This window comes from Hordeum vulgare, chromosome 1H (genome assembly GCF_904849725.1).
Source record: "Hordeum vulgare subsp. vulgare chromosome 1H, MorexV3_pseudomolecules_assembly, whole genome shotgun sequence".
NCBI classification, from domain to species: Eukaryota; Viridiplantae; Streptophyta; class Magnoliopsida; order Poales; family Poaceae; genus Hordeum; species Hordeum vulgare.
In genome coordinates this window covers 369,690,188-369,761,008 of record NC_058518.1, presented here as the reverse complement: position 1 = coordinate 369,761,008, position 70,821 = coordinate 369,690,188, and the positions used below count along the sequence as shown (strand labels likewise).

General features: G+C 45.5%; 5 protein-coding genes and 1 non-coding gene across 6 annotated transcripts; 2 read left to right on the top strand and 4 right to left on the bottom strand.

The window, feature by feature from the left end:
* Nucleotides 1-37,632: 37,632 nt before the first annotated feature.
* Nucleotides 37,633-41,133, bottom strand: LOC123437882 (arsenate reductase 2.1-like). Its single transcript, XM_045115738.1, has 3 exons — nt 40,550-41,133; nt 40,315-40,453; nt 37,633-37,981 (listed from the first exon to the last, which is right to left on the bottom strand). The coding sequence occupies exons 1-3, from the start codon at nt 40,630-40,632 to the stop codon at nt 37,811-37,813; spliced, it is 393 nt and encodes a 130-aa protein (XP_044971673.1). The 5' UTR covers nt 40,633-41,133; the 3' UTR covers nt 37,633-37,810.
* On the bottom strand, nt 40,999-41,159 carry LOC123422500. Its single transcript, XR_006620520.1, has one exon. It is a non-coding gene; the product is annotated as a U1 spliceosomal RNA (small nuclear RNA).
* Nucleotides 41,160-41,376: 217 nt separating this feature from the next.
* On the top strand, nt 41,377-47,076 carry LOC123437850 (E3 ubiquitin-protein ligase RFWD3). The gene is made up of 13 exons (XM_045115736.1): nt 41,377-41,713; nt 43,024-43,102; nt 43,212-43,301; nt 43,375-43,419; nt 44,139-44,174; nt 44,477-44,530; nt 44,610-44,711; nt 45,019-45,129; nt 45,248-45,378; nt 45,471-45,510; nt 45,966-46,028; nt 46,115-46,296; nt 46,387-47,076. Exons 1-13 carry the CDS (start codon nt 41,469-41,471, stop codon nt 46,880-46,882), a joined length of 1,674 nt encoding a protein of 557 aa, XP_044971671.1. The 5' UTR covers nt 41,377-41,468; the 3' UTR covers nt 46,883-47,076.
* A 43-nt stretch (nt 47,077-47,119) lies between these two features.
* Nucleotides 47,120-47,782, bottom strand: LOC123399326. The gene has a single exon (XM_045093742.1). It carries the CDS (start codon nt 47,780-47,782, stop codon nt 47,291-47,293), a length of 492 nt encoding a protein of 163 aa, XP_044949677.1. The 3' UTR covers nt 47,120-47,290.
* A 985-nt stretch (nt 47,783-48,767) lies between these two features.
* Nucleotides 48,768-51,038, top strand: LOC123437866 (DNA-binding protein HEXBP-like). Its single transcript, XM_045115737.1, has 3 exons — nt 48,768-48,998; nt 49,188-49,283; nt 50,109-51,038. Exons 1-3 carry the CDS (start codon nt 48,889-48,891, stop codon nt 50,779-50,781), a joined length of 879 nt encoding a protein of 292 aa, XP_044971672.1. The 5' UTR covers nt 48,768-48,888; the 3' UTR covers nt 50,782-51,038.
* Nucleotides 51,039-54,142: 3,104 nt separating this feature from the next.
* LOC123437834 (very-long-chain aldehyde decarbonylase GL1-10) lies at nt 54,143-57,010 on the bottom strand. The gene is made up of 5 exons (XM_045115735.1): nt 56,483-57,010; nt 55,799-56,121; nt 54,692-54,839; nt 54,572-54,604; nt 54,143-54,423 (listed from the first exon to the last, which is right to left on the bottom strand). Exons 1-5 carry the CDS (start codon nt 56,810-56,812, stop codon nt 54,352-54,354), a joined length of 906 nt encoding a protein of 301 aa, XP_044971670.1. The 5' UTR covers nt 56,813-57,010; the 3' UTR covers nt 54,143-54,351.
* Between the last annotated feature and the right edge of the window lie 13,811 nt (nt 57,011-70,821).

The following is a 70,821-nucleotide window of genomic DNA, read 5'->3' as shown; positions in this document are numbered from 1 at the left end:
TTTGAATAAACGTCTAAAACCTGAAATAAAACTAAATAAAAAATAACCTAATTAATAACCGGGCCGAAGCTAAGGCGTAATGTACTAAATAGTGCCTGGGGAGGGATAGGACTCGGCTGCTCACCTGGGCCGGCCTGGAAGGAGGAGACAGGCCCACGCGGGGGCGAGGAAGGCCATCGGACCTCTTGTGGCGAGCTGGGGCGTCGCGGGCAGCTGGAGGCGCTGGCCTGGGCCGGCTCGGGGCCCAGGTCGAGGAGGGATCCGGCCTGCTCGGCAGGCGGTCAACGCCAGCGACGGAACGAGGGGCTCCTCGTCGATCTCCTCGGGCACGATACCTGGCGGCGCCTGCGCAGGGCGGCGAGAGGAGCAGGCAACGGCGGGATCCGGCGGAGGCGCTGCAGGCGGCCGGGGATCCGAGGCGCTGCGGGATCCCGCGAGGAGGGCGAGGTGCGGCCGACTGGCATGGTGGCGGCTCGCTGCGGCTGACAGGAGGTCACAGGCGGCGGCTGGCATGGCAGGTGAAGGACTCTGGCGAACCTCCGGCAGGCGGGGCGGCGGCCGGCGAGGGGCTCCGGCGAAGGAGGTGCGGCGGCGCGGGCAGGAGGGCTCGAGACGCGGGGCTCACGGGAGCACGGGAGGCGGCGGCTGGCGGCGGTTGGGCGGCGGCTCGCCGGATGGGCTCGGTCGGGCCCGATCTGGGCCTGGCGGGCCGGCGGCGCCAGGGAGGAGAGAGGAGGAGGGCTAGGGTTTCAGGCGCGGATCCCGAGGGGGGTTAGGGTTGCTGTCTAAAATAAACCCGGGGTCTATATATAGGCAAAGGGGGGGCTAGGTTAGCCGGAATTTCGTTCCGGATCCAACCGCGGGGTCGGATTCGGACGATTCCAAACGCGGGAGCGGGTACGTGGCCGTGTAGGGTGGTTTACCGGAGACGAGAGGGAGAACGGGCGACGCGGCAACGAATTTTCAAACACCGACAAACGTCCGACGGTAGACCGATTACGGTGCCGCTACGGTCGACCGTTCGGGTACCAGACAAACTCCGATCGCGAGAAATTCGACACGCGGCCTACCTATATATAAATAATACCGCACGACAAATTCCAGCTGAATCGAAGAAAGTTTTACAAACACTTTAAAAACAGGGTTTCGACGGTGCCGAGGGCGCGTGGGTGTGCGGTCGGACTCGGAACGGACAACGACGAGAACCGGCAACTAACAACCGATGCAAGTTTTGAAAACTTGCGGCAACGGAGATGCCGATGCAATGCAGATGATGCGACCGAAGAAAAATAGACACACGACGAAAACGGAAAGAAAAGGGGAAGCTTCTGGAACGTCGGCATCGGGCTGTCACATCATATGCCGTAGATAAAATGTCCATGTTTTAGGAACCTATTTTCCATGTATTTTAGAGCGTTCATTGGTATTTTTTGCATGTAGGGTTTGCCGGTAGTTTATTTTCCCGTGTATAGGTTATTTTCTCGCATTTTCGTGTGGCATTATATTGTTGTGCAACCCCACATATTTTATATGTTTTCGGGGTAGAAAAATCCATGGGATTTTACCGTGCAATTAGTTTTAGCTTTTGAGTAAGTTAGTTCGTGAGATATTTCGCTATGTTGCCCTCTTGTCTTTTACGTAGGATTTATTCCGTGCGTCGTTTGATTAAGTTCTCAACTAGGGAGTTGTTCTTGGGTGTTTAGACTAGCCCCTGGTATTTTTGGTTGCAATAGAAATGCATGTTTAGGTGTGGTTTGATTGCCCTCAAGTTGCTAGAAATAGTGCTGATTTGGAGGTGCTGAAATATTTCCAAGTCTGGAATCCGTTATATTTTGTTGATGTCTTGTCTTGCTTTTATCTTTTGATCTGTAGCTCTTTTGAGGTTGGTCCAATGAAGGAATGTGTAGTCCTTGAGTTTCTCTAGCATGCTGTGAATTTTCACGCCATTTGGAGCCCTGTAACTATAGGTTTTGCTGCTGTCAATATTGCTTTAGATCGAAAACTGCACTTTCATGAGGTGTAATTTTCACTAAGTCTGAAATAGTGTGTGAGTTGCCATTTTGTGTCTTCTTTCCCTAGTGTTCCATGATGCCATGCTAGTTGTTGTTAGTTGTTTGTAGTAGTGCTTCTTGCCCTCTTTCGTGCCATGTCTTGGTTGAGTAGATTGGAGTTGTGTAGCTCGTAGTTGTGGGGCGTAGAAAATGTTATGTGGCTGATTTTGGCAGATTGTAGTGATGTCTCGTTTTGCTCGTAGATTTTGATCCGTAGCTCCGTTTTGATCGTGTCCTACATGAAACTTGCTTAGAATCTCGTGTAGTTTCATTTTATCTTGCTGGTTGTATGTTTTGAAGTGCTCATGACCGTCGTCGCACACATATTGCATTCATCCCATCATATATTGCGGTGCTTGTAACTTTTGATCTGTAGCTCCGTTGGAGATGTTCTCTATGTGTAAATTGCTTGAAATGACGCGTCGAATCACATGAACATATTTCTTTTGCTGTTTAAAAACTAATTAAATGCGTTAGTTCAGATCTGGACAGAATTGTAAATTAACTTGTGAGGTCGTTTCGGAGGTGCTATATGTCATTTCCGACCTCATTTAAAATGCCTAGATAGGTAGATTAGTTGCGCTTCACCTCTTGCCATGTTTAACCACATTTAATATTGATGTGTATCTAATAGGGATAGAACTAAATAATTAAACGTGGAGTTTCGTCAATATGCAACTCGTTGCATATTGAACTTCACTTAATGTGTAGTGTTTGATTGTGTGAATTGTCATGCCGTGACTTGCATGTATTCAGCTGCTCATGCATCATTTGTGTTGTGCATCGTGTGGTGAAATTCGTGTGTTGATTTGTGTTTCCGGTTTGCTTCGTTTCGATAGAGTTCCGCAAGCGTGCCGGATTGTGAGGAACCGTTTGACTACATCGGCTCGTCTGCTTCACAGAGGCATTCTTCTTCCAAGCGGGATCTCACGCAAGATGATCATTTCCCCAGATACCATTACTATCATTGTCATGCTAGTATTACCGTTTCTATCGATTATGTCTCGTTGCCTACCACATGTTAAATATCAGCCTCTCAACAGTGCCATGATAACCTTCAACATCTTCGACCTGGCAAACCACTGATTGGCTATGTTACTGCTTGCTTAACCATGTTGTTAGCGTTGCTAGTTGCAGGTGCAGTTGCTTCCATGTGTAAACATGGGTTCTTGTTATATCACCATATTAAATGCAATTTAATTTAATGCACCTATATACTTGGTAAAAGGTGGAAGGCTCGGCCTTTCTAGCCTGGTGTTTTGTTCCACCTTTGCCCCCTTAGTTTCGGCTACCGGTGTTATGTTCCATAATTGAGCGCTCCTAACACGATCGGGGTTGTTATGAGGACCCCCTTGATAATTCATTTTAGATTAAAGCTGGTCTGGCAAGGCCCAACTTTGGTACTATTTTCCCAACATAATAATTCTGTTAATTTGAAATGCATAGGGAGTTAGCGCTACCCGAGGAGTAATTCTACATAATACAGGGGGCCAGTGCTGTTGGTGCCGGTCCAAAACTAGAGCCGTTTGCGGGGCCAACCCGGGGCAACTCGGGAGATTTCTATCAGGCCACCGTACGCTGTGCTTATCCGTCGTGTCCTGAGAACGAGATACGCGGCTCCTATCGGGATCGTCAACACGTCGGGCGGCCTTGCTGGATTAGTTTTACCTTTGACGAGATATCTTGTGCATCGGGATTCCGGTGATGCTTTGGGTAATCTCAGAGTTGAGGTTTTCAACTAAGGGATCCGACGAGATCGCGAGTGTCGTGATCGAGGATTTCTATGAGGCTTGTGGTAATTTGTGATGGACTAGTTGGAGCACCCCTGCAGGGTTAAATCTTTCGGAAAGCCGTGCCCGCGGTTATGTGGCAACGTGGAAACTTTGTTTAACACTGGTTCTAGATAACTTGAAGTTAACTTAAATAAAACTTGCCAACTGTGTGCGTAACCGTGACTTTCTCTTTCGTGAGTTCCTTCTCCGATCGAGGACACGGTGGGGTTATGTCTGACGTAGGTAGGTGATCAGGATCATTCATTTGATCAACAGTAGTCCATGTCCGTTATGCGTAGATCTTCCCCTCTTTATTTCTTGTACTCGTAAGCTTAGCCACCAAATATATGCTTAGTCGCTGCTGCAACCTCACCACTTAACCATGCCTCACCCATTAAGCTTTGCTAGTCTTGATACCTTTGGAAATGAGATTGCTGAGTCCCCTATGGCTCACAGATTACTACAACACCAGTTGCAGGTACAGGTAAAGGTTACTTGACGCGAGCGCGTTGATTGTTCATTTGGAGTTGCTTTTTCTTCTTCATCGATCTAGGATGGGTTCCAGGCCGGCAGCCTGGGATAGCAAGGATGGACGTCGTACTTCTTTTGTCGTTTGTTTTCGTCTGTAGTCGGACCCTGCTCTTACTCTTGATGATTATGTAATGTACTGATGTGACTCTGATGTAGCTTGTGGCGAATGTAAACCAATTCTATATATATCTCTTCTTTTCAGTACATGTACTTGTAACGATATCCATTCTTGCGACACGACGAGATGCGCTTCTATCCCTGACGAGGCCTGCGTGCCAAATTGAGGATAGGGTCGCATCTTGGGCGTGAGAGATCAGCATGAAGTTGCTCACCATGGTGACTAGTCCATCTCACGTGATGATCGGACACGGGTTAGTCAACATGGATCATGTATCACTTAGATGATTAGAGGGATGTCGATTTAAGTGGGAGTTCATACTTAATTTGATTAAATGAACTTAATTGTCATGGACTTAGTCTAAAAGTTGTCTTTATAAATATTGTAGATGGCCAACGTCAACCTCAATTTCAACGCATTCCTAGAGAAAAACAAGCTGGAAGATGATGGTAGCAACTATGCGGACTGGGTTCGCAACTTGAAGCTCATCCTTGAAGCAACTAAAAAGGCTTATGTCCTTGATGCGCCGCTAGGTTACCCTCCCGCTCCCGCAGCAGCCCAGGACATTCTGAACATCTGGCAAACACGGAGTGATGACTACTCTCTCGTTAAGTGTGGCATGTTATATAGTTTAGAAACGGAGCTCCAAAGGCGTTTTGAGCAAGCTACAAAGGTTTTGTGCTGAACTACAACATGCAAGGGATGGAGAAGACCATTCCCGAGTTGTACTCGATGCTCAAGTCTGCAGAAGTAGAAATCAAGAAAGAGCATCAAGTGTTGATGGTCAACAAGACCACTAGTTTCAAGAAGGGCAAGGGTAAGAAGAACTTCAAGAAAGACGGCAAAGCCGTTGCCGCGCCCGGTAAGCCAGATGCTGGGAAGAAGAAAAAGAATGGACCCAAGCCTGAGACTGAGTGCTTCTATTGCAAGGGAAAGGGTCACTGGAAGCGGAACTGCCCCAAATACTTAGCGGACAAGAAGGCCGGCAACGTTAAAGGTATATGTGATATACATGTTATTGATGTGTACCTTACCAGCGCTCGTAGTAGCTCCTGGGTATTTGATACCAGTGATATTGCTCACATTTGCAACTCAAAGCAGGAACTGCAGAATAAGCGGAGACTGGCCAAGGACGAGGTGACGATGCGCGTCGGGAATGGCTCCAAGGTCGATGTGATCGTCGTCGGCACGCTACCTCTACATCTGCCGTCGGGATTAGTTTTAAACCTTAATAATTTTTATTTAGTACAAGCTTTGAGCATGAATATTGTATCAGGGTCTTGCTTAATGCAAGACGGCTACTCATTTAAGTCAGAGAATAATGGTTGTTCTATTTATATGAGTGATATGTTTTATGGTCATGCTCCACTGGTGAATGGTTTATTCTTGATGAATCTCGATCGTGATGTTACGCATATTCATAGTGTGAGCACCAAAAGATGTAAAGTTGATAATGATAGTCCCACATACTTGTGGCACTGCCGCCTTGGTCATATCGGCGTTAAGCGCATGAAGAAGCTCCATACTGATGGACTATTAGAGTCTCTTGACTTTGAATCATTTGACACATGCGAACCGTGCCTCATGGGCAAGATGACTAAGACTCCATTCTCAGGAATAATGGAGAGAGCAACCAACTTATTGGAAATAATACATACTGATGTGTGTGGTCCAATGAACATTGAAGCTCGTGGTGGCTATCGTTACGTTCTCACTCTCACCGATGATTTGAGTAGGTATGGGTATATCTACTTGATGAAACACAAATCTGAGACATTTGAAAAGTTCAAGGAATTTTAGAGTGAGGTCGAGAATCAATGTGACAGAAAAATTAAGTGTCTAGGATCTGATCGTGGAGGAGAATATTTGAGTCACGAGTTTGGCACACACACCTAAGGAAGTGTGGAATCGTTTTACAACTGACGACGCCTGGCACACCGCAACGCAACGGAGTGTCTGAACGTCGTAATCACACTTTATTAGATATGGTACGATCTATGATGTCTCTTACCAACTTACCGCTATCATTTTGGGGATACTCATTAGAAACTGCAGCATTCACTTTAAATAGGGCACCGTCTAAATCCGTTGAGACGACACCGTATGAACTATGGTTTGACAAGAAACCTAAGTTGTCGTTTCTTAAAGTTTGGGGCTGCGATGCTTATGTGAAGAAACTTCAACCAGAAAAGCTCGAACCCAAAGCGGAGAAATGCGTATTCATAGGATACCCTAAGGAAACTATTGGGTATACCTTCTATCTTAGATCCGAAGGTAAAACCTTTGTTGCCAAGAACGGATCCTTTCTAGAGAAAGAGTTTCTCTCGAAAGAAGTAAGTGGGAGGAAGGTAGAACTTGATGAGGTAATTACACCCCCTCTCGAACAGGATAGTAGCGCAACACGGGAAGTTGTTCCTGTGGCGCCTACACCAACTGAAGAGGAAGTTAATGATAATGATCATGAAGCTTCGGATCAAGTTACTACTGAGCCGCGAAGGTCCACAAGGGTACGCTCCGCACCATAGTGGTACGGCAATCCTATAATGGAGATCATGTTGTTAGACAACGGTGAACCTTCGAACTATAAAGAAGCGATGGCTGGCCTGGATTCCAACAAATGGCTTGAAGCTATGAAATCCGGGATAGGATCCATGTATGAGAACAAAGTATGGACTTTGGTGGACTTGCCCGATGACCGGCGAGCCATAGAAAATAAATGGATCTTCAAGAAGAAGACTGATGCAAACGGTAATGTAACCGTTTATAAAGCTCTACTTGTCGCAAAGGGTTTTCGACAAATTCAAGGAATTGACTACGAAGAGACTTTCTCTCCTGTAGCTGAAATCAGTCTGAATCATGTTAGAAATTGCCGCCTTTTATGATTATGAAATTTGGCAAATGGACGTCAAAACATCGTTCCTTAACGGGAACCTTAAGGAAGAGTTGTATATGATGCAACCAGAAGGTTTTGTCGACCCTAAGGGTGCTAACAAAGTGTGCAAGCTCCAGCGCTCCATCTATGGGCTGGTGCAAGCATCTCGGAGTTGGAACATTCGCTTTAATGCGGTGATTAAAGCGTTTGGGTTCATACAGGTTTATGGAGAAGCCTGTCTGTACAAGAAAGTGAGTGAGAGCTCTGTAGCTTTCCTCATACTGTATGTGGATGACATATTATTGATGGGGAATAATATAGAGATGTTGGAGAGCATAAAGGCCTATTTGAACAAGAGTTTTTCAATGAAGGACCTTGGAGAAGTTGCATACATATTAGGCATCAAGATCTATAGAGATAGATCGAGACGCCTCATAGGTATTTCGCAAAGTACATACCTTGACAAGATATTCAAGAAGTTCAATATGGAAAACTCAAAGAAAGGGTTCTTGCCAGTTTTTCAAGGTATGAGATTGAGTAAGACTCATTCGCCGACTACGGCAGCAGATAGAGAGAAGATGAGTTCTGTCCCCTACGCTTCAGCCGTAGGCTCTCTTATGTATGCCATGCTTTGTACCAGACCTGATATAAACCTAGCCATAAGTTTGGTAGGGAGGTACCAAAGTGATCCCGGTATGGAACACTGGACAACGGTCAAGAATATCCTTAAGTACGTGAAAAGGACTAAGGAAATGTTTCTCGTTTATGGAGGTGACGAAGAGCTCGTCGTAAAGAGTTACGTCGACGCTAGCTTCGACACAGAACCGGATGACTCTAAGTCACACACCGGATACATATATGTTTTGAATGGTGGGGCAGTGAGCTGGTGCAGCAGCAAGCAAGAAGTCGTGGCAGCATCTACATGTGAAGCGGAGTACATAGCTGCTTCAGAAGCAGCTCATGAAGGAATTTGGATGAAGGAGCTCATCACCGAACTTGGAGTGGTTCCAAGCACGTCGGGTCCAATGACACTCTTCTGTGATAACACTGGGGCCATTGCCATAGCCAAGGAGCCCAGGTTTCACCGGAAGACGAAGCATGTCAAACGCCGCGACAACTCCATCCAGGACCATGTCGATAGTGGAGTAATAGAGATTTGTAAAGTACATACATATCTAAATGTTGCAGACCCGTTGACTAAACCTCTTCCACGAGCAAAACATGATCAACACCATAATGCTATGGGTGTTCGATACATCACAATGTAACTAGATTATTGACTCTAGTGCAAGTGGGAGACTGTTGGAAATATGCCCTAGAGGCAATAATAAAATGGTTATTATCATATTTCCTTGTTCATGATACTCGTCTATTGTTCATGCTATAATTGTATTAACAGGAAACAGTAATACATGTGTGAATAAATAGATCACAATGTGTCCCTAGCAAGCCTCTAGTTGGCTAGCTCGTTAGTCAATAGATGATCATGGTTTCCTGGTCATGGGCATTAGATGTCATTGATAACGGGATCACATCATTGGGTGAATGATGTGATGGACAAGACCCAATCCTAAGCATAGCACTAGATCGTATTGTTCGTATGCTAAAGCTTTTCTAATGTCAAGTGTCTTTTCCTTCGACCGTGAGATTGTGCAACTCCCGGATACCGTAGGAGTGCTTTGGGTGTATCAAACATCACAACGTAACTGGGTGACTATAAAGGTGCACTACGGGTACCTCCGAAAGTGTCTGTTGGCTTGGTACGAATCGAGATCGGGATTTGTCACTCCGTGTGACGGAGAGGTATCTCTGGGCCCACTCGGTAGAACATCATCATGAGCTCAATGTGACTAAGGAGATAGTCACACGATGACGTGCTACGGAACGAGTACAGAGACTTACCGGTAACGAGATTGAACAAGGTATAGGTATACCGACGATCAATCTCGGGCAAGTTCTATACCGACAGACAAAGGGAATTGTATACGGGATTGATTGAATCCTTGACATCGTGGTTCATCCGATGAGATCATCGTGGATCAAGTGGGAGCCACCATGGGTATCCAGACCCCGCTGATGGTTATTGGCCGGAGAGGTGTCTCGGTCATGTCTGCCTGCCTCCCGAACCCATAGGGTCTACACACTTAAGGTTCGATGATGCTAGGGTTATAGGGAATTGTTGTACGAGGTTGTCGAAAGTTGTTCGGAGTCCCTAATGAGATCCCGGACGTCACGAGGAGCTCCAGAATGGTCCGGAGGTAAAGATTGATATATAGGACGAATGGTTTCGGACACCGGAAGTGTTTCGGGCGTCACTCGTAACGTACCGGGACCACCGGAGGTGGCCCCGGGGGTCCACCAGAAGGGGGCAACGACCCCGGGAGGCTAGATGGGCCAAGTGCGGGAGGGAACCAGCCCCTAGGTGGGCTGGTGTGCCCCCCACACTCAGCCCAAGGCGCAGGAGGTGGAGAGGGGGGAAACCCTAGGCGCTGGTGGGCCTAAGGCCCACCTAGGGGTGCGCCACCCCTCCCCCTGCCCTGGCCGCCGCACCTCCCATCTCGGGGGCTACCGCACCACCTAGGGTGGGAGCCCTATGGGTGGCACCCCCCTCCCCTCCTCCTATATATAGTGGGAACTTTTGGGCTTTTGGAGACACAGTTTTCCCTCTCCCTCGGTGCAGGCCTGCTCTTCTTTCTCCTCCTCTCTGCCGGTGCTTGGCGAAGCCCTGCCGGGAGACCTCGTCTCTCCATCGACACCACGCCGTCGTGCTGCTGGAGATCTTACCCAACCTCTCCCTCCTCCTTGCTGGATCAAGGTGCAGGAGACGTCACCGGGCTGCACGTGTGTTGAACGCGGAGGTGTCGTAGTTCGGCACTAGATCGGAATCACACCGCGATGTGAATCGCCGCGAATACGACTCCATCAACCGCGTTCTAGTAACGCTTCCGCTTAGCGATCTTCAAAGGTATGAAGATGCACTCACCCCTCTCTCGTTGTTGGTCTCTCCATAGGAAGATCTGAATATGCGTAGGAATTTTTTTGAATTTATGCTACGTTACCCAACACACGCGTCTAAGAGACTTCCGGCAAGTTTGCAATCTTCACTCTCCATCATGTCTTCTGGCTGCGATTCGTTCTTGGGCGGTGAGATCTGTTTTGGCGTGCTCATCTTCGTTGCCGATGACTCGGCATGGCTTCAGGAGGTGCCTCACGACGTCAAGGCGCTCCCGATCCGCAGGGCAACACACTTCCGTGCAGGCTCCTTCGGCGTACTCCTTCGGCACCGTCGACTCCGTTGTCGACCGTTCGCTCTGTTGTTCATCGTCACAAGTGATCCGGTCGCTCACGGCTTCAACGATGGGTGAAGCACGCAGTGGCGCGCCAGGCGTCATCTCCATCATCTCCGCAGGTTGCTGCCATCGAGCCTGCTAGTTGGACTTTGTTTGGTACTGTAAACCTGAAAAAGCCAAAAACATGCAGAAAATAGCAAGTGACACTAGGCACTAGGTTAATAGGTTAGTGCTCCAAAATAATATTAATTGCTATATAAACACCCAAAAAGCATCCTAGAATGATAATATTATAGCATGGAACAATCAAAAATTATAGATACGTTGGATACGTATCACTCCAGCAAACAATGCTTGTGGGAAACTAAAGTAAAATCGAACTAAAGCAACCGACGCTTCAAGCAAAACTCATTTCGTGTGATGAATAAAAATATATCTCCAAGTGAAATACCGCTGGATTGAGACGAAAGAGGGGATGCCTTCTGGGGCATCCCCAAGATTAGATGCTTGAGTCTTCCTAAAATATTGCCTTGGGTGCCTTGGCCATCCCCAAGCTTAGGCTCTTGCCACTCTTTATTCCTTCATCCATCATGATAGCACCCAAAACTTGAAAACTTCAGCACACAAAACTCAATTGAAACTTCATGCGATCCGTTAGTATAATAAACATACCAAATACTTAGGTAGTAAAAGTGCTAGTTATCAACTAGAGGGGGTGAATAGGAGATTTTTATGAAAATCTCCGAAACATTAAATGTATTCAAAGTTAAGCGAAGCGATACATGAGCAGGTAGGGATAAGTATCAAGGATCTATGCAAAGCATGCAATACTATGAAGACATCCAATTCATGCAAGGTATAGTTATCTAGCTCACGAAGATATATCACTGATAAACTTAGGAAGTGTGAAATAAACAATAGTTCAGAATGTCATATTATAATACGTAAAGAGAGTCAAGGATAGAACCAATAGCTTGACAAAGAATACACACGATTTGTTGGACCAGTTTCAGTTGTTGTGACAATTGTACGTCTAGTTGGGGAGGTTTAGACCCCATATTCAGCTTGATACCCTTGAGCTGAAGTCTCCCACACAACGGCCAATTACTCAATTAAGTATTTAGGGGAGACTTCTGTAACCCGTACAAACTTGGTCACCCGTCAATCCACAATGACTCTTGGATTGATCTAGAACATGGTCTCCCAGCAATCCACAATGACTCTTGGATGCACTAGACCATGACGCCTAACCGTCTTTAAGATCACGGTCTTAGAGTGTAACAAGTCTTCAATTCTCTCAGAATAGAATGACTTCGATAATGCTAAAATACTCTGGCTCTAGGTGTTTAGGTTTATCCTCGCGGGATAGTTCTATCTCTCAATGTCTTTGAGGTGGGTTGCTCCGAAACGACAGCAGTCGTATCGACTATGAGCAGCCACCAACTTATGGTGGAGGGGTGGGCTATTTATAGCCAATAGGCAACCCTACTTGATATGACCGAAATGACCCTAGGTTAATGGCCAACCGACACGTGTTCCAACGGTCTGATTTCAAAGACACACGAGGCAACATTACTTGGGCTGCAAGTAATGCTGAATCAACCAACTCTAGAAGAGATTTCCTCCCATTGTATTCGCTCGAAGACATATGTATATGTGGGTTGAGCATTACGTCAGCACCTGACGTCGATCACATTGACCCCACTTAACAGTACGGTGGTTCCTATGACTCGAGAAAGAAGAAACAAAATAACAAAAGACTTCGTCTTCGAGTTTCATTGTCTTCAAGCGATTATCTTCGTGCACCACAAATGGCTTCAGCCATCATTAATGTCTTCGACCATTTTGGGGGTCGTCTTCGATGGTTAAACCAAATCTCCACGGACTTCTCTCTGTGTTATCGTGTGTACTCTCACAAACACATTACCCTCAACCACGTTTGTCTTCAATACTCCAAAACCAACAAAGGGTGGCACTAGATGCACTTACAATCTCCCCCTTTTGTGATTGATGACAAATTGGTTGAAGTTTTCAACGGGGATAAAAAATATATGAAGATAAGTACTTGGAGATTATGGTTGCAAGATATAGAGAGCTACCCTTGAAGATGTGCTTATGAAGATTTTTCTTTGAATACAGAAGCACATGACATGTTGTAATTGGTGGAGATCTCCCCCTATATGTTGGAATCCAATCACTATGCATTTGAATATAGTCATGAAGATAATGAAATGCATAATGAAAAATAGGCGTGTGTAGAATGACTTCAAGCGCATAAGATATGAAGTGAAATAGCGCCAAAGTTGTGATAAGTAAGGAATGTGTAGACGTCCATCAGGACTCAAGGTTTACAACCCAAAAGCACAAATTTTTGAAACGGGAGTTGTAAACTTAACAAAAACAGCAACACCCAGCCCATATAGACACATTCGAATGCTATCAACCAATGCGTCTCCCCCTTTGTCATCGAAAAACCAAAAATGACAAAGAAATTGGGCACTACTCACCCCAACGGCGCGAAGATGTTGGTGCAGCTGGGTTGATGGTTGGTGCAGGCTAAGTTGGTGCACTGTCGATGCGATTAGTTGGTGCAGTAGGAGAAGTGACATCGTTGTATTCATCATGGGCTAGATTTGCATGGACTGACTCTGCTGATGAAGAGAAGTCATTGTCTTCAAGTGATGGCGTCTTGCGCCATTTCTCCCTGCGAGGATGAGGGGTGCCTAACTTGAATCTTTCAGCGAAACCATCTTTTCAAAGATCGTCTACTCGAGCCAGGAGAGACAATGTGTTCCAAGAACGCGTGCAGTTTTCATGTGCAACAAAAGAGTTCTTGGTGGAGAGGTTGCAGATATGATTGATATGAGTTACCAGTGCATGCATTTGTCTCCGAGTCCATTCATGATGACGATCTTGCTTCTGAATCAGAGATTCGAGAAGTTCTCTATCATTGATGGTGCACTCTCTTTTAGGTTGTGGTGGTACATGTGCAATGGTTTTAGTGTCAATGACACTTGGCTAAGGGCCTCTAAAGGAGTCAATAAGTCTAGCTCTGGCTGGATCAGATGGAATATGAAGCCCTTCAACCTTAGTAGTGCCACTGGTACCTTCAACAATAGGATTCTTTGCCTTGGATGGATAGCTGTCTTCGTGAATGACTTCAACATCAGGAAGATATATTCCATGATTGTGAGCAGAAGGCGGAAACCTTGTATTTGTGCAGCAAGATTTCTCAGGAATAAATCTTAAAGATTAAACCTGATGTCATAGACAGTGTTATAGACCAATGTCTTCAACACACCTTGCAACTTGTGTGAAGACGAATGCCCTTTGATTCGACATATAGTATGACACGGAATATGGTAGATAGCTCTAGGCAGGTACTAAAGATCATTGACAAAGAAGCTTGAAGGAAGATCAACATCTCGAGCCAAGGGTTGCATCAATGTGAGCATAGTAGTCATGTTTGGCTCTAGGGACCGAAATATGCTGCGAGTGGCTTTAGTGTAAGCTACTAATCATGGATCCAAGTCTTCACCAGAGGCAGCAAATGGTGTGGTGGTGAAGAAATCCATGGCGGGTGCTTGGAAATGTTCATCGCAAATCATGAACTCCATCTTCCACGTGTTCAAATCTCTTCCGAAGCCAGAAATGTGGAGGTTTGCATAGAATTTAAGAATCATTTCTTCATTCCAATTTTCACGGTCGGTGACAAATGGAAACAGTCCAGCATCCCAAAGACAATCGAGGGCTTGATAAAAGCATGGGAGGCCAGTCATTGTTTCAAAATTGAGATGCTTATGAGGAAATATCCGGTTTTGTCCATAGAGAACAGAAGTGTAGTAGTCCCTTTGAGGCATGCTCCAGAACCTATCAGACTGGATCTTTTGCTTCATATATGGATTTCTATGTGAATCACAGAGAGAATTGTTCAATATGAAGTGCTGAACATTGAAGTGAATGGGACAACCTGCACTTTGGTAACGAATGCTGGGAAGCCTCGGCATAGGCTTTGTAACTCCGAGGCACCGAAAGATGTTGTATTCATATTGTGGACCCATTCTTGCAGGAGCTTCAAGCCTTGGCCATCTGGTTGGGACCATTTCTCCCTCCCTGTTGTGATCCATCATAATGTTTTCAGCATTGTCATCAGTGGATGGTGTAGCGGGTACACGGGGTTCATCGGTGCAACAACATTAACTTTAGGTGCAGCAATGCCTTCACCTGCATTGACTTTAACTTTAGGCTGATCACGGGGAATATCTTCAAGCCCGAGTACTTCCTCGACTGATGCAGTCGGAGGTACACGCACTTCATTCTGTGGAATACTTTGCATTGCAGGAGGGGCCTGCCTTGGTCCTTTGCGAAGCCTTTTGACACGCGACGCAGTTGCAGGGGCTTCTTCTTCTATTGGTGAGAATGGTGATTATGGAAGTCTTGACACAATGGATGGAAAGGGACTTGGCGGAGAATCTGGAGCAGTGGCACATCTCACCTTGATGGGGTGCCAATGTCCACATACTCGTTGTCTTCATGCAATGGCGATGATACCACTTGTGCATCAAGTTGAGGCACGGGGTCAGTCTCTCTTTGAACATTGTCTTCATCAGAAGTAATGTCTTCGGCAGTAGTTGTTGCATTGTCTTCAACTGCGGTGGTGTCAGCAGCTAGTCCATCTTCAGTTGTCTAAGCCTCTATCGTAGCAGACTCATGTAAAACAACTCGCCTCTCAACATTCTCTGAGGCGGGAGGTGTTGGAAATATTCCCTAGAGGAAATAATAAATTAGTTATTATTATATTTTTTTGTTCGTGATAATCGTTTATTATCCATGCTATAATTGTATTGATTGGAAACTCAAATACATGTGTGGATACATAGACAAAACACTGTCCCTAGTAAGTCTCTAGTTGACTAGCTCGTTGATCAAATATGGTTAAGGTTTCTTAACCATACACAAGTGTTGTCACTTGATAACGGGGTCACATCATTAGGAGAATGATGTGATGGACAAGACCCAAACTATAAACGTAGTATATGATCGTGTCAGTTTATTACCACTGTTTTCTGCATGTCAAGGTATCTGTTCCTATGACCATGAGATCATGCAACTCCCGGACACCGGAGGAATACCTTGTGTGTATCAAATGTGGCAACGTAACTGGGTGACTATAAAGGTGCTCTACAGGTATCTCCAAAGGTGTCTGTTGGGTTGCCATGGATCAAGACTGGGATTTGTCACTCCGTGTGACGAAAAGGTATCTCGGGGCCCATTTGGTAACACAACATCACAACAAGCCTTGCAAGCAATGTGACTAAGGAGTTAGTTACGGGATCTTGTATTATAGAACGAGTAAAGAGACTTGCCGGTAACGAGATTGAACTAGGTATAGAGATATCGACGGTCGAATCTCGGGCAAGTAACATACCGAAGGACAAAGGGAATAGTATACGGGATTGTATGAATCCTTGACATAGAGGTTCAACCGATAAGATCTTCGTAGGATATGTAGGATCCAATATGGGCATCCAGGTCCCGCTATTGGATATTGACCGAGGAGTGTCTTGGGTCATGTCTACATAGTTCTCGAACCCGCAGAGTCTGCACACTTAAGGTTCGGTGACGTTTTAGTATAGTTGAGTTGTATGTGTTGGTGACTGAAGGTTGTTCGGAGTCCTGGATGAGATCACAGACGCCACGAGGGTTTCCAGAATGGTCCGGAAACGAAGATTGATATATATATAGGAAGTTGGTGTTTGGATTCCGGAAGGTTTTCGGGCATTGCCGGCAGTGTACCGGGAGTGACGAATGGGTTCCGGGGGCCCACTGGGTGGGCCCACCATGCCCCAAGGGGTCCACATGGGTTTATTGGATGCGCAATAAGGTATAATGGGATGACAAAGTCATCCAAGGAAAGCCATGACGAAAAAGTGGAAAATCCAAAAGAGGTGGGAAAATAAGGAAGGAGTCCTAACCCAAGTGGGATTGGAGAAGGACTCCTCCCTCCTCCACTCCGTCCGACCCAAGGGCTCCTCCCTTGTGGCGCAAGGCCTCCTGATACGCCTCCATCGAATCTACTTTTCCGAACTCTTTTGCCCTTGTTTTGGACCCTAATTTGCATGATTTCAATGGAACTAACCCGGACTAACGCTCTTTTCACCAAAATTGCCATGGTGCTGTTTTTGTGGAGAAATAAAAGTTCTCGGAATGACCTGAAAATTTAAGAGGAATTTTTATGGAATATATGAAAAATACCTGCGCAAAGATCCACCGAAGGAGGTGAGCCAGTGGGCCACAAGCCTAGGAGGCGCGGCCACCCCCCCTAGCTGCACCTACCAGGCTTGTGGGTCCCACATTGCTCCACCACCTCCAATCTTAGCTCTATTTAGTCCGTCTCGCCCGGAAAAAAATCAAGGAGAAGAGTTCATTGCGTTTTACGATACGGAGGTGCCGCCACCTCCTGTTCTTCCTCTAGAGGGCAGATGTGGAGTCCGTTCTGGGCTCCGAAGAGGGGAGATCATCGCCATCGTCATCACCAACCTTCCTTCATCGCCAATTCCATGATGCTCTTCACCGTTGGTGAGTAATCTCATCATAGGCTTGCTGGACGGTGATGAGTTGGATGAGATCTATCATGTAATCAAGTTAGTTTTGACGGGGATTGATCCCTAGTATCCACTATGTTCTGAGATTGATGTTGCTACTACTTTGCCATGCTTAATGCTTGTCATTAGGGCCCGAGTGCCATGATTTCAGATCTGAACCTATTATGTTGTCGCCAATATATGTGTGCTTTAGATCCTATCTTGCAAGTTGTAGTCACCTACTATGTGTTATGACCCGGCAACCCCGGAGTGACAATAACCGGAACCACTCCCGGAGATGACCATAGTATGAGGAGTTCATATATTCACTAAGTGTTAATGCATTGGTCCGGTTCTTTATTAAAAGGAGAACCTTAATATCCCGTAGTTTCCATTAGGACCCCGCTGCCACGGGAGGGATGGACAATAGATGTCATGCAAGTTCTTTTCCCTAAGCACGCATGACTACATATGGAATACATGCCTACATTAGATTGACGAACGAGAGTTAGTTACTTATCTCTCCGTGTTATAGTTGTTAAATGATGAATCACATCTAGCATAATCATCCATCACCGATCCAATGCCTATGAGTCTTTTACTACTGGTCTTTGCTATGTTACTTTGCTGCTGCTACTGTCACTGCTGCTACTGTTACTCTGTTGCTACTGCTGTCACTTTGCTGCTACTGGTTACTGTTGCTACTGTTGCTATCACCCTACTTTGCTACTGATACTTTGCTGCAGATACTAAATCTTTCAGGTGTGGTTGAATTGACAACTCAGCTGCTAATACTTGAGAATATTCTTTCGCTTCCCCTTGAGTCGAATCAATAAATTTGGGTTGAATACTCTACCCTCAAAAACTGTTACGATCCCTTATACTTGTGGGTTATCAAGACATTTTTCTGGCGCCGTTGCCGGGGAAGCACATCTATATTCTCTGAGTCACTTGGGATTTACGTCTGCTGGTCACTATGAGGAATCCGATAGATCCAAGAACTAAAGTCTTGCCCTAAACTACGAGGACATGTAAGGAACTGCCATCTAGCTCTGCACTTGATTCACCTACAGTTATGAGTAAGTTTGCGACATCACCTCGTGCTAGAAATCTTGATATGTCGCATGTGCTTGATGATGCTACTTCTGCTGCCCATGATGCTTATGATGATGCTATGCTTGATACTGCTTTGCTTGATGATGCTATGCTTGATACTGCTTTGCCACTAGGTGCATTCCTTGATGCAAAAATTGCTAGAGTTGCTGCTGGATGTGATGATACTTCTGAAACTGCTGATACTATTGAAGTAGAACCTGCTATTATGCCTGAATTTCCTGTTATGCCTGAGCGTTATGTTATGGAGGGAGAGATAGCTGAGGATTTTCTTGCGTGTAAGGATAGCTATGATGTTGAGAAATTACTGCGCAAGTGGAAAGAAAAATCTCTGAACGCTAGGATGAAATACGACCCGAAGTTTGCTACTTTGCATATCTTTGTGACCGATAAGGATTATGAATTCTCTGTCGACCCTAAGTTAATCACCCTGCTCGAATCTGATCCTTTTCACGGTTATGAGTCTGAAATGGTTGTAGCCCATCTTACCAAACTGCACGATATAGCCACCCTATTCACGAGTGAGGAAAAGATTCGCCACTACTATATCCTCAAGTTGTTTCCTTTCTCACTAAAGGATGATGCTAAGACCTGGTTCACTTCTCTTGCTCCTGGTTGTGTGCGTAGCCCCCAGGATATGGTCTACTACTTCTCTGAAAAATATTTCCGTGCTCATAAGAAGCAAGCCGCCTTGCAGGAAATATACAATTTTGCTCAAGCTGAAGAAGAGAGTCTCCCACAAGCTTGGGGGAGGCTCGTCCAGCTAGTGAATGCTTTGCCTGATCACCCTCTTGAGAAGAACGAAATACTTGATATCTTCTATAATGGACTTACCGATGCTACTAAAGACCACCTAGATAGTTGTGTCGGTTGTGTTTTTAGGGAACGAACCGTAGAACAAGCTGAGATTCTACTGAATAACATCTTGTGCAATGAGAATGCTTGGACTATTCCCGAACCACCTCCTAAGCCAACTCCGAAGAAAAGAGGTATTATATTCCTCATTCCCAAAGATATGCAAGAAGCTAAGAAATCTATGCGAGAGAAAGGCATTAAATCTGAAGATGTCAAAAATCTACCACCTATCGAAGAGATCCATGGTCTTGAGAACCCGATACAGGTAGTAGAAGTAAATTCTCTGCCTAGATTCGATGAGAGTGATATTCCTTTTGATAAACCTGCTAGCCTATGCCTGGATGAATTTGATAACTTTGTTGCCAAACAACAGAGTTTCCATGATTATGTTAGCACACAATTGGAACAGAATGCTCGTATGCTTAGTCATTTAAGTGCTTGTGTGGACAGAAATGTCAATGATCTTAAGATCTTGAGTAAACATGCCTCTATGGTTACTACTCAGGTAGAACAAGTACTTAAAGCTCAGAATGACTTGCTCAATGAGTTGAATGACAATTCTGTCAAAGTTGTCACTAGAGGCGGTAGAATGACCCAGGAACCTTTGTATCCTGAGGGTCATCCGAAGAGAGTTGAACAAGATTCTCAAGGAGTTAGCACTGATGCACCTAGTGATCCTAGAAAAAAGAAGAAAGATGATAGGAACCTGCACGCTAGCAACCCTGTTGCTGCTACACCTGAGAGCCCAAACGATGTCTCTGTCTCTGATGCTGAAACACAATTTGGTGATGAACATGAGCCTAATGATGATATCAATAGTGATGTTCATGAAGATGCTCAACCTAGCAATGAAAAGGATGTGGAAATTGAACCTGATCTTGATAACCCACAACCTAAGAATAGAAGATATGATAAGAATGAATTCGCTGCTAGGAAGCATGGTAAAGAAAGGGAACCATGGGTTCAGAAACCCATGCCCTTTCCTCCCAAACCATCCAAGAAAAAGGATGATGAGGATTTTGAGCGCTTCGTTGAAATGATCAGACCTGTCTTTCTGCAAATGCGTTTGACAGATATGCTCAAAATGTCTCCGTATGGTAAGTACATGAAAGATATTGTGACTAATAAGAGGAGGATACCTGAGGTTGAGATTTCCACCATGCTTGCTAATTATACCTTCAAGGGTGGAACTCCTAAGAAACTAGGTGATCCCGGTGTGCCCACTATACCTTGCTCCATTAAAGGCAACTACGTTAGAACTGCGTTATGCGACCTTGGAGCCGGTGTTAGTGTTATGCCTCTCTCGCTTTATCGTAGGCTTGAACTGGATAAGTTGACACCCACTGAAATCTCTCTGCAAATGGCCGACAAATCAACTACTTTCCCTATCGGCATTTGCGAGGATGTGCCTGTTGTGGTTGTCAACGTCACTATCTTAACAGACTTTGTTATTCTGGATATTCGTGAGGATGATGCCATGGCGGTCATCCTCGGAAGACCCTTTTTAAACGCTGCAGGGGCCGTTATAGATTGCAACAAAGGCAATGTCACTTTCCATGTCAACGGTAATGAGCATACGGTGCACTTTCCGAAGAAACAATATCGAGTACATTGCATCAGTGCTATCGAAAAAACTTCATCGATTCTTATTGGGAGCTTTGAATGCCCTATTCCTCCTGTTAAGATGAAGTATGATTTGCTTGTTGGGGAGATACACATCCCCATTGAGGTGACCTAGTGACTATTCGAAAATTCTCCATCTTCTTTTGCGATTCGAAAAAGTTTGTCGAGGAGACTTCATCAACCTCATTGACGGATTTCTTTCGATGACCATGAGATGGATGAATCGAGGACTCACAAACCTCTATTCCAAGCTTTCACTTTCGGTTGCTTAGAAGAAAAATGATAGATTTAGTTTAGGTTTTCCTATTTTCTGTTTTAGCGCCCCGTAGAAAAGTACCCCGAAAATAAAAGTTCTCCGAACGTCCTGAAAATCAAGTATGATTTTTTCTGAATTTTTTGAAAAATATTGAGACGAAGAGCTAGTCTGGGGGCTGCACCAGTGGGCCACAAGCCCTGGAGGCGCGGGCACCCCCTGGCCGTGCCTACCAGGCTTGTGGGGCCCACGTGCACCCCCTCCACTCATTCTAGCTCTCATCCACTTCTCCTACCTCCACAAAAAATCGTTTTGCAGCTCAAACCCGTGTTCTTGCTCCTCTTGCTGGGATTTTCGATCTCCTTGCTCAAAGCACCATTCTCCGAACTGTTTTGGGGAAATTACTCCTTGGTAAGTGACTCCTGCATTGGTCCAATTAGTTTTTGCTCTAGTGCCTTATACTTCGTGTATTTTTGCTGCTTTGGTGACCATGTTCTTGAGCTTTGCATGCTAATTTTAGCTGGTCACAAGTAGTTTTGATGCGTAATATGGCCTCTAGGCACTTGTGGGAGTAGTTGCTACGAGTTTTGTTGAGCCTTATTCACTTTTCCTTATAATCACTAAAAATTTCAGAAAATTTCAGAGATAGAAAAGGGAAAAGATGAGGAGGTTCTTAAGAGGCTCTTCAAGCCGTGAGCCCAAGGATGATGGAAGTGAGAAGAAGCCCAAGTATCCGGTCCCTCGAGTCGTAGAAGTTCGAGCGTGCGAGTGGCCAAGCGATGTGTTCTTACGCACCGCCGAACTTTATGAGGACTTTTATCACTTGGTGGAGAACGCAGGCCTTACCGCCATCGTTGAAGATAAGTGTCCGCAATACCTCCTCCTCACTAATATCTTCGTACAAAGCTTTCACTTCTATCCGAGGAAGAATCCTCCTATGGTTGAGTTCAAACTTTATGATATCCCAAAGCATGTCACTCCAGGAGTTTTGCAATGTTTGCAAATTACCTTATGTTGGGGATATTCATGAACCTCGTGCACATGACTTGGAGGCTTTCATCGATACTAGTGTTGAAGGAGAGGAGAGAGGAGTGTCTTGTGCTAGAGCTGCTAGCATACATTTTCCCGTGCTTCGGTACTTCTCACTATTTGTGGGAAAATGTTTGATTGGCCGTGGGAAAGCTGGGTCCCTTAGCTCCCCAGATCTTGCGGTCTTGCGTGAAGCCCTTTATAACGATAAAACTTATAGCTTGGGCGCTATAGTAGCTCAACGGTTGAACATGAACCGTTCTAAAGGCGTTGTCTATGGAGGTATCTATGCTACTCGTCTTGCTAGACACTTTGAGATACCTATTAGACTGGACGAGGAAGAATAAATTCTTCTTCCTGAGAGATATCTAGATTATGATAGCATGGTTCGTCATGACTTTCTTGATAGAGATATAAATAGAAGGATGATTTATAACCTGGTATTTAGTCAGGGTACTCGTGAGACTGTTACTTTGCATGCTCCATCTTTGTTCATCTTCATGCAGGCAGGTACATTATTATGCCCTAGGACATCTACGCATATTGGGGCTTAGCCCAACCACAGGTGCCCGTGCCCGAGCCACCAGTCGAGTACCAGATGCCAGTTTATCAGTGGGAGCCAGAGGAGCTCACACAACAGTGGCATCCTCAGTCCACTCCAGAGTACCCCGGAGCTGCTTATTTCCCTCCTTGGGAGTAGACCAACTTAGGCCAAAAGCCTAAGCTTGGGGGAGTACGTGTTTCTCATCGACTTTACATTCTTGCTTATGCTTTCACTTTGTTCGTCGGTGTTCACACTTTGCCACTGTATCGTCCATGCTACTTTATTTTCTTTTTCTCGTTTTCTTTTCGTGTGTCTGTCTAGTTTGAGAAAACCCAAAAAGTTTTTCTTTTTCTTATTTTGCTTGTTGGGAGCTTTCCTGTGTAAATAGTTTTCTTTTTCTTTGGGTCAAGGTAGAAGATAATGGTTACAATGTTTAGTGGCTCTTGCAAGCATACCTGTTTAGCTGTCATAGAGCCATATTACTTTGTCTTCTCCTTTGTGTTTTCCTGCAAATACCAGCTTTAGTCCAATGCACGAGCACTCTTATTATTGTTCACATCGTTCAGTCGTGCAATAATGACGATATATGATGAAGTGACTGATCCTGGAAAAGCTGGTATGAACTCGATCTATTTTGTTTTTGTAAATATGACTAGCTCACTGTTCCTAGTTCAGCTTTGTTGTGAGAGAAACATGTTTCAATGACAACTTAGAGATCATAGTTGCTGATGTCGTGCTTAATTAGCTAGGAGCTTATAATGGTTTGCCTTGGTTGCCAACATGAATTTTGAGATGACTATGATGTAGTATGATAGATGGTATCCTCCTTTGAATGATTCAAGTGGCTTGACTTGGCGCATGTTCATGCATGTAGTTGAAATAAAATCAACATAGCCTCTATGATATTCATGTTCATGGTGATTTATGTCCTACTCATGCTTGCACTCAATGTTAGTTAATCTCAATGCATTTTGATGACTGTTGTCGCTCTCTAGTTGGTCGCTTCCTAGTCTTTTGCTAGCCTTCACTTGTACTAAGTGGGAATATTGCTTGTGCATCCACTTCCATAAACCCAAAGTTGTTCCATATGAGTCCACCATACCTACCTATATGTGGTATCTACCCGCCGTTCCAAGTAAATTTGCATGTGCCACTCTCTAAATCTTCAAGAAATAATCTGTTTTGCATGTCGAACCGCTCATGTGGCTATTAGTATCTTCCATGCTAGGCGTGTTATCCTCGATATGTGTTTATTCACTATTGTTCACGAGAAAGGGGACGGTAATTGGAATTCCCAGTTCCATGCTCAAATCGAAAAGATAATTACAAACAAAACTCCCCCTGGATTGATGTTGGTATGGACGGTACCCGAGGATTCGGCTAGCCATGGAGTGTGATTGATTGGTGGTGGGGGAGTCAAAACTTTACTTTTCTGTTTGGGAACCGCCTATAGCATGTGTAGCGTAGAAGATGTTGAGAACTCTTAGTCATTGCGTTGACATTGAAAGCATGCCACCCAAATTTATTATCTCTGTTTTCAAAGCTTGAGCTCTGGCACCTCTGCAAATCAATGGTTCCTTCTGCGAAGGGTCTGTCTATTTATGTTCCTGTTGAGTCATCCTCCTCTTATAAAAGCACCAATTAGAGAGCACCTCTGTCATTTTTATGCTTTGCTTTTAACTGTGTTGAGTATGAATGTGATTGGATCTTCTTTGCCATGAATTACAATCTTTAGTCAGCCCTTGGTCTTTGAAGGTGCTCTGCATTTATGTTTTGCGGTCTCAGAAAGAGTTAGCGAGATACCATCTATTCGTACTGCTTCATGATTGTTTTGATTGAAGTGTTGACGTTTGAGACTTATTATTATTTTCTCGCTAGTTGATTATGCCATTGATATGAGTTTACCATGAGACCTAGATGTCATTTGCTTATGTGGTTTGCTTGTGATCTTGCTGAAACTCTGGATATGAGTTACACATAGTTGCAACAACAAGATCAAACAGAGTTCCTCAAAGTTTTTCTTTTGTCTCTTTCAGTTTGTCAACTGAATTGCTTGAGGACAAGCAAGGCTTTAAGCTTGGGGGAGTTGATACGCCTCCGTCGTATCTACTTTTCCGAACTCTTTTCCCCTTGTTTTGGACTCTAATTTGCATGATTTGAATGTAACTAACCCAGACTAACGCTGTTTTCAGCAGAATTGCCATGGTGTTGTTTTTGTGCAGAAATAAAATTTCTCGGAATGACTTGGAAATTTACGAGGAATTTTTATGGAATATATGAAAAATACCCGCGCAAAGATCCACCGGAGGAGGTGAGCCAGTGGGCCACAAGCCCAGGAGGTGCGGCCACCCCCCTGGTCGCGCCTACCAGGCTTGTGGGGCCCACGTTGCTCCACCGCCTCCAATCTCAGCTCTATTTATTCCGTCTCGCCCGGAAAAAAAATCAAGGAGAAGAGTTCATCGCGTTTTACGATACGGAGGCGCCGCCACCTCCTGTTCTCCATCTGGAGGACAGATCTGGAGTCCGTTTTGGGCTCCGGAGAGGGGAGATCGTCGCCATCGTCATCATCAACCTTCCTTCATCGCCAACTCCATGATGCTCTTCACCGTTCGTGAGTAATCTCATCGTAGGCTTGCTGGACAGTGATGAGTTGGATGAGATCTATCATGTAATCGAGTTAGTTTTGACGGGGATTGATCCCTAGTATCCACTATGTTCTGAGATTGATGTTGCTACTACTTTGCCATGCTTAATGCTTGTCACTAGGGCCCGAGTGCCATGATTTCAGATCTGAACCTATTATGTTCTCGCCAATATATGTGTGTTTTAGATCCTATCTTGCAAGTTGTAGTCACCTACTATGTGTTATGACCCGGCAACCCCGGAGTGACAATAGCCGGAACCACTCCCGGAGATGACCATAGTATTAGGAGTTCATGTATTCACCAAGTGTTAATGTGTTGGTCCGGTTCTTTATTAAAGGAGAACCTTAATATCCCGTAGTTTCCATTAGGACCCCGCTGCCACGGGAGGGATGGACAATAGATGTCATGCAAGTTCTTTTCCCTAAGCACGTATGACTACATACGGAATACATGCCTACATTAGATGTCTTGTATTCATCAAGCATGGTGCGAGACATCTCAATAAGTGTCATGTTCTTGCGCTCCACAACGTCGTTCTGCTGTGGTGTGTATGGAGCAGAGAACTTGTGAGTGATACCCAGAGAGTTAAGAAAGGTATCCATACTTGTGTTCTCGAATTATGTTCCATTGTCACTCCTCATATGCTTGATCTTGACGTTGTAGTTGGTCATGCACCTGTTTGCAAAGCGCCTGAATACATCCTGCACTTCACTGTTATAAAGTAAGATGTGCACCAAGGTATATCTAGTGTAATCATCAACAATTACGAATCCATATAGATTCGCAGTGGTATATAAAGTGTAATATTGAGTAGGGCCGAATAAGTCCATGTGGAGTAGCTCGAAGGGACTGGAAGTCGTCATGATAGTCTTTGAGGGATGTTTAGCCCTAGTCATATTTCCAACTTTGCAGGTACCACACAGATGGTCCTTCTTGAACTTAACACCCTCGACCTCAATGATGTGATTCTTCTTGGCGAGTGTATGCAAGTTCCTCATACCATTGTGTCCTAGGCATCGATGTCATAGCCAGCATTCTAAAGCCTTTGCTCGAAGACATGCCATGACCTGTGATCCTGCACAGAAGTCTACCATGTATAGATCACCTCTTCGAAAACCTTTGAAGACTTTGGTTTTGTGAGGGGCCATTAGTACAGTGCATCGAAATTTGTCAAATATGACAAGCATGTCAAGATCACAAAGCATTGAGACATACATTAAGTTGTATCCAAGGGATTCAACAAGCATCACATTTTTCATGTGCCTATCCCTTGATATAGCAACTCTACCTAGTCCCAGTACCTTGTTGCTGCTTTTGTCGGCAAAGACGGTGTGATCTTTGGTTGTAGGTTGGAGAGTTGACTCCGTCAATAGGCTTCGATCACCAATCATGTGACTAGTGCATCCACTATACATGATCCATTCGGTTGGACTCGATTTGTTTTCCTGCATTGAGAATTAGTCTTGTTCACCAAGGCATGCAGCAACATCACGCGTTGATGAAGATATTGCAGTGATAGAAATAGTAAAACTGGATGACATAAATGTTAAAACCATTTTCATTTGTTTTCTTGCGTCCAGACAAGAAAGTTTCCGGGTCTCTAGAGATAGTATTCCAATTAGGCTTCATTCTCTCTAGAGACCCGATGCTGCATGAAGATATTAGTTCTTCTTAGCCACCCACATCCTGAGGGTTGCCTTAGAAGCAATAAGACGTAAAGCAACATCAGAGAACTTAGTAAATGTAGCCCTAATAGCACATTTCATTGGAGGGTTAGTATACTCAAATCAATATGTGGAAGAGTTTTTAGTTGGGCGAACATAATGGTTCATGCCATTGTGCTAATATTCATGAGTTTTTTGAGTCCTTCCCTGCGAAACATAGTTGTTAGTGCGATCATATGAAGACTTTTGTCTTCTCGAAGACATCGATCTGGGCAATGTCTTCTTTTTGAGAGATGTCGTCGTGACATTCATAGGAAGCTTCTCAAGAAGACATTTGGGAACCCAGATCCTCTTCATGGATGAACCATTCCTGCAGTTAGTGCCAGTGAACCTAGCAAATACTTCACTGTTTTGACATTGGAACAGTTTGTAGTTGGAATCAAAGTATTCATCAATGATGTTAGGACTAGCGCAGGTAAAGCCAGATAATGTGGATGGACCAACTATGGGGCCCTTTGTAGCAACCCATGTGGTTTTGGGTTACTGCTCAGGCTTCTAGTAAGGTGCATCAGCATTGATGTTTCTTTCGAAGCCAACACCCTCTTCCCTAGGGTTTTTGTTCAGGATTGTCTTCTTGAGGACATCACACAAAATCAGATTTCCCTTCAGACTTATATACATACCTGTCTCAAACAATGTCTTCAACCTATCATTGTCATCAATGATAGAAGTGGTTTCCACAAACGAGGGTTTAGATACCACAGATACAGTTGAAGATATTGCATTTTTATGAGCATTTGAACATTCAATAGTGGAATCATTAGCTTCACGAGCAAGGCATTTTAAGCATGGAACATCAAATTCATCCTGAGTGGTACTGATCTATTCAGCAAGGAGTGAGTCATTTTCCTTCCAAAGATCCTCATAGGCCTCTTTCAACTTCTCAAGATCAACTTTTCTTTGAAGATATTGGAGATAAAGCTTATCATGATCAGTTGAGAGAGATTCATGAAGTTTTTGGAGATCCTCAAACCTTGAACAAAGATCACGCATATCTTTTGCCATATCTTTGTTTAGACTCATCTTGCTGAATTTGAGCAAAGGGTTAGACTCCGTGGTGGGCTTCTTTAGGGGGTTCATGTCTATCGGGTCAACGTTAGCTATGTAGAATTTTAGCTCCTCCGTGATGCTTGTGATCTGCGTTGGGTTTTCCATGAAGAGGATCGGATGATGCAACACAATATAGGTAAGTATTTCCCTTAGTAGAGAACCAAGGTTTATCGAACCAATAGGAGTAACAACAAACCCCCGTCTTCACCAACTGCACACAAAAGAAACAAACACTTGCACCCAACACGGGCAAGAGGGTTGTCAATCCCCTTGTCTCGTTATTTGCAAGCAAGTAAGTAGTGCGGTTGAAAGTTGCAAAGTGAAAAGTAAACAAGAAGAAAATAAAGGCAGCGAGGAAATTGTAGTGTTTGTAAATTTATAAGTGAATGGACCCACGCTCCATAGTGTTCCCTAGTGGCATCTCTCATGAATGAAAGCATACGGTGCTAGACAAATTACTGTTTGGCAGAAAAGTGGATAGTTATGTGATATTCACGACAATGATCATGTGTATATAGGCATCATGTCCATAAGCAAATAGGCCAACTCCTAGCTGCACCTATTATTGTTACTCCATCCATCGGCCGCTATCCAGCATGCATCTAGAGTATTAAGTAAAACAAAGTAATGCTTGGAGAACGATGACATGATGTAGACAAAGAGAACTCAATTAATATGAATTAACCCCATCATTTTATCCTTAGTGGCAACGATACAAAGACGTATCTTGTCCCGTTTCTGTCACTGGGATATAGAAATCCGTTAGATTGAACCCACTACTACGCACCTATCTCATTGAAGAAAGATCAATCTACTTGGCCAAAGCAAATCAATATATCAAAGAGATTTATGAAGCTATGATGATCATGCACGTAAGAATCATATTTAGAATTCAGAGAAGTCTAAATATTTATCATGAATAATCTGAACATAAACCCACAATTCATCGGATCCCAACAAACACACCGCACAAAAGAGATCTGGTAGGTCAAAGAAAAGATGTAATGATCATTGTATTGAACATTAAGATCAAGCGAGCGAGCGAGAGAGAGAGAGAGAAAGAGAGAGAGAGAGAGAGAGAGAGAGAGAGAGAGAGAGAGAGAGAGAGAGAGAGAGAGATCTAGATACTAACTACGGACCCGTAAGTCTATGGTGAACTACTCACACATCACCATGGGAGCAGCGAGGTTGATGTAGAGGTCCTCCGTGATCTATTCCCCCTCCGGAGGGCACCAAAAAAGGGCTCCAGATGGCCTCACGGAGGAACAGATATTTGCGGCGGCGGAAAAAGTGTTTCGGGGTGCTCCCTAGGGTTTTTGTGATTAATGTGAATTTATAGGATTAATAAGTACGCAAGGAGGCAGCCGAGGGGAGCACGAGGCAATAGGGCGTGACCACCCCCTAGGCGCGCCCTATTGTGTGGTGCTCCTCTCGTGAGGCTTTAGGCCTCCTCCCAAAGCTTCCAGGTCTTATTTTGCTCCAGAAAAAATCACCAAAAAATTTCGTGGCAATTGGATTTCATTTGGTAGTGTAAACCTGAAAAGCTAAAAACACTCAAAAAACAACAACGGGCACTGGGCACTGGGTCAATAGACAATAGGTTAGTGCTAAAAAAATAATATAATTGGTGTATAAATACCCAAAAAGTATCCTAGAATTATAATATAATAGCATGAAACAATAAAAAATTATAGATACGTTGGAGACGTATCACTCCGCTACACAAGCTGACTCAGCATAAGCTGCATCTCCTTCCTCATGTTCTTGAGCAATTTTGCGACTGCCATCGACAGTGATGGTCCCGTTTGGCCCGGGCATCTTATGTTTGAGGTAGAGATAGCAAGGTTGAGCCATGAAGTGGGCATAAGCCTGCCGTCCAAAGAGGGCATGATAAGAGCTTTTGATTGTGACTACCTCAAAGGACAGAGATTCGCATCTGTAGTTGAGCTCTGTACCAAAAGCAACTTCAAGCTTGATTCACCCAATTGGATATGCTGATTTCCCGGGGTCAATTCCATGAAAAACTATGAGGAGAGTTGCAATTTTTTTTGAGAGAGATTCATCTGTCTGAACGTGTCATAGTATAAGATGTTGATACTACTTCCCCCATCCATGAGTACCTTTGTAAGCGTATAGCCACGAACTTGAGGTGCCACCACTAAAGCAAGGCCACCTCGGTTATCAACCTGAGGAGAGTGATGGTACCTGCTCCAAGTGATTGGGTGCTCAGACCAGTTTAAGTATTTAGGGACTGCCAGCTCGACCATGTTAATGGCTCGATGTCGAACCTTGTGGTCACGTCCATAGGTGCTAGTGGTGAACACATGATACTGCATGTTGTTCAACTACTTAAGATTGCTTTGAAACTTGGCTTGGTTGTTTTTCTACTGATTTCCTTGCCTAGGGCGTTGATGTCCATCCTACTGTTGCCATGATTCTGAAAACCAGCTCCTCAGTCGCCTAGTGCATGAAAACCTGGTCCTGTGAAACCACGAGATGAGCCGGCCCCAGACCCGCCAACACCAGGATGACCCGGATTTGTACAACCTCCGCCACTGTGGTGACTCTGGTATGCTTGATTACGGAACTCCTGCATGATGTAACAGTTTTCCCACAAGTGGGTGGCAGGCTTCTCGGAAACTATGCTTGGGACAAGGAGCCTTAAGCGCTTCCTCATAGTTACGGATCTTGTTTCCATTGTTAGACCTGCGAGATTTGTTGTTCTCTCACTAATTCTTGAAACCAGCATTGGTGTTGGAGACAAAATCTGATCCGCCTTCGGGATGCTTGCGCTTACTACCATTGCCTTAATTGTTATGATTTCCGTTGTGTCTGGAGTTGTGTTGCTAGTGACCCTTACCATTATCATGTTTCTTGCCTTCGCTAGAATTTTCATCGTCTGAACCAGGATCTTTCATGGTTTCTGACTCAGCATATCTAGTAAGGACATTCATGAGGTCTCCCATGTCATGAGGTTTTTGCTTGAGGCGCCCAAGCTTCTGAACAAGAGGCCGGACGTGGCAATTATTCTCCAAAATCAAAATAACATGGGCAGTTGTTATACTATCTCAAGAATGAATAATCCCCATGAAGCGATGAGTCTAGTGGTGGGCAGACTCATCTGTACGTTCAATACAATGTTGTGAGTCAACAATCATCATTGGGCGCTCGCAGATTCTTTGAAAAAAAATGAAGCGCTCCTTCAACTCTGCCCAAGTATTGATTGAATTGGGAGGGACGTTTTTCAACTATGTGCGAGCCGGTCCTTCCAACATCATGGTTAGGTACTTGGCACAAACTGCATTACTGACATCCAACATGTCCATGGCCATCTCGTAGCTCTCTACCCATGCAGTCGGCTTGAGATTAGTCGTGCAATTTGGAACCTTACGAGGACCCTTAAAATCCTTGGTCATACGCTTGTTGCGCAGAGCCGACGCAAGACAGGGTATTCTGATTGTCCTGCTACTCAGACCCACCCCCCAAGAAACTGGCTGGGATGTGGAGGGAGGCACTTGACCGCCCGCGACAGCTGCCCATTCTGCCTCGCTCAAGGCCTGAGTTGCATCGACAATTGCGTGCGCATCTGACACCATGGGCTGGGTTGGCGACTTCTAAGCCTGTTGCCTGCGACCACTGCTAGAAATTGCAAGGGACTGTGCGTGTCGACTCTTGCTGCGACTTGCATAAGGAGTAGAATGAAAATGGTCTCGACTATAGGAATATTGCGCCTGTTGGGTGATCGCGGTCTTCAACATCTCAATGGCAGTCATGCCTTCAACTTTAATTGGAGTGTTTCCTGTGATCGGGAGTGCCACGAGGTTACGAGTCGCCGCCAACATATTTTCCATAGGATTGGAGAAGTAGTCCGCCAGTGCGTGGAAACGATGAGGCGGTGATTGATCCGATGGTGGTTGAGCCGGATCGCGTTGTTGAGCTGGTTGACGAAGTTGATCCACCCATGGTTGTCCAGTCCCTAGCGTTTGTTGTGGAGCATTGAACAAATGTGTCAGCTCAAGATTAGGGGGCAGGTGGCTTTCGTACCTCCTCCAAGGAAATGCCTTCGAGGCATGTCGGCGAGGACCTAGCTGCCAGGCTTCTGCCTTCAAGCATTCAGCCTCATTGTGTATGTGATCATGCAAATCCACCATACGAGTATTCTCGGCATCAACCTCCTCTTGAATTTTAGTCATCTACCTGTGACGTTTGGTTAACTCTGTGTTGTGTTCCTCCTGATTCTCTATGGTTAGTCACGTCTTCAAGAGCTTCGTCATCTCGACTATCAATTCGGCCATGGCTTGAGCCGGCGTCTTACTTGACCCAGCCGCGTTCGGAGATGGCGTCGAGCCGCCGGAACCATTCGCCACACCGGCCATTGCGGAATCAAGAGCCGCCATGGTCCATACCATGCAGACGGCGGCTTGTCGGGGCACCTCAAGTGACTCCCGAGCAGTCTCATCATTAGGATAGCCCCCAAGCCTACCATAAAAAATCGGGCAGATTGACTCGGTGTCTCCAATCGAAGACTCGTCGTCACAATAGACAAGAGTGTCTCCGCAAGCCACAGAGTTGTCCACAAGATTGACCCCTCGGTGAAGCCGACAAAGACATGACTCCGGTCGGCTTGGACCTGGCCGGGTCGGGTGCGCCGAGCCGGCTCAGCGATGTTGGTGTAGATGTCGAGCTCAGGTCATGACTCGCCAATCTTGCCGATGAAAACGTGGACCTTGCCGAAGGGGACCTGGTGTCCATACTCGATTGAGCCGGCCTCGGGACCCTAGCTTGAATCGTCCAGTGGCGGAGCCAGATCAAATGTACAGCCTCGGCAAGATCCAACTCTTATCTGTTAATAAGCTTTTGCCCATGCAAACACTTCAGTAAAATAATTTTCTCTGTCATAGTTCCATGGACATGCAGCATGGGAGCCCGGGCAGCCGCCCCGGCTCGCCGTGTGCTGGCTCCGCCGCTAGAATCGTCGGTGTAGAGTTTGCCGTGATGACTCTTGGTCATCCGGCCAATTGTGTATCCCTCGATCCCTAGGAGAGCTCCCTCTAAGAACTCAACACCTTCGTGCTCTGACCCCATGGTGGGCGCCAACTATCGTGGTTTTATCATGGAAGATGTCCTAGCGATAGGACTAAGTCTAGGAGCCATCGCAACTAGGTGGTTGCTTGGATGGGGTTGATCGGGAACGAGAGACAAGGGTTTACCCAAGTTTGGCCCCTCTGATGATGATAAAAGCCTACATCCTGATTTGTGTATTATTGATGATGATCTTGATTACAAGAATGCGGAATCGATAACCTAGCCCTCGAGCATTTCTTACTTGATATCTCTACCTCAGGGGCTCCCCTTTATATATAGGTTGAGGCCCTAAGATTACAATAGGGCCCGGATCATAATACAACCCGTGACATAATCTACTTCCTACTTATCTTGTTTCTCAAGTAAGGGAGATCCTTTGGGACTCCCTTTGTGAGCCGGGCCACTAAGTAATGGTCCAAGAGACGACCTTCTTGGATGACTCGCCTCCTGGGCGTTCACCTTTAGGGCTTCCACGACCCATATAATAACTCTGGACGTGAGCCGCCATTTGACAGCCGGGTCATACCGTGGGGTATATCCCCAACATGTATTTAGTTTTTGATCAATACAATTCTAGCATGGAACAATGAACATTTAACATGAACAAGGAGTTATGATAATAACTTCTTTATTATTGTATCTAGGGCATATTTCCGACAACTATCAATGGACATGAGTACAATATGGGCTACTATATGGTTGACGATATCTATCCTCCGCGAGCTACGTTTGTCAACACCATCTTAACCCAGTTGGCTAAAAAAATCTCACTTTACCAAAGATAAGTAGCAACTAGAAAGGATGTCGAGACGACATTTGGAGTGATACATGCCCATTTCGTAGTTGTCCGCGGACCTGCTAAACAATGATATCCGGGACCTTATGAAAGGTGATGACATATTGTGTGATCATGCATAACATAATCGTCGAGGATGAGGGTGAGGATGCTGCCACAACTCTATAGTTTGAGAAAATGGGTGATCCTATCGAACTTGGTGATCCTACCGAACTTTGAGACCGAAATACGATCACATTTGAAGAGTTTATTCAAATGAATAAATAAATTCGGCATGGAACAACTCATGAGAAGATGAAGGAAAATCTGATTGAGTATATTAAAGAAGATAACAATGTTGAAATGTAATATTTGAACTTTCTTAAATTTAAACTATTGTTGTATGCGGCTATGTGGACGTATGTACTCTATATATGCGACTATTTGAACGTATGTGCTCAATATATGCGGTTATTTGAATGTGTGGACTTTCAATTTTTTTAAAGAGGACGCATATATGTGAGCAGTGTTGGATGGTCGTCTCTTGCATCCGTGCACGTGGACGAATATGAAAGTAAATCACTGGTTAGCATTGAAAAATGCCCTAATCCTTAGAAAAAAAGGAGAAATGGAAGTGTATGAAACTCGTTTCTAAAGAAAAAATTCTACGAGTACTACTTGAGAGCATCTCTAACGGCAGATCAAGAATTGACATTCAAAATTATTTTCTTATAAGAAGAGAGAAGATTTAAACTGTTAAAGAATGTTACTAAATATTTTTTCTCCTCCAACGAGTGATGACCAATGTAGGGTTTTTCCATCTTCCATCAACATTGGCGCCGATCTGCCTCGCCTCGTGTGGCATCCACATTGTGGTCTTTTTGCACCTCTAAACCTCCCTCTAAGGCCTTAGAGGCACACGCTATACACTGCACTTGTTGCCTCTAGCCAAAAAAACCTTGGCGTCGCCTCTAAGGTAAGAGGCTGCTTCCAACCACTTCAAAAATTCAAAATAATCATGTGTTTGCATGCTGGGTTGTCTCACGCATGGAAACAGTCCTAAAGGCATGAAAAATATATATTTGTTTACTTGTTGAGTGGGTCCTAGCTTAGAGGCTCGAGGACATGCTATACACTACACGCTTGTCATGTGACCTTAGAGGCAAACACGTGGGATCCATGTTAGAGGCAAGGCCGCCTCTACACACTACTGATGCCCTTAGGGTCGTGGATGCGCAGTGGATTTCAACCCTTGTCAGTGGGAGGGCTCTTGCTTCATTTTTAGTTTTTTTGGCTGTATAGGGTTTGTGTCTTGTTTGGGAAGGCAGGCTGGCAGCAGTCCCTAAAGTTGGAATAAAATCCTCCCTATCTAAACCCGTCTCCGCGATGCCTCTTGAGTTGTTAGAGGGTGTGTTGAGAGTTGTGTCTTAAACGGATTTCATGGGGTTCAGCTGATCTTCGTTGTGTCGGATCTACAATGCCAAGGTAGAATAACACATTGGCGCCATGTCGCTTCGCCTCCATAAACGGACGAACTAGGTGCCTATCTCATAGAAGATGATAGAGTCAAAGGTGTCCCGTCTTTCGATGAGATGGTGGCCGTCATTTATGGTGGAGTCAACTTTGACGGTCCGACTAGGATCGTGCGAAGCCGTTGCGCCTTAGCAATCGCTAAACCAACTCCGAGAGGTTATTGGCCACACCGGAGCGCGATCAACCTGACCACGAAGGTATATTTCTTGCACGCAAATGAAAAACAAGAAAGAAACTGAATTTGCAATCTGAATATTGCGAATATAAGAGAAAAATTTTATTGATGAATGTGGGGTTCTGTGATGTCTTGGTTTGGTCGTGGAACACAAAGGAAGGACCTGAAGTTACAACTATGGCAAACTTTTAATCCAAACAAAACCCAAGTCTAAATGAAGCCCTAAGGGTTGTATATATGGGGAAATTGAGGGGAATTTCATGACCCCTCCGAAACCAACCCTAACTCGGTTTTCCCACACATAGACTCTAAAAACAACCTATAATGTGGTATTTCAAAATTACGTGGGCCTGCCCCAAAAATAAGGTGGCATGTCACCTATAAGCCTATGGACGAAATTTATAAATTGGCATCTTTTATATTTCATCCAAGCCTTCATGCTCTCCTTACGGTGGCTTCAAAGTGCGAAAATCACCACTAGGAACTCCATTGTACTTTCCCCCGTGCACCTTCTTCTCCATGCTTGATCGCGCTCCAATGGCTATCCTTCTTGTCCATGTCGGGTCCTTCATTCATAAGTAAAACAAAAGTATCTAATTTAGGAAGCATCATATGTTCATGAACATTAGAAGGATTTCCAAGATTTGAAAGTACCTCGTAATTCAATTGGCGTGTGTGAGCTCTAGTAATTGGTCCAGTATATATACTAGTAGGGGCTAGGGGTGTAACAATGATATTGATATCCTCATCAAAAGATGGCCATGAAGGAGAAGGCCATCAACTTATGGTTGGGTCACCTGCTGCACTGGGTAATGGAGCCAAATGACACGAATGGAACATGTCATTTGGCCCCATTACGCGAAGCAACACGTGGACTTGGTGCAAGAGCCATTTGCCCCCTCAACGAGGATCACCAGCAGGACAAGGACACATATGATGTTGTCGGGCGGTCACACCACCCTGCCTAGATGAGGAGGCGCGACTCGTCATAGTTTTGGCTAGGGTCTTAACCCATTTGATCTATGAACATGGGATGGCTTTGTATATGAGAATTGCATGATCCCCAAACTTCTTCCAACTCCCCAACCCCTCTTAATAGTGCATTTTCTTCTATGACTCAAAGAAAACAAAAAAAAACTTCGATTCTTGGATAGTTGCTGCATTTTTTTCTTTTTGAAAATAAGGCTTGGGGGAGGGTGTTCAACCATCTCCATAATAAGTCGCCTTAAGATCATTGTCCTAAGATAAACCCGACAACCAATTAGTCCCACTAATCATACCATGATCAACACCAAAATATCATTGTTTGTGTGTGTGTTTGGGGGGGAGCAAGTGGCAGCACTATGACAGTAAAACCCCAAACAACAACAGCAATGAGGACACATGGGTAGCGGATGGTAGCTCCACATCACCAACATGTGTCGTTGCCAGTCCCCAAATAACACACACTACCATCGACCCCAAGCCAGTCATACAACCACCACCGACATGTAGCATCCACCAAACAAATCAACTAAGCCGAACCCTAGATGGTCCTTCAAGAAGGGGCATGACACAGGTTGCATCGCCGTCATCCGATGCACCGGGAATGTGGGTTTCCCAGAGTCTCGAAGAGGGCAAAGTCACACTGACAACGACACCTCCAAGAAGGGTAGCGTCCGCCTCCCTTCCCAAACACCGATTTGATCGAGGTGGGTTGCTCACGTGCACCAGCACAAAGCAGCGAGGAGATGCGGGGGTGGGGGAGGAAGATCTTCATCCAATGGTCCATAAAATGATGGCTATGACTAAAAATGTAGAACCGATTGGCAGATAGACAACACCTCGTCCTGTACAATTGACAACTTTAGCAGCTGAAAGAAATGAATGCAATATACATTTTATACTTTATAGACAGATCTACAGGGTAGATGCAGGAGGAAAACATCTTCAAACTTTCCGGTACTTGTGGACATTTTTCACGCAAGGTATGGCGTGCACTGTGCATGTAACAGTTCAGGTATACGTATATCATCTGAAAAAGGCATGTCATATACGTGTAAATGAAATGTTCCAAGACATTGCGAAATTCAATGGATTGTTATGCATCATCATCTCAATGAGAAAGTTGGGCCAGCTCAGCAGCGATGCTGAATCACAGATCATTCAAAAGCTGAGTAGAGCTGGATCAAGATGGTAACTCAGAAGATCAAGAGCATGTGCCTTTGCAAGGAGCATCTTTGCAGTGGCAGACGGGCTGGCCTGAAATCTCCCATCCATTGTATCCACGTTCAAGCACCATGATGTTCTTTATCCCTGAATCTTCCTTGGACTCGGATAGATAATCCGAAAACATCCGAGCACAGGACGGACCTCGCACCTGGGGCATGGTGACAGAACATGTAAGAACAAACGTTGATAAGCAAAAAATATGGTACAAAATAGAGAACAGGGGATACCAAGACTTGATTTGTTTCTTATCCTACCAATGTAAACTGTACGATACTGAAATGCTGTCGCAGAATTAACACGATCAGAGATATGACTGACATACGAAGAAATGAACATCACTACACAGTACAAAAGAAAGTAAGTTCTAGAAGCATAAACTTACATGGTACTCCCCCGTCCCATAATGTAGGACGTTTTTCGACACTAGTGTAGGAACTAATTAACTAAGGGCCTGTTTGGATCGTGCCAGGGTCAGCCCCACCAACCACGGGTGCGCCAATGAATTGGCGGCCAATTCCGCTGCCAACGTCTCCGAAAAATTGGTATCGGATTGAACGGACATAGGTGGGCAGGGCAGGGCGCACCAATTATTTGGTAGCTATCCAAGCACAAGGCCAACGCCGTTTTTTTGGCAGGCCATGTGAGGGCATCGATCCAACAAATGTAACACTAAAGCTAGTGTATGAAATCAGATGAATTAACAATGCCGACTACCTTTTATGTTAGAAGAGAGCAATAGAATTTCAAGGCATTCACCAAGTTTTGGGCAACATATTAACCATAAGCAAGAAATAGAACATGCAACTTTTGCGTAAGACATGTTTTGCATCCAAAGCCTTGAACATGCTCAGCTGATTGTACTTCTACTTTGCACACTGTTATCCCCTTTGTGGTAAAGTCTGTGAGATCATATTTCATTTACCCCTCTGTTTCACATTTTGTATATGCGGTTCTGAACCTCATCTTTCAGTTTCTGTAATTTCTGGTTATTACTGGCAAGGTGGGGTAAATGAAATATCCTAGGCTTGAACCGCTAACATATATGGATGCATGCACACAATCCCCGAAGCCTGCATACAAGTATGCAGAGAGTCAACTTAGCGTAATTTCTCACTTGACATCACCATAAAGCTGACTTTTGATACACATATGCAAGCTATCATGTGTCGCTTTATCCAACTCGAAAAGATCCACAAAAAGAATAGGTTCTTATCAGTTATGCCACCGGTTGTGTCTCACTACTCAGTTTTGCCACTAGCAATTTCAACTGCTCGAAAATGCCATTGCTTTGTTAGGCGCATGCTCAAAGATGCCACTGGACACCATTATTGTCAGCTCAAACCTCGTATGCCATGTTATAATGACCAAAATACCTATAGACCAACATGTGAGCTCTCCCTCTACCTCACTACAATAAAGTGTGGGTCCCACTTGATCCCAAAAACGTTCTTATTTTTCTCTAAAATTATTCATTTGCTTACTCCTGACAAGTGGGGTCCACACTTATCATTGTGAGTTAGAGAGATCTGACATGTGGGTATAAGGGTATTTTCATCATATAACATGGTTAACGAGTTTGACCTGATAATAACGATGTCTAATGACATTTTTGAGCAAACATCTAATGGAACGAAGGCATTTTTGACATATCTAATGACATTTTTGAGCAAGCATCTCATGGAATTTTGAGCAGTTGTAACTTCTAATGGCAAAACTGAGTAGTGGTACACAACTAGTAGCATAACTGATAAAAACTCAAAAGAATATTCAGACAACCATTCAATAAGCACAAAATGCTTAATCTGACTACCTTGAGTGAGTAATACTTAATAGTATGTTCCAGGTAGAAGAGGTGGGTGGATTTTCTTCCAGGGAATTCATTGACAGTAACATTACAAAGCAAAAACAATCCAAGCGAAAAAAACTAGAAAACCTCCTGTTACAATATTTCTTTTATAAAATTTCCGGCTTGGCACCACGTAGAAGATTTAGATGTTAGAATGCTACTCCTTCAGACCTCAGTTTAAACAACGCTGCAACGATGGATCTCACTAACTGCAGTTTTTAAACAAGCTACGACAGACGTTAACTGTATATAAAGGCGCCTTGACGACAACTGTGGACATGGTCTAATTGTTGATTCAAATCTTCAAGTGTCTAAAACTGAACCTAGGGTTCCAACAGGCAGCATTTTAAACAAACAAAGAACCCACTACATGTGCATGCTTACTTCTAACAAAGTCACACGGCTTCAAAGTTAACCAACGATCTACTAGGAGAGAAGAAGATCAGATGGAGATTTGGCCAAGGTTCCCCCACAAGACGATTTGCACAATCCCAATTCCCACCCGACCACATGCCCGTAGAAATCAGTAGTGAATAACACGCGATCGATTGCGTAGTGTTTTCTGTCTTGAGAATCTGATTTCGAGTAAGGGGGGATTCGTTCTAGAGACGAGGGGAGGCGGGGATCTTCTTCACCTGGCTGAGCGCGCAGTGGAAGACGAGGGTGTCCTTGCCGCTGGTGGCCCGCACGAGCTCCGGCATCCGCGCCGCGAAGCTGCCGCTGGCGAAGTGGTGCGACCCCGCGATGTGCGCCTGGTAGCTCCTCTCCTCGTCCCTTCCGAACCGCACCAAGAGAAAAACAATCATCAGGCCCCAAACCGGCACGGCGGCGGGGCGGCGCCCGCGGCCAGGGCGAGGTCACCTTGTTTACCTGACATCGATGACGGCCACCCGGTTCCCCCGCGCCATGGACACCAGCTTCGCCGCCGACACGTACGAAACGCTGCGCGCCATCCCTGCCTGAATCCTCCCCCAAATCAAATCTTCTTCCCCCCCTCTGTATGCTTTTGGATTGAGATCCAGGACCTAAATATTTTCACAGAATTTCGCTATCTTTCTCTACAAGAAATTCCCACTTTCTGTATGCAATGAAAAGGTTTTTCGAACGACGGAGAAAACAACAGCAGATGTAGGGTCTGGAATGAAAAGTTACAGCACAGAAATTAAACCTCAGTGAACAATAAAAACAATCTGCGAACCTCCCCGACGAGGTCGCAAGGACGAAAACATAATTTTACAAGCCCTTTCCGGTCTCAGAACAAAACTTCGACAGTAACCAACACCAGCTATCAAGGGCCAAGGTTTAATTTCAAAGAATTGGCAGGGGCCGCGCGAACGCGTACCCCCTCTACCACAAATTACGACGTCCACTCTCCCGCTTGGGGAGATGGTAGGCCAACGCACCGGCCATGTGCAATGCAGGCCATTGACCTAGGCCACGGGCCTTCTTGATCGCCCGTCGACCCCGTCCAGGTAAGTATGTTACAACGTGGGCAGTGCCGCTCCTTATGTACCCTCCTGCCCCCTCGCAACCAGCTCCGCCAGGCGAGGTGGTACTAAACATCTCGAGTTCTCGACCTCCACCGCTGCTGCAGCGCGCAGGACGCGCCGGTGCGTTGCTTCCTGGGCCGGATGTTTCCCGAGGCCCGTAAATGCAGGAAGAGCCCACGGGCCCCGAAAACCTCCTCGCTCATGCGCGCGCGCCAACCCTTTCCCGTCGCCGGCGGCCACCGCATCCGAAAATTTCCCTCCTCTCTCTCCCCAAATCCGTTCTCCAAGCCCACTCCCCTATGCCGCAGCCGGTGGAGGAGGGGGCGCGCGAGGAAGAAGCGCCACTGGAGGAGGCGGGCGAGCTCCGCGCCGACGGCGGGGTGGCGGCTCCTGTGTCAACGGCTCAGCCGGTGCCGCAGGTCAGCTCTTCCAGCTCGGGCGAGGAGGATGGGGATGGGGATGACGAGGACGCGGAGGGGCCGCTCCTCCCCAGCTGCCCCGTCTGTATGAACGCGTGGACCGCCGACGGCGAGCATCGCGTAAGGTGAGAGGGAATTGTACCGTGGTCTGGTGGATTTACTAGGTACACCCTTGTGCTTTGTGGTTCTAGTTCTACATTGCTTGGTACAGCTGCCGCGGTTCATTTGTTTCGATCTACATTGCTTGGTACAGCTGCCGCGGTTCCTTTGTTTCGTTGCTCTGCGGATTAGCAGACACCACATGGTAACTGTGCTGCGTTTCCCCATTAAAACTTGGAGCTGATGTGATTTCAGTGTAGTGGATGGACATGGACTGGAGGTTCATGTTTTAGACGATTCCGCAGTTTAAGTGTGGCACATGTTTGACTCATAAGCTACAGCGTTGTCATCGGCTTCATTGGACTGAATGTCCATTAATGTAGGATTGCTATGTTGTTTTAAAACGGGATAAGTATATTTTTCGTCACCGGACTCTTGCGATAGTATAGAGATCGCCCCTCAACTCTGAAATCACTAAAACTCAGTCCCTCAACTATTTAAACCGGATACTTTTCGTCCCTCGCAGTGCTTAAAGTGGTTTTGGTATATGACGTGGACCCGGTTTTGACTAAAACCGTCCGTGTGTGCCTAAAAATCAGGCCACGTTGATGATTTTAGTCAAAACCAGGTCCGCGTCAATACCAAAAACCACTTTAAACGTTGCGAGGGATGAAAAGTATCCAGTATAAATAGTTGAGGGACTGATTTTTAGGGGTTTCAGAGTAGAGGGGTGATTTTTATACTATCGCTAGAGTTCGAGGTCAAAAAATATACTTATTCCTTTTAAAACTTAACTATATTAATGCTGTTTGTAATAACTTGATTATTCATTAGCATGTGAAGGGTCATGAAATTATTCATCTTTGTTTTGTTTTGTTTTGTTTGTTTTTGCTTGTTTAGGACGTAATGTCTAGTGATCCGATCAAAAGCTGTGAACCAGCTCCTCCCTGTCACACTGTGTTTTGCTTGGTGAGTAGCAGACGAAGATAATCTTGCTGAGTTAACATTATCTGATTGTGAGTGGGTCACCTAAGTTCTAGGTGTTCAATAGTTCAAAGCTGGGCCATGGCTTTTGATCTAAAATGGGCCATTGAATTTGCTAACAATGCAGAAACTGCAGTACTGCACTTACTATGCATCATTGAGCCTTTTGATTATTTGAATTTTGTATCCAGGGGAGTGATGAACCTCGTTTATTCTTTAAACCTGCTTCTAGCTTCTTATTTGCTGGTTTTGTGGCATAGATCTATGTTTTTAACTCATTATTTGTAGCCCCCCAAATAACTCATCTTGGTGAAGATCTTGAATTGCTAACTATATGATACCCTACTTGTAGTTGCATTCCTTGTGGGCATGTCTACGGCAGATCTTGCTTAGAAAAATGGTTAGCACAGTGTGGGAAGAAAAGTGCCACGGTATGCTGTCAACAACTCCTAGTTTAGAATCACATCTTTAAGTGAATTGCACACTCTTATTGGGAGAAATACTTCTCAATGGCCATGGTTGTTGTTATTATTTAATCAGTGTCCTCAGTGCGGCAAGATGTTTAGACAAAAGAACATTATCAACCTCTATGCACCAGAGGTTGTTGTCCCAAATAATGATCTTGAAAAGGTTAGTTTTTTCTTTTTTACTTTTCCTTGGATATATTTCTGACCATGGACTGAAGCTTGTTTGGTTTATACAGCAAGTATTGTCATTGAGAGATAAAAATGAGGTTCTTGAGAATCAAGTAAGCTACTTCCTTTTCAGAATCCACTTTTTTTTTTTGCTTCTAACTGATATTAGGACTTATGAAAACTCTTTCCCATTGAGATATTCACCGAATGTAAGATATTACGAGCCACATTACTAAGAAGGATATTTGTACTTCTGTTATTCTGTATGAACACTGATTACACCTGTGAATCAAGAAATCCTGGTGATAAGACTACATGGTCTTATATAACTACACTTCGTTGCTTAAGGCAGCAAAGAATAATAAAAGGATTAAAAGACAAAATGGTAACAAACTATTAGCAAAATCTTCAAGTGCGAATAAAAGTCAAACGGATTATGGATACAAAAAAGGGAAACTCAGATGGTATCTGAGTAAATCATACTATCATAGGCGTTTGCCCTTCTTTGCTAAACTGTTACTCCCTGCCTGGTTCAGCAAGTGCCTGATTACTCTCTTTTTAGTCGATTCTGTAGCTTGTGCATGCCCGGTGTTGAATGTTCACTTGTGCTATTGAATTCATCTCTTCGTGCCATTTAAGTTCAGTGTAAATGTGTAATGATTATTAATAAGTTTTGACATTTTTGTGAGAAATATGTTAATGTTCTGTTGTTGGGCTATAGGCAACTGGCATATTCTCTTATCGTAACACTCCTATAAATAAATTAAGTCACCACAAGGCATACGTTGCATATAGTTGTTATATAACCTAATACTTTTATGTTTCCATGCAGCAACAAAAATTATTTGAGGAGATAAAAGAATACAAGGTACATGCATAACTTCTCCGCTTTGATATCGCTATTTATAATACAAACAATAGTTTCATTGTGTTACCATGCATACTATTTAAACTGAAAATCCAGTACCGCGATTGTTCTTAGTAATGCTGCGCAGATAAAAGTTTACCTCTCAGTTTATTCATCTTAACAAAGCCCTCATGTGTATGTTTCCTTTATTATAGTATATACTCGATTGTTAGTTTGTGACTGACCTCTCCTGTGTCAGGAAATAAACCTTTTGTTCAGTAGAGCCTCGTATTTATTCACTTATGTTTTTATATGTCTTGCAGAGGCAGATTTTGTATCAACAACGTCTAATAAATGAATCAAGCTCAAAGCGACAGGTAGCATTACTCAAAATATTATTTTTATTATCATTTATACAGTAGAGGATGCTAACGTTCTTTACAACCAATTATGAAGAAAATGGCAGAACAATCATCGGATGGAGCAATGGATGCAGAGTCACTTCCCTCACTTAGAGCACATGGTGGCAGTAGTGATCTTTGCCAGTTTGTTCTCCAGGTCTATTTTATTTCGAGTGTTGCTTGATTGCCTCATTCTGTTGTACATTTAAACTTTATGGACCAATCTTGAGAGTTGTTTTCTAGTGCCATTTGATTGTGCCTTATAAAGGATCATGTGATATGATAAAATCTACCACGTACATGCCTTGGTAACTTGTTTGCCATGCCAACGTTGGGCCCGAAAGGGTCGTATAATCTTTTGATCCAATTTGTTTTTCTATTCCTGACTTCGTTCTCACCTAAAAAACATAACCACTCATTCGCGGAAGGCACCATGTTCTGAAGTTGTTTACTATATGTTGTAGAATGAGTTTGTCCTGGATGGAGCTCGAGTCATGGGCATAGATGTATCCAGCCAGATTATAGTAGCGTCTGGAAGGGCTCCTGGAGTTAGTGCTGAACATGTCCTTACCAAGGTACAGATTACAAACTAGATGTGTTGCTTAATGATTGAAGACGAGTTATGCTTCTTGACACACATTTTGGTTGTTTATCCGTAGTCACCTTATGTATCTCCACTCATAATTTCGACAGATCTGCATGTTCTCTAGACAAGAAACGAAAGTCCGCCTTCCGCCTAACACTAAAGCTGTCAGGGATATTTGTATCACTTCTGGGGGCCTTGCTATCTTTGCATCTCTTGGCAGGAAATTGTCACTTCTCAGGTCCATCTGCAAATATGCCAGTTCAATTTCTCACTGTTTTATTTTAACAGATTTTAACTAACCTTTACTTTTGTGCGATATGAATATCACAGCATGACAACCAACAATGTTGTCCTTCAGTATGATCTACCGGTGATTCTTTGAACTTGAAGTTCACAAAATTTGCAAGTACATTTATGTTCTCCATACATTGACTAAAACAATGCTCCCCAACATTTTGTTCCTTCACCTGATTCCATTTGTGATTAACTTCACTATAAGTATATTTATATATTTTTTAAACTATAGATGGTGTGTTTGCTTGAGGGTGTGGGTTTCCAGAAGGCTTTCCGTTTATTTTGGGTTCTTCTTATAGCTCTTTATGTTGTGTATATTAAAATGCATCAGGTGTTCACTACAGCATGCACGTTTCAAAATATCAGAAGATCTACATCATGTGGCGCTTGTAACTGACAATGATGCATATAAATTTGAACATTTTAACTTTAAACGTACTGAATATATGCTCTCTAGTTAGAACTTTGTTTTGTGAACTACTTGAATGGTTTATCCTGGCCTGCTAATTTTTGTATTTTAATGCAATGCAGGCTCCAGGCTGGTCCTGTTCAGGGGATCAAACTGGCCCCAACCACGTATATGCTGGATTACAGGTGGCTACTCAAAATATCTTATGATTCTTTCTGAACCTTTTGTGCTATTTGAAAGGGTGACAAGAAACTTCCGTTGAATTTTACAGAATGGCATGCTTTTGGTCTTTGATACCCGCCAAACTAAAGGACCACTGCACTCCTTGAGTGGTCTATCTACAAACCCAGTTCACACAATCCACTCTGTGGTAGATGATAGTGGTTCCACGAAGATCATCTCTGCTTCTTCCATAGGACCCTGCATTTGGGATGTAGATGGCAGTGAAAATAGGTATTTTGCAGTTCTAAAAAACTCTTTTTGATTCTGCCGGTGCCTATGGTATGTGCAGATGTAGATATTGAACGTTGGTCATTTTTCCAGGCCAAATTTGCTTACCGGGACGGAAAACCAAGGGGTCTGCATATCCCTTGCATGCGCCACTCCATCAAGTGATCTGATCGTGGCCTCCTTCCGTCCGAGGGTCGAGTTTTCAGGCGATGGCACTGCATCTCAAATGGCTATATCACAGTCACCGACGCTCTCGAGTTCTGGAAAGCTCGGATCCCATGCCCTGCTGAGGAGGACGAGCAGCACATCCTTCGTGAAAGAGCAGATCTGCAACGGCAATGTGAGTGAGCTGCGGATGTCGAAGTCCGCAATCATACCCTGCAGCGGAAACGGCCAGCACATCTTTGCCTATGGCGACGAGTCGGTGCGCGGAGTCCGCACGTGGCTGTTGCCTTCGTTTCAGCCGCTCGCTGATCTCAAGCCGCACCGCCAACCGATCCTTGACCTGAGGTTCGCGGCGAGCTCCACCAAGAAGTACCTCGGGTGCTTGAGCGAGGAGAAGCTGCAGGTCTTCAGAATTAGGTCGTAGCAGACGAGACCCGGTCACTGATCACTAATCCTTCACTCCTTGTAGCGCTTCACTAGCTTTGTTGTACTGGCATGAACACTTGAACAGGCCTTCCTCTGTACAGTTTTTTACTAAACCACATACCTTAGTGTTTAAACCTCAAAACCTGTGGTATGATTTGCCATTTTTGTGATAAATCAGAGATTCAAATGGGATGCTGCCTTGTATGTATGCACATTACGCTGACATTTTTCCAAGTAAGTGCACAAATGGATTTTAATCAGATGATAACTCGTGAAATTTTGACCGCAATCTGGCAGAAAGAGACCTTTGCAGAGATCATTGGTTGGTAGTACAGTTCGCAATACTACAGAGCAGGACACATCGAAGCATTTCATCGAACACGTACGCTCCATCTAAGCATGGCGGTCAGCCGCCGGCGCGCGAGTAGAACGTCCTGAGGGTGTCGACGACCGGGCGGAACCCGTCGCGGAGCGGCACGACGGAGACGGCGCGGAGGTGCTCGGCGCCGTCCTTGGTGGGCTCGCGCAGCGCCAGGCGGCACATCTCCCCCTGCAGGGCGTCCGCCGCGGCGCGCGCGGCGCCCCGGTGCGCGGCGAAGAGGCGCGCGAGCTCGTCGGCGGGGCAGCCGAGCAGGGCGCGCGCGGCTCGGTCGAAGAGGACGACGGGGAAGATGCGGTCGTGGGTGGCCACGGAGAGGAGCAGCCGGTAGGCGCGCGCCGGGGCGGGCCCGCCGCACGCGCCGCAGGGGGGGCCCTCGGGGTGGCCCGGGAGCGCGCGGCGGCCGCAGGCCGGGCAGGCGAGGTACGAGAAGTCGGACGTGTCGGCCGCCACGACGGTGCAGTACGTCGGCGTCCACGTCGCCGGCCCCGCGCCGCCGCTGCAGCCGGCGAGAGACATCCTGGTCCAAGCCCAAGACTCGCCGTTCGATTCCGGGCTTCCGGCCCACGAGCGCCACAGCTTTTTTTAACTTTGCGTTACGACTTCTAGTCTTCTACGAGAGGGGCTCGCTCTCTTTGAGCCGTCCACTGGAGATCCGACGGCTAGGCAGATCACGTGCCCCCTCTTATAGCCTGGATCTGCGTCGTCTTCCTAAACCGGTCGACCGTGTAGGCGTTCAGACCAACCCAATCCCAATCCAATCCAGCCTCGCGAGTCGGGGCCGCTGTCTCTCTCCGTCGCCGCCGCCGCTTCACCCCCGCTGACCTCGATCGGAGCTCGTCCGACTCGTAGGGTTTCTTCGGTCGTCCTCTTCCCTGCCGGAGATCCGTACCCTAGGTAAGCCTCGGATTTCGTCGACTTCACCTGCCCCTAATTTGCGCCGTGTTAACAGAAATCGATTATCTTCCTCGAGATTTCGTCCCTTTATTAGCTGTATATATGTGTACGCGTACGTTGCTTGAGTAGATGTGAACCCGTTTGCTGTTTCCCGATGTGGTCGCCGTCCCTAGGTTTTCTTTCGCTGAAACTGGGCTTTGTACGATAGGAGCAGGAAAATTCAGGTGGGCAGTTTGCCCCCCCGGTGATGTTTAAAAAACACACGATAGGAGCATGAGGTGGTGGAACTGTTGATCCGCTTCTATCTTGATAATCCTTCGTGCTTAGATTAGGTGGTTGTAGGACGGTTCATGGCTGTAGGGTCAGGTGGTAAAAATTTATTTGTAGGCTGTGAATTGGTGGCGGTGTTGTCTGGGAAGGAAACCCTCGCATCGCGACAAATTAATATGTGGGGGGGGGGGGGGTGCTTACATGTCATGAATGTTGATGGCGGAAAGTTGGGGAAGTTTGTGCGACCTGCTGTTGGATTCAGCGTGCTTAGTAGAGGATGATGATGGTTGTTGGCCTCATGGGGTTGGATTTCAGCCTGTGGTTTTGTTGTCGACAGGAAGGAAGGAAGGAAGGGAGGAAGGAAGCAGGGTGAGTTGTGGTGATTTTGTGGTTTGGACGTGTGGTGATACAGTTTGGTGGGAGCTTGGAGTCAGGAGATTTAGAAGGAAGGGTTGACGATGAGCAGCCGAAGCCCGCCGCCAAGGGACCGCAGGATGCGTACTGAACGCACCTCGTATCGTGACGCACCATACCGGAGAGACAGGGACAGCCGCCGTGGTCCAAGCAGGTTTGAGCCGCCTTATTTAAATGAAACATGGTGAACATTTGGCATCGTATATCAGGCGTTGCTGCTTTTCTTTCCTAACCGTTTGTGTTGGCCATAATGCTACCTGAAGAGGCCTTACACTAGTCCTGGTTTCTATGATGGTAGCAGGGGTCTGTGTATCCTCTAATTATTTCCTTTACTGTACTGCAGGTCTGCTAGTGATTTGTGTAACAACTGTAAGCGTCCAGGGCATTTTGCTAGAGATTGTCCAAATGTGTCTGTCTGCCATGCCTGTGGCCTTCCAGGGTAAGGACTATTACTTGTTTGGTCATGCGGATCTGAGATTTTGCAGTCTTATATGTTAGCTCATGTTAAGATCTTCCATTGTGTAGCAACATTTTATTGTATTCTTGACTTCTTATTCATAATGATTCCAATGCTTTCAATATTCTCAATAGCTCTGCTTGTTTCTAGTGCATATTTTACATCAGATTACCATAATTGTTGGTTGGAGTTATTTGCTGTTGTATGCCGTATTGTATCTGGAACTCTGTCCATCATCGTGTAACTATTTATTGCATTCTTTTCCTGTGGGGTTTTCATGCTTTTTATACTCTCAGTAGACCTAGTTGTTTTCCAGTGCATATTTGACGTTGGGTTACCATGATTAATGGTTGCAATTATTTGTTCATGCTTAACCATTTTGAGGCACCTTATGTTCTTGTCATGTTTAATGAGAAATCTAGTGTCAGCGTGAATTGATATTTATTCAAGATCCCCCCACCTCCCTCAAAACAATACGCGTGTCACCTCTGTCTTAAGTCATTTGTAATCATCTTATGTTAGTACCTTTTTAGTGCAAGTGCCGTATACAAGGATTTGGCTCATTTGTCATAATTTATTCTGGATGCAAATATATTATCAGAAGGTGGTGGTTAATAAATAATGATACTTGAAGCTTGAACCGTGCGTAGATCATAACCACCATAAAAATGACCAGCACATGATAAATTGTGAAGTTTAAGTTGTACATAGGTCTTCTTCCATGTGACCAGGAAAGCCTGCATAGTACATCCTCTGCCTTCCTTCTGAGGCAAAAACATTGCCCACTCAATTTTTAAATTTCTGCAGGCACATTGCAGCTGAGTGTTCTTCCAAAGATCTCTGCTGGAACTGCAAAGAGCCTGGGCACATGGCTAATGCCTGCCCGAATGAAGGGATATGCCGCAACTGTGGCAAATCAGGCCACATTGCAAAAGACTGCACTGCTCCGCCAATGCTGCCTGGAGAAGTAAAGCTCTGCAACAACTGCTACAAACCAGGGCACATTGCTGTGGAGTGCACCAACGAGAAGGCCTGCAACAACTGTAGGAAGAGTGGCCATCTTGCCCGTAACTGCACCAATGATCCTGTTTGCAACCTGTGCCATGTTGCAGGGCATTTGGCCCGTCAATGCCCCAAATCCGACGAAATCAACGAGAGGGGTGGGCCTCCTCCCTTCCGTGGCGGCGATGCTCTGTTCCGTGGTGGTGACGCTCTGTTCCGTGGCGGTGACGCTCTGTTCCGTGGCGGCGATGCTCTGTTCCGTGGTGGCGATGCTCCCTTCCGTGGTGGCGGCGGTGCTCTCTTCCGTGGTGGCTACAGTGACATGGTCTGCCGGGCCTGCAACCAGGTTGGCCATATGAGCCGTGACTGCATGGGTGGCGCCTTCATGATCTGCAACAACTGTGGTGGTCGTGGTCACATGGCTTACGAGTGTCCATCTGGGAGGCTCCTGGACCGGTTCCCTCCACGCCGTTACTGAACGACTACCAAGAGTTCTTCCAGATGACTGGTCCTTTTGATCGATCGTGTTATGAATCATCATTTTGACATTCTTCATGTTTTTGAATGTCAAGGGATTAAGTATTCCAGTTGTTTCTAGCTTTCTGCAACTTGTTACTCTCGTGGTTACTGAATGGCTTCTAGGGCCTTTTCAGATCAGACTCCCTTGCGATCTCCCTGTGTTTTGAATAATAACTATTTTCATGGATTAGTGAATACCAAGTGCTTATCTGTAAATTGTGATTTCAGCTATCTTAACTGGTTCATTCTGTCGAGAATGGATCTATATAAATAGTGTGTTATCTTATAAATTCTTAATACTTACAAGTTTCATGGTCTTCACCGTGTTTTGAATGTTATTTCACATTTTCTTGAGGCAACTGTTTCCAAATTTGGTACTCGCTCCATAAAGAAATATAAGAGCTAACATCTATACCTAATAATAAAACGGCTATTGCTTTCGTTGAAAAACCCACCGCGGTATTTTTATAAAAAAAGTTATTGTAATTTTTGTTATTCAACCCGTGCTCCATCATTTATCTGCAACGCAAAAAGTATCTGCAACGCAAAAAGAAAAAACGATTCGTTGAAAAAATTATACCCGTACGCATCGCCTCCTCCCGTCGACCCTGGGTCACCCTGCCCTGTGCCCAGACCGTCGCTGCACCACTTGCCGCCGCCGACCTTAACCGTCACCGCTGCCGATCTCAACCCACCCGCCTCCGCGGCCGTACCTCTCCCCGCTCACTGCCCCGTTGCGGCGCTCGAGCGCATCGTGTCGACCCTGGTCCACCCTGGCCTGTGCCCAGGCCGCTACCACATCACTCGTCGCCGCGGCCGACCTCAACCACCACTGCTGTCAATCTCAACCCATCCGCCTCCGCGGCCGTACCTTTGCCCGCTTGCTACCCCCGTTTCGACGCTCGAGCACAGCTTCTGGATCAAATCAACGCGACAGCTACGACTGGGGATGATGCGTCTGCTCGATGCAGAACGGCGGCGGCATGCGGATAAGGCACGGCTGAGCGAAGTACTTGCAGGTGGAGGCGGGCCTCCATGGCTCACACGGGGAACTCCGAGGTTATGGCGCGGCAACGGCGACTCCTTATGGCCAGATAGAGGCGCCTAACCCTTGCTCCCCTCATCGTATCCCCTCCTCCGGCAGGAACTCATCATCTGGTGAGATCCCCTTCCCATGCCTCCAACCGTGTGCCAAGCACCGGCAAGAAATTTTGTTTTATGGGGATTTGTTTGCTAATGAATGAATGTATTGAATGTAAGACTGCATTGTTGTAGAGACAGAGAATGGAACACCACCTTCAGTTTGTCATCTGATCTCATATTCTCTACCCCATGAGTGAAATAAGATAACAATCCATTGATCAATTCACGTAGCCTCTTTGTTTTGCTTTGCTTGTTCCGTTCAATTTTTCATCATGGTGGAATTAACAATGGACGGGATGATTTCTGAACAAAATAGGGTAGGATTGACTACATCAGTTAGTTAGTTTATGATTTTAATAAATCAAAATAATTATAAAAAATTAAAAGCGTATGATATTTTTTTTCTCCCGTTGCAACGCACGGGCCCTTTTGCTAGTAAAGAAATATAAGAGCTAACTATATAAACGCTCTTATAACGCTCTTATATTTCTTTACAGAGGTAGCAGGTCATATTGTGTTATGCTCCCAAAGTTTAGAACGTTGTTAGTGATGCTGTGCAATTTTATAACTGGAGCTCACGAGTGAGCTGGAATGGATGTACATTTTTTTTTCATAGACACGACTTTGTAAAATTCAGTATGACCATCAAGCGCATAAACTTAATCATATTTTTCTTACTAGCAAAACATGTCCGTGCGTTGCAACGGGAGAAAAACAATATCACACATCCCTGACAAGCATTTAATGGTGAACTTCGACATTACATCAACATCCAATTGTTTTCAGTTTGGCACACAATTGTTTTTTTTTGGAATGGCAAATAAATATCATAAGATTGGTTCTAGTCTACAAAAAATCTATCAAACTGCTGGATGGGATGAATTGCTGAAAAATCTAGAACTATTCGATTGAAGCTACCATTTGAAGCATCATGCGACACTATAGTATATCAGGATCAAATTTGTATTTTCTCCCTGCAGCTTATCCGTATACATCTATTCGCCAGTTTTAGAACTCCTGCCACTTGGTATACCTTGGAAGAAGCAACTTTGGAGCAATTTTACTCTCTTCTTACAAAGGCACCAGTCAATATGATTCAAAGGGTATATTTTCACACCCCAAATGGTCATTTAATTAACCTTTTCTTCATGCTTCAATAGCGAAACAGCTAACACGAAGCACATCTGATTTCTCATAATTTTCATGTACTGAAAATACTCTCTTAGAGAGGAAGCATCAGCCTATTAGAGCACAAGCTGAAGCTCATGAATAGTGGGAAGAAATCTCAAATTCCATTCGTCGACACGCGGAGACCGCGGGGCGAGCAGGGACGACCGGTCGAGCAGCGGGCCGCGGGAGAGCCCCCCGCTGCCGGCGCGGACCATCTCCGCGAGGCAATTGAGCAGCAGGACGAACGCCCGGCCGTCGGCGAGGAGGTGGTTGGTGGCAACTGTGAGCGCGAACCCCCCGCACGCGAACCGGACCACCTGCAGCAACAGCGCGAACGCCGGGTCGAACGGGATCTGGATCTTCCCGAGCGAGCGGTCGACGCGCGCGAAGTCGACGGCGGCGAGGGGTGCCCCGGCGGCGTCGGCGACGACGAGCTCGGCGCCGGCGTTGTCGCAGGCGACCTCGGGGACGTTGGTCTACGGGTCGCGCACGACGCGGCCGGCGAAGGGGAAGAAGCGGGAGAGGTATGCCGGGAGGGCCGCACGGACGGCGGCGAGCACGAGGCCCAGGCCGCGCGGCGGGGGCGGGTAGATGCTGACGAGGTGGATCGGGAACGGGCCGAGGACGAGGTTGGAGACAGCGTGGAAGCCCGACGGCGGGTAGATGCTGCGTGGGGAAGAGGAAGGGGATCTGGCGTGATGTGTTTGATTAATGGTCTGCGGGTTGAATTCCGAAAACTACAGGGGCGTTTCTATAAAAACAAAACGTTTTTCTGTTTGTACCACTTAAAAACGTACCGCGGGTTGATTCCTAGAAAACAGGAGGGCTTTTTTGTAAAAGCGCCACGACGACGGACGCCAGAAGCGCTCCGCGCTTTATTATTAGGGGAGATTGAACGCCAATCCGCGGACATATAGCAGATAGCAAGCTCGCTTAAAGGCTATGACATATATGCAGATAGCAAGCTCGCTTAAAGGCTATGACATATATGCAGATAGCAAGCTCGCTTAAAGGCTATCTGAAAAGTATTATTGGTCAGCGTAACAAGTTCCAGGGGAGTACTCAGTTCCAGGACGTTCACCACGCTTGCAAGAAAACAGAAAAAATCACAGAACAAAAGCTACTACACACGCCCAGCTCAACATAACTATTTTCACAATGCCATCACTGAACAAGATCATCAGGGAGACACTGAGGATGCACTCTATAAGACCATCTAATCCAACTTCGCATAACTGAATCCATTGGCATCTTCTTTCTTGCCGTCGCTTGGCTCCAGGTCCTTCAACTATTTAAAGCAGGGGAACAAGAAAATAAAATAAAATAAAATCAGCTACAGTTGGCAGTTTTGCAAATTGAAAAAACTGCACGATACTAACTCTTAAGTAAAGTATAAGTAACGACAGAAGAAGATATAACCAGTTTTAAAAAACTACCTTTGCTAAGTAAGCCTTGTGGAATCTGTAGCCCTGAAAGAACAAGATAATCTACATTAGAAATCTTGAGCTTCCTGAGATTTTGAATAGCGCCTTTGTGCGATGAAGGGGAAAACTTACTCTGTCGGTCCCATACAGGTAATCACAGTACGTGAAAACCGAAGCAAAATTGCTCTGGCTTTGGCCTCCAACGTAGTGATGATAATCATGGTATTCTGCTCCTCCATAGAACGGAATATACTTTGTCAGGCTGAATGGGAAATCAAAACTGCAAAATGAAAAGATAAAGTTCAGAAATATCTTGGGGGGGGGGGGGGGGGGGGGGTAGTCATAGACAGTATCACTGGTCACAGTAATGATAACCATACAAAAATTAAAATAAAACAAGGCTTATCTCCTAAAAAAAGGATTAGATGTGGCATCTTCTAGCTAGTTGTTCATGCATATCATTTCTTCAAGAATTGTAGGTTGTATCTTTTTCCATAGCAGGGTGAAATTATAATTAAGAAACATAAGATACTTTGGCCAAAATAATCAAGTCACATGAATTGAAACACAACTGGGTGAAAACCCGAATAAATGTAGAGTTTGTTTGTTAGTTTTGTCCTACAAAAGAGATCGTTTTTTTTTTTTGAAAACGAGGCAAAAGATTTGCCATTTTCATTGATTAAGAAGAGAGTTAAGAGATCATTGCTTCAGATTCTTCTTTACCAGGTTCTTCCTTTCATATAGTTAATTAGTTATAGATGAACAAAGAACTGTATTCCTAAGAAAACCTCCCATATTTCTATATGACGTGGCGTATACACGTTATGCAAACAGAACATATGGTTACTTTACTTTATTTTCTCATGGCTTGTTAAAACCTTTCTTTTTTTCTTTTTGGATCATATAACCAAATAAAAGCATCTCGAGTTATCAGAATCCATAGTCAATTCAGTCGTTGGTTATTCAAGTTAGATGAAATAGTAATAGTTTGGCTCACGTTAAGTAAGCAACTAATCAATAACTCAACTAATTCAGACGTAGACCCATGCAGCTAACATCGCAACCATCCAACGAGTTCATTTATTACAAAGCCATCCGTCACTAGCACCATAGGAGTATATACTTTGCCATTATTGCATACATCGTCACATAGAGTGGGAGCTAGCTATTTAGTTATAGAGGGGTTAGTGGCTGCACAATAAAAGTAATCTCAAGGGAGAAAGTACTGAAACTCCTTACCCGCTGTGTGTGTCAATGGCTTCCATCTGACGAAGTATAATCCAGAGCCAGAAGGTAATCATGTGGCCTGGTGCAATGGCCGGGCCAGCGAAGGAGGGGATGCCAAGTATGAGCACCTCTGCCCAGTGAGCGTATGGCGCTGCGAAGCCAATGGGCGCGGTGTACTCGTGGTGGATCCGGTGGATCTTCTCATAGCCCCACTCACCGTGCAGCAGCCGGTGGATCCAGTAGTTGAGGTAGTCCTCGACCAGGAAGTAGACCACCAGCTGCGCCGCCATCTCCCCCAGAGACGGCAGCGGCAGTCCGGTGTGGATCCCCACCATCTGCAGTGATCAATCAAATCAAGGAGGATAAAATTTATTATTGTTTCATCCTAAGTGCTACACCAGTCTTTCGTTTTTGCCAAGGCCGCGTGGAGAAAATAGAGGAAATTTTGAAATGCCGATGGTTTTGGAGCAGAGCCCAGGCCATAAATTCCTCAAATTTAGCACAGTGCCGTCCGTACACCGAGATCAAAAGGACACCTGGGAATTCCCCCAACCTGCAAGCGCTAGAGCATTCGATCTTTTCCATGGGACCCCAAATCTCTCACGGCATTGCGCAGATTCATCGTTCATTAAGAGAGAGAGAGAGAGAGAGGGAGAGGGGCAGAAAAGGAAAACGAGGGTGGAGAGAGAAGCGAACCTTGACGGCGGGGTAGGAGACGAGCTGGAGCGGTCCGATGACGAGGAAGAAGATGCGCATGACGTCCCCGTAGCACTTGAGGAAGTCGGCCCGCGAGAGGCGCACCCGGGGCTGCAGCTTGTACGGCCCGACGGCCCGCGGCGCGCGGAGCTCGAGGAGCGCGACGGGGAGCGGCGCGAGCGTGAAGACGAGGAGGAGGAAGAGGATGTTGAGGCAGTAGAGGCCGTAGTCGGGCGTCCCGGCGGTCCACCGGAACCAGAGCGCCTCCGCGGGCGTCATGGGCCGGCCCAGCGCCGCCTCGGCCTCCGCCGCCGTCGCCCACGGGAGCATCTAGGACCCGCCCGCGAAAACAGAGAGAGAGAGAGACCACTGGCCAATCCTCGCTCCTCGGAGCCTCCGCCACCACTACTCCCTCCCTCCCTCCCACTCGTCCGGGGACGCGTCCGTAATTTCCGTGGAATCGCGGGGGGTGGATGCGCCGTGTGCTTTTGCGGCTCCTCTCCTCTCCCGGGTTTCCAGAGCGGGTTCCGCTGCACTGGCGCTGGGCCGGCGAGCGCGAGACGCCGTGCTCGGCTTTTAGGGTGGGGTGGAGGTCTCGCTGACGGGTGGGGACGGGGTGACGTGTGTGATGTAGGGTTTGGTTGTCAAGCGAGGGATTGGCGCGCTTGGGCCGGCCGGTGTTTTGTCCGGTGCTGATGAATTGCCCTTTTTCTAAGTTGGATCTCACGTGCCACATGGAGCCTTGGACCCATATGACATGCATGATCTGGACGCCCTTTTTTTTATTTGTTTGCAGCATGCATGATCTGGACTTTGATACCATGGACTGCTTTCAGCTTGCGGGTTGCTTTTAGCCACTTGATCCATCCCGAGATTAGGCGTGAGGAGGAGTTGCATTTTCGTGGAGAAAAGAAACAATGGGCGCATGCTGCTTAAGCAAAGTTATAGACAGAGGGAACTACATTTCAAAAGAAAATTAGAAAACTCTAAAGTATGAGTCACAAAGCATCCACGCCGCAACCGCGGGGCAATCCTAGCCAAATGGCCAGCACGGCACGGCCCGTCCAGGCACGAATATTAGCCAGACCGTATCGTGTCGGTCCACGTGTGCAGCCTTCAGGCCCAGTCACAACACGGGATCTATACGTGTTGGCCCGTCGGCAATGTCAGGCCCGCTGGTCTGTTAGACTTTTGGCCCTTTAGGCTATTCTTTGGCCTGATTTTGATCCGTTAGGCTATTTTTGATCGATTTTGACCTATTATGATATAAAAACTAAAAAATCTTAAATAATGTGTGTCGTGTCGGCCCGCGTGCCCAACCTTGAGGCCTAGGCACGTCCGGATTAGCCCGTGTCGTGTCAGGCCGCCGTGCTTCTGGGCCGGCCGAGGAAGCACGGTCCGTTTGGCCAGGTGTGTCGTGCCAGAGGGGCACCCTAGCCCCACCTTGCCCCCTTATCCCTCTTCCCCACCCTCACGTGACGCAACCGTGGCAAAGTCCGGGTGGTGGTAGGCAGCGGCCATGGCTCGATGACGTTCCCCTTTTTCTCATGGTCTTGGAAAGTGGGGATACGACCAGCGCGACGTAGTGGATAGTTTGGATGCCGGGACGGCTGCCTCGAACCCCTTCATGGATGGCGGCCGACGAGGCCGCGTGGGCAACTATGTGGTCCGAGATTCGATCGTCGGTATCCGCATACCTATTTCAATCTCGTTAACGGCAAATCTCTTTACTCGCTCTGTAATACAAGATCACGTGACTTACACTTAGTCACATTGCTTGCAAGGCTTGTGTGTGATGTTGTATTACTGAGTGGGTCCCGAGATACCTCTCCGTCACACGGAGTGACAAATCCCAGTCTTGATCCATACTAACTCAACGCACACCTTCGGAGATACCTGTAGAACACCTTTATAGTCACCCAGTTACGTTGCGACGTTTGATGCACACAAGGTATTCCTCCGGTGCCGGTGAGTTATATGATCTCATGGTCATATGAATAAATGCTCGACACGCAGAAAACAATAGCAATAAAATGACACGATCAATATGCTACGTTCATAGTTTGGGTCTAGTCCATCACATGATTCTCCTAATGATGTGATCCAGTTATCAAGCGACAACACTTGCACATAGTCAGAAAACCTTGTCTATCCTTGATCAACTAGCTAGCCAACTAGAGGCTTGCTAGGGATATTGTTTTGTCTATGTATCAACACATGTATTTATGTTTTCATTCAATACAATTATAGCATGGATAATAAAAGATTATCACGAACAAAGAAATATAATAATAAGTAATTTATTATTGCCTCTAGGGCATATTTCCAAGAGTCTTCCACTTGCACTAGAGTCAATAATCTAGTTCACATCACTATTTTAACGAATCCAACACCCATATGGTTCTGGGGTTTGATCACGTCTTGCTTGTAAGAGAGGTTTTAGTCAACGGTTCTGAACCTTTCAGATCCGTGTGAGCTTTACAAATCTTTATGTCATCTTATAGATGCTGCTAATACGTACTATTCTGAAATATTCCAAATATCTACTCGACTATATGAATCCGGTTTACTACTCAGAGTTATTCGTATTAGTGTCAAAGCTTGCATCGACGTAACCCTTTACGACGAACTCTTTAATCACCTCCATAATCGAGAAAAATTCCTTAGTCCATTAGTTACTAAGGATAACTTTGACCGTTGTTCAGTGATTCAATCCTGGATCACTCTTTGTACCCCTTGACAGACTCATGGCAAGGCACACATCAGGTGCGGTACACAGCATGGCATACTTTAGAGTCTATGGCTAAGGCATAGGGGACGACCTTCGTCCATTCTCTTTCTTCTGTCGTGGTCGGGTTTTGAGTCTTACTCAAATTCACACCTTACAACACAGCCAAGAACTCCTTCTTTGCTGATCTATTTTGAACTCCTTCAAAAACCTGTCAAGGCATGCATTTCATTGAAAGTTCTATTCAACGTTTGATCTATCTCTTTAGATCTTGATGCTCAATGTTCAAGTAGCTCTATCGAGGTCTTCCTTTGAAAATCTCCTTTCAAACAACCCTTTATGCTTAATATAAATTCTACATTACTTCCGATCAACAATATGTCAACCACATATACTTATCAGAAATTCTATAGTGCTCCCACTCACTTATTTGGAAATACAAGTTTCTCATAAACCTTGTACAAACCCAAAAGCTTTGATCATCTCATCAAAGCGTATATTCCAACTCTGAGATGCTCGCACTAGTCCACAGAAGAATCGTTGGAGCTTGCATACTTGTTAGTATCCTTAGGATCGACAAACCTTCTGGTTGTATCACATACAACCTTTCCTCAAGGAAATCGTCGAGGAAACAATGTTTTGACATCCTATGTGCAATATTTCACAAATAATGCAACAACTGCTAACATAATTCCAACATACTTTTAACATCGCTACGATTGAGAAAGTCTCATCATAGTCAAGTCCTTAAACTTGTCGGAAACATCTTTGCGACAAGTCGAGCTTTTCTTAATGGTGACTTTTCAACATCATCGTCTGTCTTCCTTTTAAAGATCCATCTTTACTTAATAGTCCTACGACCATCAAGTAGTTCTTTCAAAGTCTACACTTTGTTTTCATACATGGATCCTTTTTCGGATTTCATGGCCTCCAGCCATTTGTCGGAATCCAGGCCCACCATCGCTTCTCCATAGCTCGTAGGTTCATTATTGTTCAACAACATGACCACCAAGACAGGGTTACCGTACCACTCTGTAGTAGTACGCGACCTTGTCGACCTACGAGGGTTTGTAGTAACTTGATCCGAAGCTCAATGATCACCATCATCAGTTTCCACTTCAATTGGTGTAGGTGCCACAGGAACAACTTCATGCGCCTTGCTACACGCTGGTTGAAGAGACGGTTCAATAACCTGATCAAGTTCCACCACCCTCCCACTCAATTCCTTTGAGAGAAACCTTTCCTCGAGAAAGTACCCGTTTATAGAAACAAACACTTTGCTTCGGGATCTGAGATAGGAGATGTACCCAACTGCTTTGGATATCCTATGAAGATGCATTTATCCGCTTTGGGTTCGAGCTTATCAGACTGAAACGTTTTCACATAAGTGTCGCATCCCCAAACTTTTAAGAAACGACAGCTTAGGTTTCTCCAAACCATAGTCTATACTGTGTCATCTCAACGGAAACACGTGGTGCCCTATTTAAAGTGAATGCGGTTGTCTCTAATGCATAACTCATAAATGATAGTGGTAATTCGATAAGAGACATCATAGTATGCACCATATCAAATAGGGCACGGTTATGACGTTCAGACACACCATCACACTATGGTGTTCTAGGTGGCATGAATTGCGAAACAATTTCCACATTGTCCTAACTGTGTACCAAAACTCGCAACTCAGATATTCGTCTCTATGATCATATCGTAGACAGTTTATCCTCTTGTCACGACGATCTTCACTCTGAAACAGCTTTGAACCTTTCAATATTTCAGACTTTGTGATTCATCAAGTAAATACTCTTGTATCTTACTCAATTCTTCAGTGAAGTAAGAACATAATGATATCCACTGCGTGCCTCAGCACTCATTGGACTGCACACATAAAAAATGTATTGCTTCCAACAAGCTACTTTCTTGTTCCATGTGGTATGATTTTGCATGTCTCAAGTGATTCAAAATCAAGCGAGTCCAGATGATCCATCTGCATGGAGTTTCTTCATGCGTTAATACCAATAAGTATGGTTTGCATGCCTCAAAATGTTTCAAAAATGAGTGAGTACAAAGATCCATCAACATGGAGCTTCTTCATGCATTTTATACTGTCATGACTCAAGTGGCAGTGCCACAAGTAAGTGGTACTATCATTACTACTTTGTATCTTTTGGCATCGATATTATGAACATGTATAACACTACGATCGAGATTCAATAAACCATTGAAGGTAATTATTCAAGCAAATAGAATAACAATTATTCTCTTTAAATGAATAATCGTATTGCAATAAACACGATACAATCATGTTCATGCTCAACGCAAACACCAAATAACAATTATTTAGGTTTAACACCAATCTCGATGATAGAGGGAGCGTGCGATGTTTGATCACACCAACCTTGGAAACACTTCCAACACGTATCGTCACCTCGCCTTTAGCTAGTCTCCGTTTATTCTGTAGCTTTTATTTCGAGTTACTAATCACTTAGCAACCGAACCGGTATCTAATACCCTAGTGCTACTAGGAGTACTAGTAAAGTACACATCAATATCATGTATATCAAATATACTTATGTCGACTTTGCGAGCCTTCTTATCTACCAAGTATCTAGGGTAGCTCCGCCTCAGTGACCGTTCCCCTCATAACAAAAGCACTTAGTCTCGGGTTTGGGTTCAATCTTGGGTTTCTTCATTAGAGCAGCAACTGGTTTGCCGTTTCATGAAGTATCCCTTTTAGCCCTTGCCCTTCCTGAAACTAGTGGTTTTACTAACCATCAACAATTCATGCTCCTTCTTGATTTCTACTTTCGCAGTATCAAACATTGCGAATCGCTCAAGGATCATCATATCTATCCTTCATATGTTATAGTTCATCACGAAGCTCTAGCAGCTTGGTGGCAGTGGCCTTTTGGAAAACCATCACTATCTCATCTGGAAGATTAACTCCCACTTGATTCAAGCGATTGTTGTACTCAGACAATCTGAGCACATGCTCAACGATTGAGCTTTTCTCCTTTACTTTGTAGACAAAGAATCTTGTCGGAGGTCTCATGCCTCTCAACAAGGGCACGAGCATGAAATCTCAATTTCATCTCTCAGAACATCTCTCATGTTCCGTGATGTTTCAAAAAACGTCTTCGACGCCTTGCTTCTAAGCCATTAAGTGTTACACACTAAACTATCACGTATTCATAAAAAACGTGTATGTCAGATGTTCACAACATCCACAGATGACGCTCGAGGTGCAGCACACCGAGTGGTGCATTAAGGACATAAGCCTTCTGCGCAGCAATGAGGACAATCCTCAGTTTTACGGACTCAGTCCGCAAAGTTGCTACTATCATCTTTCAACTAAATTTTCTTTAGGAACATATAAAAATGGTAGAGTTATAGCACAAGCTACATCATAATTCACAAAGACCTTTTGACTATGTTCATGATAATTAATTCATTTAATCATATTACTTAAGAACTCCCACTCAAAAAGTACATCTCTCTAGTCATTTGAGTGGTACATGATCCAAATTCACTAACTCAAGTCCGATCATCACGTGAGTTGAGAATAGTTTCAGTGGTAAGCATCTCTATGCTAATCATATCAACTATACGCTTCATGCTTGACCTTTTGGTCTCATGTGTTCCAAGGCCATGTATGCACATTCTAGGCTCGTCAAGTTTAACCCGAGTGTTCCGCGTGTGCAACTGTTTTGCACCCGTTGTATGTGAACGTTGAGTCTATCACACCCGATCATCACGTGGTGTCTCGAAACGACAAACTGTCGCAACGATGCATAGTCCGGGAGAACACAATTTCATCTTGAAATTTAAGTGAGGGATCACCTTATAATGCTACCGTCGTTCTAAGCAAAATAAGGTGCATAAAAGGATTAACATCACATGCAATTCATAAGTGACATGATATGGCCATCATCTTGTGCTTCTTGATCTCCATCACTTAAGCACCGGGATGATCTTCTTGTCACCGGCGCCACACCATGATCTCCATTGTCATGATCTCCATCAACGTGTCGCCATCGAGGTTGTCGTGCTATCTATGCTATTACTACTAAAGCTACGACCTAGCAATATAGTAAACGCAACTGCAAACACAAATGTTAGTTTAAAGACAACCCTATGGCTCCTGTCGGTTGTCGTAGCATCGACGTGCGAGTCGATATTAACTATTACAACATGATCATCTCATACATCCAATATATCACATCACATCATTGGCCATATCATATCACAAGCATACCATGCAAAAACAAGTTAGACGTCCTCTAATTTGTTGTTGCATGTTTTACGTGGCTGCTATGGTTATCTCGTATGATCGCATCTTACTTACACAAAAACCACAACGGAGATGTGCAAATTGCTATTTAACCTCTCTCCAAGGACCGCCTCGGTCAAAACCAATTCAACTAAAGTTGAAGAAACCGACACCCGCCAGTCATCTTTATGCAACGAAGTTGCATGTCAGTGGATGAAACCAGTCTCTCGTAAGCATACAAGTTATGTCGGTCCGGGCTGCTTTAATCCAACAATACCGCCGAATCGAGAAAAGACTAAGGAGGGCACCAAATCGAACATCACCATCCACAAAACCCTTTGCGTTCTACTCGAGATAACATCTACGCATGAACCTAGCTCTGATACCACTGTTGGGGAACGTTGCATGGGAAACAAAAAAATTCCTACGCACACGAAGACCAATCATGGTGATGTTCATCTACGAGAGGGAGATTAGATCTGCATACCCTTGTAGATCGCTCAGCGGGAAGCGTTAAGAAACGCGGTTGATGTAGTGGTACAGCTTCGTGATTCAAATCACCGTCGTCCCACGATTCGTCCCTCGAACCGTCCCATGATCCATCCCGATCTAGCGCCGAACGGACGACACCTCCGCGTTCAGCACACATACAGCTCAACGATGATCTCGGCCTTCTTGATCCAGCAAGCAAGACGGAGAAGTAGATGAATTCTCCGACAGCGCGACTGTGACATCCTCGACTTTTGCTACAGTAATTATTGTAATTAAGCTACAGTGATCAACCGCTAATGATGCCACGTCATCGAATTTCCATCTCAGACCCGCGTTGATTCGAGTCTGTCCGGATCCAAAATTTGAAAACAAAAGAAAAGTATTTTATAAATTCATGTTAAATATCAAAAGAATATATATATTTAAAAGTGGATCTTGAATAAGATAAATAAAGGAAAAATAGTAAATGTAAAAGAAATAAATAAAAGAAAGCAGTAAAAGTATATAGAGTAAATTATAAGAGATAGTAAATAAAATTAGGTACTAAAGGGACTTAGAAATAATAGAAAAAGAAAACCTAAAACAAAAAAAAAACAAAGAAGAAAAAAAAGGGACCCCCACCCCGTGGCCCAGCTGGGCCAAGAGGCCCAACCGGCCAGGCCCCCGCGCCCCCTCCCTCAAACCCTAGCGACCCCCTGCCTCGCTCGCCTCCCTCCCGCTCGCCTCCCACGCCGCCGCCAGCACCCCTCCCGCTGGCCCCACCTCCCACCTCTCTCGTAACCCCCACCCCCACCGAATCTCTCTCTCGTATCCCTCTCCCTCCCCTCGCTCTCGGTCCCCAACCAAGACCGAGCCTCCCCATGAGCCCTCCTCTCCCACGTCGCCTCCTCCCCCCCAGGTCCTCCCGCCGGCGGCCTCCCCCCCCCCCCCCCCCCCGTCGGCCCCTCTACTCCCGGCCGGCGAGCCCCTCGGCCCTCCGCCACACCGGCCAGCACCTCCCCACCCCCGGCCTCCTTACTCACCTCGCCTCCACCGCCGGCCTCCCTCTCCTCTCCCCACTCGCCCCCCCACCAGATCTGGCCGGACCGCCTCGCCGGCCTACACCCCCATCCCGGCGACCACCACCCCTCCGGTCGCCCCCAAGCACCTCAGCCGGCCATCCCCCGGACCACCGTCGGCCGGCCCCCTTCACCAACTCCGGCGACCACCACCACCACGGCTCCGGGAGGCCCTCGCCGGCGCGTCACCACCATCACCACCGTCCTCACCGGAACCGCGCCGTCACCGTCACCGCCTCGTCCTCCTCCTCACCGTCACCTCCGCTTCCCGCGAACTCCGGCTTCATCAGGCCGTCTCGTCAACGTTGGTGAGCCCCTCCTCGGGCTCCTCCCACCGTCGCGTTCCCCTCATCGTCCCGGTTCCGTTCCGGCAAACGGGACCCCGATCCGTCGACGGTAGTGACCGGTAGGAGGGATTGAAGTTTATGTTCTTCTATGTTGAAGGAGTTAGCAAAGAGACTCTGTGTTATATTTGCTAACAGAGAGAGGGAGATGAGAGTTTTGATAGAAAGAAAAAGAAATATATGTATTGCGTATGTATGTATCCGTATGTATGTATGTATGAGATGCGATGTATGTATTTACGTATGCGGATATTTGGAGGACTACGATATTTGCACGGTTATGTATCTGTAAAAAAATGAGTAAATAGCCTTAGGTCACTTACCGGTGGGGCCAACGCACCCGCTGTCTATGACAGGGAGGCCCCACGCGATAGTTAAAATAAGAATAAAAATAATGTTTTTATTAAATAAATAAATAGATATATTAGTTAAATTAATTAATTAGAATAATTAGAGTATGACACGTGGGTCCCCCACTAAATTAATCTGATTAATTAATATTTAATCTTAAATAAAACTTGTGCCTATGACGTTCGGGACCCGCAGGTCAGTTGACCAGTCAAATGTTGATGTCAGCATGACATCGCGATGATGTCATAATAGGATTTTATTAAAATAGTTAAATCTGTTTTTAATCCCTAATCATTTAATAAAACTTTAAAAATTAATATTAAATAATCCGTAAGTCAGATCAAAATATTTTCAACATGAAAGTTGAACAGCAAAACGAGACGAACCCGGATACACGATCCATTCGTGTGTCACGCGTCCCTAGCATAGCAAACATGGAACTTTTCCATCATTTCCAGTATAACCGGTAGTAGCCCGAGACCCGGAAAAATATCATCAGATATTCTTCCGACCCGTCTATGACGGATGTTGCTGCGTTAGCTCATGTCTAGCCTGCATCTTGCCATGTCATGCTTTGTCTTGCATCGGTGCTATTACTTATTGTTTCTTCCCCCCTCTTCTTACCGGTAGACCCCGAGACTGACGCTGCTGCCGGGTACATCTACGACCCTGCCGATCAGTCCGTTGTCGCAGAGCAGCAAGGCAAGCAACCCCCCCCCCCTTGATCATTCCTATATCGCCTATGTCTTTCTTCCTACTGCTTGCATTAGTATTTTGCTACTGTTGTAGTTAGCTCCTATATCTGATGCATAGCCTATTTTTGATGAACTGCTACTTTCAGTCTTGTAACTTTAATATGCTTAGTATAGGTGGAGCAGTCATCCCCTCTGACCCCGTAGTTCAGTTGCCCCGCTTGTTTTTCAATCTCGATCTCTGATCGACGAGCTAGACCCGACACAACACATACACCCCTTCGTTGTACGACGCTACAGAGATACTATCGGGTACCGGCAGTGACACCTCGCTAAGTACTCCTGATGATATCTCTGTAGTATAGCTAGTCGGCCGTGGTTATCGAGGGTGATTCCTCTTTCACCATTCTCGATGACGCCTCTGTCGTGCAACCCCTCAAGTGTGGGACCCCCGAGGGTGATTCCTCTAAGCCCACCTTGACGGGTACATCGTTCGGAATCCAACGAGGGTGATACCTCGGATTCCCCCGATGTTACAACCACACAGTTACTCGACCATGTTACTGGGATCATTGGTGATTAGTTGTAAGACAGGTGGATTCCCGTGAGACTGTGTTGCTGGCCTAATTAAAATGCTAATGGATTTGGGTATTTGATCTGGGTTGGTCGGAGACCTTTTCGCACTAACCGGCTACGCGGGAAGAATTATGGGTACTCGGCGTCGCGGTATCAGCCGAAGCTTTTCAGATGCCAGCAATGTAGCGGCGCGCGCCCGAGTGGTCCCGAGATGCATCGCGCTTGTGATTAAGGGATGCTAGGACTGACGTCGGCCGCCCACGCCACGTGCAGGAGCGCGAAGGGGAACTGGGCCCACGAACCCTTTGTGCTTAGGAGTTAGACCGGCGGGCTGGCCTCTCTGATTAGTCTTAGGTGGGGCTGCGACGTGTTGATATTCCGAGGCCGGGCAGGACCCAGAAAAGTATGTCCGGCCAGAGTGTTATCGAGCGTGACGGGACATGTGGTGCACCCCTGCAGGGATGAAAATTAACTATTCGGATAGCCGTGTCCACGGTTACAGGACGACTTGGAGTTGTGCCCCGATCTTTTACAACTACAATTGTTACTTAACTGGAGTTAGTTTGCCTCGGGATTGCTTCCTCGCAGGGAGTCGAGGGAGGATCTTTAGGCGTGACCTCACTTTAATATTGCCGCAACAATATGATTATTAACGTGTTACCCCTGTTCTACTCTCGTCTATTGCTGCAAGACCCCTGAAGATGCTAGTCTTGGATAGGACTAGGCCTTCTCTCTCTATTCTCGCATTGCTGCAGTCAGTCCACATATAACCCCCCCTTCTTTGATACTGATGCATAATTAGAATAGTTCTGATGTAAGACTTGCGAGTACTTTGGATGAGTACTCACCGCTGCTTTGCTCTCCCCTTGTCCCCTTGATCCGTTGCTGCGACCAGATGATGGAGCCCAGGAGATGGAGGTCCCCGCCACCGACGACTGCTACCCCGACGGTGCCTACTACTACGTGGAGGCCGCTGATGATCAGGAGTAGTTAGGAGGTTCCCAGGCAGGAGGCCTCGCCTCGTTCGATCGTTGTATCTTTTGTGCTAGCCTTCTCTAAGGCACCCCATGTTTTATGACTGTACTCAGATATTTTGTTGCTTCCGCTGACTCGTGTGTTTATTGAGCTTTCGTATTCTAGCCCTCGAGGCCCCTGGCTTGTAATATGAAGCTGATGTTATTTTATTTGTGTCTAGAGTTGTGTTGTGATATCTTCCCGTGAGTCCTTGGGTTTGATCGTACGCATTTGCGTGTATGTTTAGCGTACAATTAAGCCGAGGGCGTCACAGCGACGGTGCTCCAGTGGTGGTGATGATCTGCTCCTACAGGGCTCCGCCCGAGCTCCGCAGAAATCCGATCTAGAGGCAAAACTATGTGGAATAGGTTTGAGATGCATGATACGTCTCCAACGTATCTACTTTTCCAAACTCTTTTGCCCTTGTTTTGGACTATAATTTGCATGATTTGAATGGAAATAACCTGGACTGGCGCTGTTTTCAGCACAATTGCCTTGGTGTTATTTTTGTGCAGAAATCAAAGTTCTCCAAACGTCCTGAAAATTTACGGGGAACAGTTTTGGAAAATATCAAAAATATCTGCGCCAAGTTCCACCTCAGCGGGTGGGACAGTGGTCCACAAGCCCCTGCTCCGCCACCCCCCTGGTGGTGGTGGGCAGGCTTGTGGGGCCCATAGGCACCTGCCGCCCCCAACTTCAGCTCTATAAGTTGCCTTTCGTCCCAGAAAAAATAAAAAGAGAAGTTTTCGTCGCGTTTTCGATACAGAGGCGCCGCCACCTCCTGTTCTTCATCTGGAAGGCAAATCTGGAGTTCGTCGTTGGCTCTGGAGAGGGGAAATCGTCATCATCAACCTTCTTCCCTCTCCAATTCCATGAAGCTCTTCGTCGTTCGTGAGTAATCTATTCGTAGGCTCGCTGGGCGGTGATGAGTAGGATGAGATCTATCATGTAATCGAGTTAGTTTTGATGGGGATTGATCCCTAGTATCCACTATGTTCTGAGATTGATGTTGCTACTACTTTGCCATGCTTAATGCTTGTCACTAGGGCCCGAGTGCCATGATTTCAGATCTGAATTTATTATGTTGTCACCAATATATGTGTGTTTTAGATCCGATCTTGCAAGTTGTAGTTACCTACTATGTGTTATGATCCGGCAACCCCGGAGTGACAATATCCGGAACCACTCCCGGTGATGACCATAGTTTGAGGAGTTCATGTGTTCACCAAGTGCTAATGCGTTGGTCCGGTTCTTTATTAAAAGGAGAACCTTAATATCCCGTAGTTTCCTTTTGGACCCTGCTGCTACGGGAGGGATGGACAATAGATGTCATGCAAGTTCTTTTTCCTAAGCACGTATGATGACACACGGAATGCATGCCTACATCACGTTGACGAACGGGAGCTAGCCACATATCTCTCCGTGTTATAGCTGTTGCATGATGAACATCATCCAAACAAATCACCGAGCCATTGCCTACGAGTTTGTCCTACTGTTGCTACTACTGTTGCTACTGTTGTTATTTGTCTTGCTCTGCTGCTGCTACTACTGTTGCTACTGTTGTTACTTGTTTTGCTCTGCTGCTACTGCTACTACTGTTGCTACTACTGTCGCTTGCTACTGTTGTCACTACTGTTGTTCCTTGCCACTTCTATTGCTCGTTACACTGCCGTTACTCGCTACTTTGATGTTACTATTGTGCTTGCAGATACTAATCTTTCAGGTGTGGTTGAATCTGACAAATTTAGCTGCTAATACTTGAGAGTATACTCTCACCTCCCATCGTGCAAACCAACAAATTGGGTCGAATACTCTACTCTCGAAAACTGCTGCGAACCCACGTGCTGGTGGGCCATCAGCAACAATCTTCCAGTTTCATTGCCGGGGAGTGCTAGCAATATTCTTCTGGTGCTGTTGCAGGAGAAGGTTCGTTGTCATAAGCATTCGTCTAGCTAACACTAGAGATTGCAGGATCAACACTTTCCTGGAGCCATTGCCAGGGAAGCACAACTGATGTCAGCATTTTTCTGGCGCCGTTGCCGGGGAGGTATTGCTATATTCTCTGAGTTACTTGGGATTTATATCTGCTGATCATTATGAAGAATCTGAAGGATCCGAAGACCAAAGTCTTGCCCTCAACTACGAGGGGAGGTAAGGAATTGCCATCTAGCTGTGCACTTGATTCACCTTCAGTTATGAGTAAGTTTGCGACTTCACCTCCTGCTAGAAATCTTGATATGTCGCCTGTGCTTGATGATGCTTGTGATACTACTGCTAGAGATGCTATGCTTGATACTATGCCTGATGATACTATGCTTGATGCTATGCCTGATACTGCTAGAGATGCTATGCCTGATACTGCTAGAGATGCTATGCTTGATACTGCTAGAGATGCCATGCTTGATACTGCTTTGCCTGATGATGTTAGAGATGCTATTTTGCCTGATGATGCTATGCTTGATATTGCTAGAGATGCTCCTTTGCCTGATGTTCCACTAGGAGTGTTCCTTGATGCTCATATTGCTAGAGTTACTGCCAATGCTTGTGATGCTTTTGAAATTGCCAATGCTATTGAGATAGAACCTGCTTTTGCTCCTGCTAGATCTAGCTCTCCTAGATATGAATCGCCTGATATACCTGAGGGTTACGTTATGGAGGGAGATATAGCTGAGGATTTTCTTGCATGTAAGGATGCCTATGACGCTGAGAAATTAATTCTCAAGTGGAAGGAAAAATCTCGGGAAGTTAGGATGAAAAATGATCCGAAGTTTGCCACTTTGCCTATCTTTGTCACCGATAAGGATTATGAATTCTTTG

Bases quoted from the DNA above. Each gene is read 5' to 3' on its own strand.
- LOC123437882 (XM_045115738.1), bottom strand. From the start codon at position 40,632: ATGGCGCGCAGCGTTTCGTACGTGTCGGCGGCGAAGCTGGTGTCCATG. The intron at 40,454-40,549 runs GTAAACAAGGTG...GCGGTTCGGAAG, and splicing joins GTGGCCGTCATCGATGTCAG to GGACGAGGAGAGGAGCTACC. The intron at 37,982-40,314 runs GTGAAGAAGATC...ACCATGCCCCAG, and splicing joins TCCACTGCGCGCTCAGCCAG to GTGCGAGGTCCGTCCTGTGC.
- LOC123437866 (XM_045115737.1), top strand. From the start codon at position 48,889: ATGAGCAGCCGAAGCCCGCCGCCAAGGGACCGCAGGATGCGTACTGAA. The intron at 48,999-49,187 runs GTTTGAGCCGCC...ACTGTACTGCAG, and splicing joins AGCCGCCGTGGTCCAAGCAG to GTCTGCTAGTGATTTGTGTA. The intron at 49,284-50,108 runs GTAAGGACTATT...AAATTTCTGCAG, and splicing joins CATGCCTGTGGCCTTCCAGG to GCACATTGCAGCTGAGTGTT.
- LOC123437834 (XM_045115735.1), bottom strand. From the start codon at position 56,812: ATGCTCCCGTGGGCGACGGCGGCGGAGGCCGAGGCGGCGCTGGGCCGG. The intron at 54,840-55,798 runs GTAAGGAGTTTC...TTCATTTTGCAG, and splicing joins GCCATTGACACACACAGCGG to TTTTGATTTCCCATTCAGCC. The intron at 54,424-54,571 runs GTAGTTTTTTAA...TGCTTTAAATAG, and splicing joins ACAAGGCTTACTTAGCAAAG to TTGAAGGACCTGGAGCCAAG.
- LOC123399326 (XM_045093742.1), bottom strand. From the start codon at position 47,782: ATGTCTCTCGCCGGCTGCAGCGGCGGCGCGGGGCCGGCGACGTGGACG.
- LOC123437850 (XM_045115736.1), top strand. From the start codon at position 41,469: ATGCCGCAGCCGGTGGAGGAGGGGGCGCGCGAGGAAGAAGCGCCACTG. The intron at 44,712-45,018 runs GTCTATTTTATT...TATATGTTGTAG, and splicing joins TTTGCCAGTTTGTTCTCCAG to AATGAGTTTGTCCTGGATGG. The intron at 45,511-45,965 runs GTGATTCTTTGA...AATGCAATGCAG, and splicing joins TCCTTCAGTATGATCTACCG to GCTCCAGGCTGGTCCTGTTC.